Source organism: Mytilus edulis, chromosome 1, assembly GCF_963676685.1.
Source record: "Mytilus edulis chromosome 1, xbMytEdul2.2, whole genome shotgun sequence".
Classification (NCBI taxonomy): Eukaryota; Metazoa; Mollusca; class Bivalvia; order Mytilida; family Mytilidae; genus Mytilus; species Mytilus edulis.
The window spans coordinates 75,845,754-75,917,842 of NC_092344.1; positions in this window are offsets into that span (position 1 = coordinate 75,845,754).

The window sequence follows — 72,089 nt, forward strand, 5'->3', positions numbered from 1 at the left end:
GAAAAATATAACAATGTTGAAACGAATGATGAAAATAAGGGGGTGCAACGGGGACAGTGGATAAGAAGAGTGACGCGGTACAAGTGAGTGAAAACTGTGTCGCGCAGTGCTTAAGTTTTGTACACAAATTTCTTAACATTGAAAATGCTATACACAAAATTAAAATTGAAAAGGCATACCGATTAGGAAAACCCAACACTAATGCGTCAAAGCCTTGACCAATCGTGGCTAAATTCTGCGATATGTCCACAGTGTATCGAATCGCCTAAAGGAAACACATTTTGGTATAAGCCCCCATTATCCAAAGGTTGTACTTCAAAAACGGGAAAGGCTTATAACAATAATGAAACAACAGCGGAAAAATCATAAGAAGGAATATATTTTCGGCGATAAGCTATTTGTTAACGGTCAATTGTAGAAGGAGTAGGGACCAGCGGAGTGTGATGTTAAACAGTTAACGGTCAATTGTGGAAGGAGTAGGGACCAGCGGAGTGTGATGTTAAACAGTTAACGGTCAATTGTTGAAGGAGTAGGGACCAGCGGAGTGTGATGTTAAACAGTTAACGGTCAATTGTGGAAGGAGTAGGGACCAGCGGAGTGTGATGTTAAACAGTTAACGGTCAATTGTGGAAGGAGTAGGAACCAGCGGAGTGTGATGTTAAACAGTTAACGGTCAATTGTGGAAGGAGTAGGAATCAGCGGAGTGTGATGTTAAACAGTTAACGGTCAATTGTGGAAGGAGTAGGAATCAGCGGAGTGTGATGTTAAACAGTTAACGGTCAATTGTGGAAGGAGTAGGGATCAGCGGAGTGTGATGTTAAAAGTTAACGGTCAATTGTGGAAGGAGTAGGGATCAACAGAGTGTGATGTTAAACAGTTAACGGCCAATTGTGGAAGAAGTAGGGATCAGCGGAGTGTGATGTTAAACAGTTAACGGTCAATTGTGGAAGGAGTAGGGATCAGCGGAGTGTGCTGTTAAACAGTTAACGGTCAATTGTGGAAGGAGTAGGGACCAGCGGAGTGTGATGTTAAACAGTTAACGGTCAATTGTGGAAGGAGTAGGGATCAGCGGAGTGTGATGTTAAACAGTTAACGGTCAATTGTGGAAGGAGTAGGGACCAGCGGAGTGTGATGTTAAACAGTTAACGGTCAATTGTGGAAGGAGTAGGGATCAGCAGAATGTGATGTTAAACAGTTAACGGTCAATTGTGGAAGGAGTAGGGATCAGCGGAGTGTGATGTTAAACAGTTAACGGTCATTTGTGGAAGGAGTAGGGATCAGCGGAGTGTGATGTTAAACAGTTAACGGTCAATTGTGGAAGGAGTAGGGACCAGCGGAGTGTGATGTTAAACAGTTAACGGTCAATTGTGGAAGGAGTAGGGATCAGCGGAGTGTGATGTTAAACAGTTAACGGTCAATTGTGGAAGGAGTAGGGACCAGCGGAGTGTGATGTTAAACAGTTAACGATCAATTGTGGAAGGAGTAGGTATCAGTGGAGTGTGATGTTAAACAGTTAACGGTCAATGGTGGAAGGAGTAGGGATCAGCGGAGTGTGATGTTAAACAGTTAACGGTGAATTGTGGAAGGAGTAGGGATCAGCGGAGTGTGCTGTTAAACAGTTAACGGTCAATGGTGGAAGGAGTAGGGATCAGCGGAGTGTGATGTTAAACAGTTAACGGTCAATGGTGGAAGGAGTAGGGATCAGCGGAGTGTGATGTTAAACAGTTAACGGTCAATTGTGGAAGGAGTAGGGATCAGCGGAGTGTGATGTTAAACAGTTAACGGTCAATTGTGGAAGGAGTAGGGATCAGCGGAGTGTGATGTTAAACAGTTAACGGTCAATTGTGGAAGGAGTAGGGATCAGCGGAGTGTGATGTTAAACAGTTAACGGTCAATTGTGGAAGGAGTAGGGACCAGCGGAGTGTGATGTTAAACAGTTAACGATCAATTGTGGAAGGAGTAGGGATCAGCGGAGTGTGATGTTAAACAGTTAACGATCAATTGTGGGAGGAGTAGGTATCAGCGGAGTGTGATGTTAAACAGTTAACGGTCAATTGTGGAAGGAGTAGGGATCAGCGGAGTGTGATGTTAAACAGTTAACGGTCAATTGTGGAAGGAGTAGGGATCAGCGGAGTGTGATGTTAAACAGTTAACGGTCAATTGTGGAAGGAGTAGGGATCAGCGGAGTGTGATGTTAAACAGTTAACGGTCAATTGTGGAAGGAGTAGGGACCAGCGGAGTGTGATGTTAAACAGTTAACGGTCAATTGTGGAAGGAGTAGGGATCAGCGGAGTGTGATGTTAAACAGTTAACGATCAATTGTGGGAGGAGTAGGTATCAGCGGAGTGTGATGTTAAACAGTTAACGGTCAATTGTGGAAGGAGTAGGGATCAGCGGAGTGTGATGTTAAACAGTTAACGGTCAATTGTGGAAGGAGTAGGGATCAGCGGAGTGTGATGTTAAACAGTTAACGGTCAATTGTGGAAGGAGTAGGAATCAGCAGAGTGTGATGTAAAACAGTTAACGGTCAATTGTGGAAGGAGTAGGGACCAGCGGAGTGTGATGTTGAACAGTTAACGGTCAATTGTGGAAGGAGTAGGGACCAGCGGAGTGTGATGTTAAACAGTTAACGGTCAATTGTGGAAGGAGTAGGGATCAGCACAGTGTGATGTTAAACAGTTAACGGTCAATTGTGGAAGGAGTAGGGACCAGCGGAGTGTGATGTTAAACACAGCAAATGTAATATTAAAACGGGAAATCATGAGTGTTTAAATGTGTGTCGAAAGGAATATTTCGAAAGGAATAATACGAAAGCTAAAAGATCGAAATTTTTTACAAATTAAAAAGAAATACGATATTCTGTGTTTCAATGAGTGCTGGGTCAAATTCTCCAGGAATTTGATCCAAAAGGTTACGACAAAAAGTGTTTATACAGAGAGAAATGTAACGGGGTGGAATAGTAGTGTTTTATAAAAAATCGATTAGCCCATTTATTGAAATTGTGAAATGTTGTGTGGATTGTATGATTTGGTTTAAAATTGATAAAAGTATAACACCTGATAATTTAGATTTATACATTATCACGGTGGGTATGGTTGTCCTGCGAGAGAACGTTCTGTGCTGGTGATTTGGTCCTGTCAGGTGCTGGTGGGTCCTGATTCTGTGCTGGTGGGTTTGTTTACATTGTATCAGAACGGCAATAAAACGACTGTTTGCTTAATTTTTCTCTGATGCGTCATAAGTACCATGCAAAGTATATTACAACAATATTATATTGCAAAAGTCGTGCAAGTTCGTTAAACGGAATTGTCCTGACGTTGTGCTGGTGATAAGAAAAACGGTCCTGGTTCTGTGCTCCTATGTCCTGGTTCTGTGCCTTTATATTTTAGTTAAAAGTGGCATACATTCAAGATCATTGATGCTGTACTGTTATTGACTAATTAACTGTTGTCTGCTTTCTTGAAATTGACATTGTTGTGAATCTGTTTACTGTTATTATGAGAGAAAAAATACCCCTAATTTTTTTTTTTAAATTAACTGTAATCTTATTTATTGGCCTGTTAATGGAACCCTTCTTGACCCCTTTTAAGATAAGAAAATATGTTTACGATTTTCGGGATTACGATCATTTTGCAAGATCACCAAAATACGTTGTAATTTATACAATACTTATATAAAGTAGATGATGTGGTATGTTCGTTGTCAATGGACAAATTTCCATAAGAAACCAAAGGAAGTATGTGTTAACAACCATACGTCATCGTACGACCTTCAACAATAACCCATAAAATAAAAATGGAGAGCAAAAATATAGAACAAAGGACTTTCTGAGCGTTTGAATCATATGTCTTTAGCAGCTTAAAACACATTTGTTTGTGAACAATTGAGTGCTGACTATTAGAATGACAATAGTAGTGTGGGTTTGTTTGTTTGGGGTTTTTTTTTGGGGGGGGGGGATAAGTTAGAGCGAGGTTACAGTGAACGTTTTTAGCTTGGAATAGTTTCCCGTAAGATTTAAAAGTTGTATTTTAAAAGAAAAATGTATTTTATAGCTATTAAGAATCACTTGTTGTATCTGTAAGAATTTTTCAACATATTTTTTTTTGTCTGAACGGTTATCAGGTATTTGTTTTCGAAAGTTCGATAGAACACTAAAAAAATTTCCACTATTTTCCTTTCGAAGTAGCCTGGTCCTACAGACAGAGACAGAAAGATGTGTCATTTGTCGGACTAGTCTACTCTTAAAATAGGGTAGTTTACATAACCTAACAATGACTTTTCTGTTCAGCAAGCAAGATAACCAAATATATTCCCTTTGTCTACACACTCATTGAAATCGGCTTTAATATTGCAAAAGTTCAAGCAATTTGGGCAAAACTTACCGAGTAAAAAAAATCAAAATGTCTATCTACCTTGCACATTTCAGAAAATTCAGATCAGATAACGAAACTGGGTCCAGCAACATTTATAAGCAATTTATGATTTTGATCCTCACAGTTTCCATTCACCACAAATATTCTCGTTTCAACGAATCATTTTAAATACAAAAATACCAGTTGCACCCTTGTGTATATCTATTAATATGTGTATACGGATAAAAATATGAAAGGCAGCAGGGTCACCAGGGTGAGGAGTCCATGTCATCTGAAATAAATGCTAAGCATAGATCTAGAAAGCGACAGATAATCATGACATTAAAAAAACTCTCTTCTTTTCGACTTTTTTCGAACAAATTGACACATAAAATGAATTATATAGTATTGTAGAATTTTTAACTTGTGTTCAATTCATTTGTTACACCTTTTACTAGGGTAACAATCCTGTCAAGTATGAGCTGGGTAAAATATTTCAGAAAAGAAGATGGAAATGTCACGGAAAGTTTCCGTGCGTCAGGTGCAACAGCATACGAACAGCTAACATGCCTCGTCAGGGTGGAAGCTAAAAAGTCCACGAAAATTTGATTTAAAACCTTTATTCGTTCCAACAAATTTATTGAGTTTTTGTTGAGGATTTAACCATCTACGACAACAAGATTTTTTTTTTAGAATTTACAGCTCTTCTATAAATATATGCAAAGCAAACCATTGATTGAATTGCTTGCTATGATTGTTTGGATGTTTGTAAACGACAGGTAAGTAGTCTGTTTACTATATACTAGAATTTGTTTGGACAATAAACATTAACTTCAATTCCTGTCAGTTTGTATTTGTACAATCCCAGTATGTATTGAAACTCCGCCTACCTATTTTTTGAAAACATCCAAGCAAACATAGCAAGCAAGTCAATCAAAGTTTTTTTTGCATGCTTTTATAGAAGAGCTGTACTATATAATGCAAAGAAGCGTTTAAGTCTTTCGCCAAAAAATACTATCAATTTCTTTTTGTCCTATGTAAACTTCCGTACCATTTCCTTCCATTCATGATCATTAAATTGAACTGTAAAATATTTCTTGGTACCTTCTTAATTCCTTTATAAGTCTTATGTAAACATAATTATGACAATAACTGTTGTGAGCACAAGATTCACTGCACACTTTTAAAGTTCTGCTTCATCAAACATTAAAATGTGAACTTAAGTTTTGAGACTTTTTTAATCGACACGATTGGGATTTTTGTATATGAGAACATGGTTTATCTATTAGTAGAAAATGCGGCTTTGAACTAGCTTTCAGTACCTGCGAGTATTCGTTGTTCAATAATGTGTGTCTTTGTGTTATTATTTTATGTGATAAATTGTTGTGTTGTAAAGGGCATTTAATATCTTAATAAAACTATTCTTATTTTAGATACTATATATTGTTATCTGATATTGGACGAAAGATGTTGCCCTTTTATGTAATTATGTAATACAAGTTACGATAATTTGAAAACACATATTAAACAGCCAAATGGATGCACAAGAGCTAAAATAGGAGTCAAAGATCCTATTGACAACAATTATCTGCCCAATTTTATTGATTTTGTAACATTTGTTTCAAATATGACCAACTTCTTATCCAAAATCACCAGCACTGTATCAGGACCCACCAGCACAATGACAGGACCCACCAGCACAGTATCAGGACATGAAAAAATTGAGAAAATGCTAAATTTTAATAAATTGCAATGTTTTTTCACAAAATAGTTTTGTCGTGTGGATTGCGGTATAGAAAGCGGACTCTATGAGCATTTTTGTTTTCTTTTTTCAGTTCGAGATTTTCTGAAAATGAGCATTTTTGTGTTACGCTTACTGAAACAGTTTAGAGGGTCAACTTTTTAATGGTTTACATATGAACCCATAAGAAACAAAATTGAAAAATCTCAACTGTTTTCTTCCATTTTTATGAGTGAAAACGTCAAAAATCATCATTTTCGTCTTTGTTTACATTTTTTCATTGATCACCAGCACCCGTCAGGACCGAATCACCAGCACAGAACGTTCTCTCGCAGGACAACCATACCCACCGTGATTATGCTCTATATATATGCCTCCAGATAAAAATGTGTTTTATCGTAACTATAACTGTGATGTATTTGATATTTTGCAAGAACAAATAGAATCTCTTTATAATATTGGTACAGTAGCTGTTTTAGACGACCTAAATGGTCGTGTTGGTTTGAAACCGGACTATTTATTGAATATAGATTCATTATTACAGGACAATATCTCATTTATTGATTATGAAAATGATAGGCAAGATTTTGTACAGAGACATTCCGAGGATACAAAAGCGCCCAACAGTTTCGGACAAAAAATGTTACAATTATGTAAATCCTCCGGGTTACGCATCTGTAACGAACGTTTTGGCGAAGATAGTGGTAAAATGACTTTTAATAATAAGAATGGTTGTAGTGTAATTGACTATTTATTATTATCTGAGAATATGTTTAAGATTGTAAAGAGTTTTAACGTAGGAATGTTTACCAGTTTTCATGTCACGCTCCATTGTCAGTTCAGTTTTACCTTAGGGACAATGCTGTAAATTTGATCAAAGATCAATGCTCATGTAGTAATCATGTTTATTTATAGGTTAGACAATACTTGGTCATGTTCTATGAAGATTTAAGCCCAAGGCGAAGCCGAGGGCTTAAATCTTCATAAAACATGACCAAGTATTGTCTGACCAATTTAGAACATATTCACACTTTCGAGTGACCTTACAAAATTAGCCTTTCCCATCGTAATATTCAAACCTTAATAAGAGTTCACTTTTTATAATGAAACAAATGTAAAACATAGGTAATCATCATTTCAATTGATGGATTGAAATAGCACTGACATAGTTTGTGAGGACCAAAAAGATAAATTGTTTTTCTTCTGCTTCAGGTAAAATTTAATACTTATTTATCTTGAGATTTTTTTTTTATTTTAAAAAGCAACACAATGATATATAAATCCCCTTTTTGAAATTTGATTTTTTTTTTATAAATATAAAACTCTCTGTATAACCATTTAAGTTCAGACCATTCAACATTGAATGCTTACTTTTTTTGATAAATCTCTGAAAAAAAATCCTTTGCTTTATATATCAGCAGTCTGGCATTGTTTTCTTGAAAGAAAAAAAAATCCCTCAAATCCCTCAAATAAATAAATATTATTTTACCTACATCCTTACCCCCCTTGTTTCTGTTTATTCTAATATGTGTACCATTAGAAAATGTATGAAAATTTCTAAAATTCATAATATTTTGTTTTAATCTCTGCTCTTTGATGTTTAATCGGTAGGCTCTTTTCCCTGGGAAAATGCCCCAGGGGATTGTACACTTCATAAGTGCAGTTATTAAGAGTTCACTTTCATAATTAACTGACAATGAAAAGTCATTCATGTATAGCATTTCATAGTGCATGGAAAACCATGCAAATTAGAGGGTAAAAAACTGACTTTTCATTGGACGAGAAGGAGTGAGTATGTTCTAAAATACTAAGTCTTTTAAATGGAGAAACGAATGCAAAGATGACGTCAGAGAGAGTTTGTTGTCTAACGCCCAGTAGTTTGAGGATATGTTGACCTAATATAGATGATAATAGTGACACCAATATCTGCGTGGATGAATTAAATAAACTTTTGTCTGATATTTTTGAACAGTTTACAAAGTCAGAAATTAGATATAAAAAATACTGTGATATATGTACTGATGATTATAAACAATTTAAAACTTGAAAATAAACTGAATTATTATAGACAATATAAGAATTAAAGAGGTAACATGATGGCTTCGTTAAAAAGGACTAATCCGAAACAATTCTATAGGAAATTTAAGAAACGTAAAAAGGTTCTACATCCTAATATAACTTTAGAGCAGTTTGAAGAACATTTTAAGAAATTAACTTCAAACCCAGATATACACCCGAAAGATTTACCAGGCGAAAATACAGGTACTGTGTTCGATGAACTTGATTCTCCATTTACGGAAAAAGAACTTGATGATGGTATTAAAAAGTTAAAACGAGACAAATCTACAAGATACGATAATATGATGAACGAGTACATTATTATGAGTAAAAATTTCATTAAACCTGTGTTGTGTAAAATATTTAACTGTATTCTTACAGATGGTGACTTTCCTGAATTGTTGGTAAAAAGTATTATTATCCCTGTATTCAAAAAAGGTGACGTTAATCAGCCTGGAAACTTTCGTGGAATATCTCTTGTGTCCCATATTGGAAAGCTGTTTACAACTCTCACCAACGCTCGACTTATTAAATGGAGTAGAAACCATGATGTACTAACAGATGCCCAGTTTGGCTTCCGACCCGGTTATGGTACTACTGACGCCATCTTCGCTCTCAAACCTTTGAGATCTAGTAAAATATTTAATTGTTGTTTTGTAGACTATAAAACGGCGTTTGACAGTGTCACACATATGAAATTATGGTTAGGACTTATTAGATTAGGTGTAACTGGTAAATTATTAAATGTATTAAAATCTATGTATTCAAAACATAAATGTTGTGTAAAATTTGATGGTAGCTTCTCAAATTTCTTGAATAGTAATGTTGGTTGAATGAAGGGGGAATCATTATCCCCATTTTTATATTCATTGTACGTAAATGACATGGAAATAGAGCTTATTAGTCAAGGATTTCAACCTTATGAGTTAAAAATGTTGAACTTGTATTTACTTATGTATGCAGATCAGAGGCGGATTTAGGGGGGGGCAGGGGGCCCGGGCCCCGGGCCCCCCTTTTTGTGAAAAAAATTGGTTGCGTATATAGCGAATCACTGAAGCGTGACTGGAGCGGGCCCCCTCTTAGGTCAGTCAGTGGACCCCCACTTATGAACATTTCTGGATCCGCCACTGCAGATGGCACAGTATTGTTCAGTGAAAATATTGAAGATTTACAAAAGATGATTAATATCGTTTAAATGTCTATTCTAATAAGTACAATTCATTTATTAACTGTTTAAAAAACAAAAATTGTTGTTTTCAGAAACAGAGGACAAGTTAAAGCAAATGAGAGATGGTATTTAAATGGACATTCAATAGATAGAATGAAATTCAAAACAGTGTGGCTGTGGCCATTGATTGACACATTAAATTCATCCATTGACTGGGACAATTTAGGTGAACGTTTGTCTGTAACGACCACTGTTCACGACGTACCGTGGTCGTGTCTACGATAGACATTTAAACAGTGGGGTCACCAAAGGTTTCTTAACGCCTTTAATTATAAAATAATTCGAAAAATTAATCAGGAATAACCTTTATGTTTTGATTTATATATTTGATATAAATCAAAACATCGTGCTATTTCTGATTAATTTTTCGAATTACTTTATTAAGGTGTTGAGATCCCTTTGGTGACCCCATAGTTTAAGTGTCATTAAAAAGTACATAGTGACTGAGACTACTATAACACAGTGTTATAGTAGTCTCAGATAGTGAGCAGTGGTCGTTACATACAAACGTTCACCTAAATTGTCCCAGTCAATGGATGAATTTAATGTGTCAACCAATGGTCACAGCCACACTGTTTTGAATTTCATTCTATGTGTGATGACTTTGTATATCTGGGTATTTTATTTAGATATAATGGTTATTTTACATATACTCAAAAATCATTAGCCAACCAAGGACGTAAAGCATTATTAAGTCTGTATAGTAAATTGCAGGATGACTGTTTTAATTTTGAAACTATGCTGTCATTGTTTGACACGTATGTAGCAAGTATTTTGAATTATACATGTAGTTGTGAAGTTTGGGGAAATCACAAATGTGATTATATCGAACAAGTTCAAATGAAACTCTTAAAACGTATATTAAATGTGAAAGCATCTACTGTTAACAATATGGTTTATTGTGAGTTGGGACGATACCCTATTTTTATAGAAAGATATTGTCGAATGTTAAAATATTGGTTTAAGTTATTATGTACTGATAACTTAAATGTTGTTATGAAGAAATGCTCGAGAGATGTAATAAAACACCAAACGACAAATATAACTGGACCTGTCGAATTAGAGACATATTATACATGTATGGGTTCCAGGATGAAGGGTTATATCGGGGTGTAAAAAATATGGATTTGTTTTTAAGTGAAATCAAAGATAGAGTAAAGGGAAGCTTTCATTAATAGTTATCCCACAAGGACGCGGTGTGTCAGTGTAAGATCACCCCGATGGCCGGAGGCCAGAGGGTGATCTAACACTGACACACCAAGTCCGAATTACATCCCAGCTGTTTTATATTAGACGAAAAACCGTCTACAATTCATAAAATCGAGTTTAGAACGCCACACAACCATAATAATATACTTTATATATTACTATATGGTGTATACCCTTCATGACCCCCGAACACAATGAGTAGATATCAAACAATGTAAACTCGCCCCATTTGCCAATCGGCCCACACTATATCGGCACTTTATAAAAGAATCGCCCCACTCTTGTTTACCGACTCTTCCCACTTTTGAAAAAGTGTAAAATCAAATTAAACAATTAGTCTGACAACTCACTTATTAACGAAAAAGGTTTAAACCCCACTGAATAAAGATCTGCCAACTCGCCCCACTTATAAAAAGATCTTGCTTCCTTTAAGTATGTTAAATTACTGATAGTTCGTATCCAGTCGTCCTGGTGTAGTGGTATGTGTCGTGGCTTGATATGCTAAAAGTCTTGAGTTCAAATCCCTGCATATACACCGGATTTTTTCTACGTGAATTTTGATTGATAGTCTTTTCCGTATAATTAGTTATAAAGTTTTATAGTGGATTTGACATTCCCGCCAAAATTATCCTGAACAAAGGAAAGCATGCATAACAAAGAGACTCAAACTGTGGTGATCTGGTAGGGGTGATCCGGCTCATATCATCCCTGTTAGAACAAAGGAGCTGGGATGTAATAGTGAAATGAACTCATTTTTTGAAGACTCGCCAAAATGTATGTTGTATAGATATGTATTTGACCCGAAAATGTTACAATTTTATTTAGATCATGCTGTAAATTATATTTATAAACCATTTATTTGTAAATATCGCATACATGTATCTGCTCACTGTAAGAATATAGAAACTGGTCGATTTTATAATATTGAGAGACATCTGAGACTTTGTAATATGTGTGATAAACAAGTAATTGAAGATGAATATCATTTTTTTTAGTATGTGAAAAGTATAATGAACTTCGAAAGAAATTTATCAAACCATATTATTGGAGAAAACCTTCGAATTTTAAACTCATACAACTGCTATCTGTTCATAATGTAAAGGAACTTAACAGTTTAGGGAAGTTTTAGTTTCTGGCCGAGAAGGCACGTAATTAATTTAATCATTAGAAATGCTTAATATGTTTTATGTTTTATCATACTCTGCTGTACTGTTATATGGGTATACTTACTTATATGATTATTTTGACTAATTGTGTAATCGTAAATATATTTCACTGATGTAATTGAATATTTGTAATATCTATATTCTATAAGCTATATTGCTTACGAATAAAAGATTATTACAGTGGTACTGGCTTGATATATAACTATTGTTTTTGCAGGTACTTAACATACTCGTGGAATGCAGTCCGAGGAAAAATATCATAAGTCTGCATTAAACCATAAATGGAAATTATAAAAAAAAAATATGTTTATTTGAAACCAACACACACTCAAACACCAATAACTTCATTTAGAAATGTTTCAAAGTCTCAAATGACCGAGAAGCAATATTTGTGACTTTTCAATGTAGAATGTTTACAAAAGAGTTGCAATTACATGAAGCTTGTAATATCAAGTTTTCTAGAAATTCCCAAGTTTTGTGTAATGTGTAAACCAATCAAACAATTGAACAATAGCAGCTGCTCATATTCAGCATATGTACACTTTTTATGAGAAGTCTTATGAACCTTGGTTGAAAACGTTAACTTTACTTGTTTTTATACATTTTACTGGAGTTTGACTTAGTTGCAAAGTCTGGAATAATAATTTTTTTTTATCTCAAACATCTTTTTATAAAAGCGGGTGTACAACGTCAACATATGTGCATTCCAACTGTGCAGTTTCGGGTATCTGGGTTGAAAACTGTAGAACAGTTTATAATACAAATTTTAAAAGTGCCACCCACTCATCTGCCTGACAAAGCCATACTATAAAACGGCTATGAACCTCGCCCAAAAAACAACAAACACAAACTAGTCATAATTTTGAATCGTTTATTATAGAACAATTTTATATACATGTATAAATATATATTATAAGAGTTCAGCTGCTATATTTCAAAAATGACAAATACGAATAAAATTAGACATAAAGGATATAGTATAAACGTATATCCTTGCTTTATTGGTTTTTGAAATTTATAGTTTCCTTCGAGATTTTGTGATAAATTATCACATTGCATAAAATTCCATTTCACATGTTTTATGGTAATAATTCTTGTTGGTTTTACGGGTTTAGGAAGAATAGTTGTGTCAAGCAACGTGATAAAGATAATGTTCAAAAGGAAGTCGACTGATTGAAGATACCATAAACAATCATGGCTTTATTCCATCAAATGTAAATTGATGCATATGTATTTGTATAGCAATAACATACGGCAAAAACTGGTAATAAAATCCGGAACAAAGAAGAGAAAAAACGCCAACGCGATTCAATCAATTAATGCATTCCGGAAATTAAAAGTTTTATGGTAAGTAAAGTGCAACATTTGCAATGAATTTAAAAGAAAAAATACTTGAATAACTTGTATATCTTGGACACTTTTCAATGACCAATTGCAAATATTTAACACTTTGGCAATGCTGAAGTTAAAACAAATTTTTTTTTTAATTTCTACTTTCTCGATTATTTGAGACTTAATTCGTGCGGAGCAATTCAAAAGGCGTTAAAACCCCATGTATAAATTGTTTAAATTGAATGACTACGCCAGAAAACACATATAATTCAGGATAAACACACAATTGTTTTTTTTTTAATGTTTCAATATTTCAAGTAAATGTTGGTTTTTTTTATTTATTTAGCTGTATTTTGAATATTTATTTCTATACAAAACTTTTAATAATTAATTAGAAAGGTGATGGAAGAATGTTTTCTTTTTGTAGACTTTCGACAGGTTTTGGCTCAAACAGTTCTTTAACTATTAGGCTAGAGGAAAGATTGGACATAATTATTTCAGTAAACAAAAACGTTGTCGGCAAATAAAATAAAAGTAGAGAAATAAATAAAACAGTGCCTAATTACGATTCCTTCACATTTGGTCCCATAAATATCAAATGTAAGTTAACGTTCAGCTTAAATCCTTAATTTTGATCTCTTTTAAAACTGTTTTAGACATAATTATTTGTGCGTAACATAGAAAAATTATCGAAATTTGAAAATGAATTGAAAATGGATTGAAAAAATAAAACGATGCCTAGTAACTTAGCCTTTGGTCAATGAACTCTCAATAGCATTTCAAAGCAATTTAGATGTCAAGTTTCAATCCTTTATATAAATCACTTTCAAATCAATATCTTATCAGATCGTTCTTGTCGCTGTGGGTTTCCCATGAAGATTGCGTGCTTTAAACTAGCATTGCATCCTAGGAGAAGATGATCTAAGTTGGACTCACTTGTGTATAATCTTTTAGCAATATTTTGCAATTGAAATATGCTTGAACTACAAAATTGCTTTCATAACTTGATATGAATAAGAACATAATTTGTACTAAATTATCGTTTAATGTGCCACTTCTTACGTTTAAAAGTAGGCCTACTCGGACAAAATATAGTGCATTTAATATCATTGTTAACTTAAACTAACCAACAAATTGGCAGAAATGAAACTTTTGGTGAAAGAGAAATATATTAAGACCATTTTGAGCTAACATTTAGTTGTTTATGAGTTTGCATTCAAAATTGAGGATTAATGCACTTCATAGTATACTAATTTAAGATTTCCAGAAAACCAGGGGTTATTTTTAGTGGTACCTCTATTCGGAAGACCTTTTCTTTTTTATATGATTTTAAACATCTGTTGAAAAATGGCATGTAGAAAGCTGATACATGTACGATTCAGGATATACCTGATTTCTATGAAGTTAAACTTAAGGTAAAATATTTAGAAAGCTGTGAAAATTGTAAAATTTGGTTAAACAGATAGGGACTTTTAATTGGTGGTATGACACCTTAAAGTACACAGGAAGACGTATCATCCCAAACGGACACATATCTATAATACTAAAATAACGAGGTTCAATTTGTCAGCCGTCATGGGGTAAAAACGACAAATCAAAGAATTCAACTTTATATATAGCTAATATAGGACAATGGTGTTGATTAAAAATTACACCACTCCAGACCCTTTTGTTTTCCCAATAATTGATATTGCCAATAATTAACAAGTTTCGGGTCGAATACGATACCTATACCTTATCTGTAAGTTCCGCATCTGACAGGCGTACCACCAAACGGTGTATTTAGGATTTGCTATATACGCGGATCATAATCACAGAGATGACTTTACTTAATTCTATCATTGTCACATTGTTTCCTATTGTAGTATTTTAATCAGTATGACATTAAAAGATGACAATACGAATACTAAAAATCTAGACTTAAAATAAGGCGTATAGGTACAATGAAGAGACATGTAAAAAAATCCATTCCAGGCCCTATTGTTTTTCAAATAATGAATATTATCAATAACTGATAAGTTCCAGGTCGACGGTTTCAAACAGAAATATTTTGAAAGTAGCGAAAACTGTGCGTCTTATAATCAGCATGACAATATCAATACTAAATATCCAGGCTGAAATAATGCTTACACATAGATATATACTTTAATTCAGTCACGGACCAGTGATTTCCTGGGTGTGTTCTAGTTTTTCTGATTCTTAGTAAACAAGCGTTTTCTTTTACACCTTATTGTCAAGTACTCTGTGGTGAAGTATTTATTACTAATTTGAAAGTGTTTGTATTATTCCTTAAGCTGACAGAAGACATACTAAGACAAAAAGCTTGATTTTTAGTCGGCATATGCACTACAACTACAAACATGAACTCTGAAGAGCTTTTGAAACTGACAAAATAAAATTAACAAAACGTACATATCAAGTCATACAAGTGTTATTATTATGCATACATACATTACAAAAGTTATATAAAGCAGCTTAAAAACACACACTTAAGCTTTTATTACACAAAATTGTTTTTTTCCATGGATAATCTATACAAAGTCTGAGAATTTTGCACAACCTGCAGCATGAAAAAAAGTCCGGTGACCTATACTTTTTATTATATTTTAGAACAAAGGATGTTAAAAACTAGATTTTGACAAATTATTAAAAAAAATTCTAGGTACTTTAATTAAGACCTACTTTTCACCTTTAAAGAGACAATAATAATAATTCATTAAAATTTTAATTTTTCCTAAAGTAAACCGTATTTTCACATTCTATTTCAATACTATCTAAATGAAATTTTAAGCTTTTGTCATTAATTTTTTTACCTACAGCTATCGCTTTAAATTTTTCTTGATAAGCTCTTTGTGTTTATTGAGAACCAATTAATAAAGATTTTCATTTTCTGAATAATCAATTAATGTATCTAAGTCATTATCTGCGTATAACGATGGGGGCATTTGCTTAAATCTTGCCCTCGATATTTTTTTATTTTTTTTTGGGGGGGGAGGGGGGGGGACAAAACACACCGCAAAGAACCAGCGACTTTCGGCAGGAAACAGATAATATTAGGTTAGTAAAACTTTAATCGAAGTGTATTAATTTCAAATAAATTTTCTACCAATTACAACAGGGCAGTCAGTATTATGTATATATTATAACAAATTAAATATAAAGTCAATCTATAAATATACACAAGCCGAGTCTAACAGTGAATAGAAAAAAACAAAAACTATAAAAGATCAAGCATCAAATTCCAAAACAATATTTAAAAAAAAACAACAGAATAAGATCGAAAAAAGATATTAAGGTGCAGGTTCAGAATTTTGGAATAGGCGTTTGCTGGCAAGCCAACGTTTGGAATAATATTATGTAAAGCTCCGTAAGTGGGACCGACCTTTCCGACACCCCTCCCCCTTAAAGCTACCTCTAACTACGAAAGAGATTCCTGATTTGGAACTTTTGATCATTTAAACTTTCGCAAAAGAGGATATTGAGCTATTTATCTTTTTATAATCTTAAGCTTTTTTATATATTGCGTATTTCAAAAAAACTCAGACCAATAGATAAATCATCTGATCCTATATGATAAGGAATTTAATTAACTTAAACACCATTTCTGAATTAAGATTTTAGCAATTTCTATCTCTTTTTTCATATGGAAATTGAATGATAAACCTTTTACGACGCTCTTTACTCTTGATCAATAAATCAATCCGATTTTATTTGAAGATAAATGACTTTATATCTCAGTTCTTGTAACGGATCATTTGATAAGTATTTAGTCATTACATTAATAGAAAGAATCTCTATTGGAATTGTAAAATGATATATGTGTTATTAATGATATTTGAGGTTCTAAGAAAACCCGCGTAGTATCGGAAAATGAAATGAAATTTTACGTGAAAAAAAAGAATGTATATAAAAAATCAATTGATAGTCATAAATCTGTGTCAAAATATTGTGGCACTAGGGGTTGATTTTTCTTTGAAATTAATAGTTTTATGAGATTTGTATTATTTCTTGTCATACCAAGATTCTAGCTTTTCTTTGATACGTGTTGGGTAGCATAATTATTATAGGTCAATAACACTAGTCTAGTAATAAGATATTTCCGATTGACAAGAACTAGGAGAACGCAAATGAAGTTTTAACCTTGGAGATGTTACAAAAAAACCACGAACTGGGGGTGATCTCATGTAGCCATCAAATGCAGATTTCTTTAAAACAAATTTAATCATTTTCGTTTAGATTTGAAAAATTATCTTTCGCCTTTCGACTTCAAATATCAACATAAAGAGTTACTGTAACATGTTACAAGATTTTTATTTCTTTTAGTTTGTTCGCATATCCATCGTCCGACTTTTTTTCTTAAAATTTTCTTCTTTATAATAAAACAGTATGTAGTGGTTACTTCAAAACTATTTAGAAATTAAATGGCATTGCATAGAATTGTCCTACACGGAAAAACACAATAGTACTACTATAAATAAAACAAATCGAGTTTTGTATCCTTGTATACAATTTAAAAAAAACACCAACCAGTTAAAAGAAATAACATACTGAAAGAAAATATGTTACTAATTGTAGCGAACTCTTATACATTGTAGCTGACTATGTGGTATGGGCTTTGTTCATTGTTGGTGACCTGTAGTTGTTAATTTCTGTGTCATTTAGTCTTTTTGTGAAGAGTTGTCTCATTTGCAATCATACCACATCTTCTTTATTATATCTTGTATGTTTACAACCCTATTATCAACGAAATAATACGAAAACAAAGGCTTAAATGTTGAAATAAGAAAAGTCAGTTTAACAGGTATCTTGAGAGTAAACAAAGTTATTTAGCTAAATATACTTAATGGTATTTATCAACAGTTATTTCGCTGGCTGTATATGAATTAATCCTTAAAATGAATTAATCAACGTAAAAGAGAAATGGTTATACAACGTACTGTGAACGAACCCACAACAATTTGGTCATCTACCATTATGTTTTTGTTAAAAAAAAACCAATGTCTAGTAGACCAAATCAAATAATGAAATGTATGAAAGAAGGTACGAGAAGACAGGATGGTTTGAGAACAATGTAACATCAACAATAACCCAAAACAGACTCCCCACCCTTAAGCTTTATAAGGCACAATGTTGACTGCTATATCCCTAATTTTGACTTTTTTTACCTATTCTATCTGTTTGTTTTGTTCACGCATCGTTGTCAATTTAATGAAATTTTTTCATTTGTCATACAAGTGAGAGGTTTAGGTAACTATAAAACTAGGTTCAATTCACATTTTCAACATAAGAAAATGCCTGCATGAAGTCAGTAATTTGACAGTTATCCTTTTGTTTGATGTGTTTGAGCTTTTCATTCTGCCATTTAATAAGGGACTTTCCATTTTGAATTTTTTCTCGGAGTTCAGTATTTTAGTGATCGTATTTTTTTAATGTATTTTAGTTTTATTTTCTGTAAAAACAATTCTGGTAACACCTACCAAATTCTAACTACCTTATATGTATCAATCAATATATACAACATTTTCATGTCTTCAACCCCTGTATACAGTACATTCGTATAAAGTAACTAGCAATATCATTTTATGTGTTCATCATAATAATGAACAAATGAAGTTAACCTTGATCGCATAATGTAAAATAATTCAAACGAGAAAACTAACGGCCAATGTACAAAAAATGAACGAAAAACAAATATATAACACATAACAAACGACATCCACTAAATTACAGTCTCCTGACTAGGGACAGGCACATACATACATAATGTGGGGTTAAACATGTTAGCGGGATCCCAACACCCCACCTCCCCAAACCCCCTAACCTGGGACAGTGGTATAACAGTGCAACATAAGAACGAACTATAATAATCAGTTGAAAAAGACTTAATTCATCAGATGGACAAAAAATACAAGTGGACGTGGCCTTCTTTAGTAAAAGTACAAAGGTATTTAAAACAAAGTGTACAAGAAGTAGAACAACCAATGGCTATCGATTTGTACTCCTAGTATAAAGTCTTATGTAATGCCCATTAAATCAAAATCAGCGAGGTTTACATTAACTTAACAGAATGTCGATTTCACGTCTATCTTAATCGCTGTACTTTTCTACCTCATTAATACACCTTATTAAGTGCACTGAATTAATTGTCCTAAATGCATGGTCAGCAACAGAATTTGCACTATTATTTTCTAGGTTAGACAGATTCATTATTGAAAAGTCAGACTTATCCTAAGTAAAAGATTCACAATTTAAAGATGTTCATAAATATTTGATAATAATTGTTATATTCAAATTATACTTTTTGTCAACTCTTGAATAATAACCTTTTGTTACCATTCTAATTTTTGTCATCTTTGAATTGACAGGTAGGTGACCACTTAATACAAGGTTTGTTTTTATTGCAATTACCAATTGTGTATAGCCATGATAGCTATATATATTTACTGTAATATTTTTTCTGTCTATTCGAAATAACATAAAAAATGTGGTGCACACTGTTAAATAACCCGCTACAAGCGTTATTCTGTGTGCACCAAATTTTTTATGTTATTTCTTCATAGACAGAAAAAATATTACAGTCATTCCTTAATTATACTAGAACACACACGCAAAATCGCGGGCATTAAGAGCGTGGTTGAAAGTATGTAAACTGATGTAGGATGAATATATATTTTTTAAGATTTTATAACTGCAGATAAACTCATCATAGATACCAGGAATATAATTTAATATTTACGCCAAACGCGCGTTTCGTCATAAGTTCTTGGGGACAGAACAATTTTTTAGTCCTCCCCCTTTTTCCAAAATCCGTTAATTTTTGTTTTCTATTAATTTCAATTCTTCTGTATACTAACAACATTTTAAATCTAAAACTATAAATAATTTCATAGGTACTTGGGGACAGGACATTTATTTTTGACTGTTTATGTTACTATGAGCATAATTATAGTACTATAAATAAGGTGTATTTGCTATTTACTATCAATTCCAAGTTAACTGTTCACGGTGGTCATTGATAGTAAATAGCAAATATACACTTTTTTTAGGTCATAGTGTATGTATGCCAATAGTCACATTAACAGTCAAAAATAATTTCTGTTCCAAAGAAAACTAATTATAATAGTTTTTAAAAAAACAGTCTATGACTACAGCTCTGTCCGATGACGGAAACAATATCCGGACGCCTTTATTTTCATTTTTCTCCCGAAGTATCCTAAACAGAATAATCATAAGAGAGGATGACAAATGCGACTATGTACGGTTCCTATAGGACACCGAGGTATGATGATTAATTTATTTTGGAGGGAAGAGAAGCGACACACAAAATGAGGTCTTCTCGTTTAACAGTATTATTAGTTACATAGTGTGCTAGTGACCTAATACGGTATATATGGGGTCAGTAAATTCCATATGGGGTGAGAGCTAAGCTCGAATCCCCATATGGAATTAACTGATCCCATATATGCCGTATTACGTCACTAGCACACTATGTAACGAATTTATCTTACCGACTATCTTAATGTGTAAAATTTAGACTAGTGACCTATCAAAATGAGCAAGTCGTTAATACAGTTAGCGTTAACATGATTAGGAAACTACTTCCTTTGATCTTACAAAAACAGATGCTAAGACTGACAACTTGTTAGATTTAAATGTGTTTTATGAATTTATTTCACTTTATCATCACTTTCTTCGTCTTTTGAAACCTTTAAGATTTTTTCTCAGTACTGTTTTGTTTTTCTAAAGGGACGTAACACCACTACTAACCGTGTATGAAATAAGCCCCGCCTCCTTATTACCTTATATGGAATATAAAGGGACGTAACTCATCTACTAACCGTGTATGAAATAAGCCCCGCCTCCCAACTAACCTAATATTAAATATACACGGTTTCCACGAGGACGCTTTTAACCAATCATATTCCTAGAAATGTATAGGAGGTAAGATAAAGATATTTATGTACACCAGTCATTTGAAAATTTATCCAATATTTTCTCTTGAGGTAAGGTCATTCCAATGATTTATTTTGTGGGAGTAGATTGTGTTCAAATACGGAGCATATATCATCTGGAAATAACATTGTTATCATATTCAGAAAATTAGATGTGCAATATTTTCAAAACTACAAATGTATATAGTTACAGACAATCGTGCTCAATGGTATTTTTCTAATTAGCATGGTGTTTAAATGACACCGTCTACACGCACACAAACACCTCCACGTATAGTTAGAAAACATTGAAACACATTTGTCTGAAAAAATATTTACAAATGTGCTAAGGAAACCTATCCTTTCTTTTAACAAATAATCATGGTGATGAGTTTAAAGTTGACAGGGTTCATCAGGACAATATGAAGAGAAAATTTGGAAACGTGTTCTGAAATTAACTTTTTGAGTTTTTTTCTTCATCTTCTGAATGCAGAGATATAATTAAAACAACAGTCTTGATGGGCAATATACCTCATCATAAATTAGTTCAATCGAACATACTCATTATTTTAAAGATCAGTCTGTACCAATCATTTCTTATACATATACCAAACCCATTGCAACAACATTTTCAATTATAAACACGTTTTGCAGGATCTCAATATTGACGACTGCAAGTCTAAATCTCCTGATTGCAATTGTACATGTGCTAGTTCCCATTTGACATTTAATCCAGCTGCCCACTTTATTACAGATGACCTCAACAATGTCAATAACACTTCCCTGCTAAATGTGTTATCCAAAGGTCCGAAATATCGTGAGCCTAAATCCATCATTTAGAAACACAACTTCAAAATACTGATGGATTCAATGATACTCTTTCCGAATGGATTGAGGCTTCCTGGCCGTTGATAAAAATCAAAATAAAGAAACGGAATGTGTCTATCATTACCCATACTACGTCAATATGTAAAGACCCCAATGTTGCAAAACACTTGTTCTACCTCCATTACAAATATTTTGTTGTCCCCGCAGATAAGCCCCATGCACCATCGTTTTGTGTGTGTCTGTGTAAAACTCATTTCATAAACTGCTTTATAAATGAATAAGTATTGACATTTCACATGGAAACTCAACATATACCCTCACCACACTTACCAAAGAGGAAATCCTGGAGAATCATAGGTAAGTTCAATGTTCGTTTGGAATTTTAATCAAAGATGGAGAACTGGATCTTCCCTCACTGTATTGGATACCTAAACTAAATTAGTGTCCTTACAAACAAAGGTGTATTGCTGGATCTTCCAGGTGCTGAAGAACACCTCTTTTTAAATTATTAACATCTATTTTATCAGCAATAAAAACCGGGCTTCAAAGTTATTCTGAAACTGCCTGTTCTAGAGGTGGCATGAATCGGATGTGGATACTAAACAAATCCAATTATCTTTTAGAGTACATAAAATCTAAGACTCTTTCATCTTGCAATAGTATTACACCATTTGACTTTTCTACACTTTACACAAGTATTCCCAGTTCCAAACTTAAAGACAAATTGAAAGAGTTGGTATTGCTTTGTTTCATAAAAAAGGCCAAAGTAGATACAAGTATCTTGTCTAAGGGAAGGATAAGTCCTACCTTGTAAAGAATCAATCTGATTCAGACATTATCAAGATGGTTGATTTCTCGATTGACAACATATTTGTTAGTTTTAGAGGACGTTTTTATCAACAGACTGTCGACATTCTAATTGGAACCAATTGTGCTCCTATTCTTGTCGACTTTTTTCTTTATTGTTATGTGGCTGACTTCATTCAGGAACTTCTTAGGAAGTAAGATAAGAAGTTAGCAATATCCTTTAACTTTACCTTCCGCTATAAAAAATATGTTCTCTCACTAATTAATTCAAAATTTGGTGACTATCTTGAACGCGTCTATCCCAGCGAACTAGAGATAAATGATATCTCGACTAGACATTGACAATGCGGATCGATTGAAACAAAACTTTACGACAACCGAGATGATTTCAGATTCCAAATTGTGAACTTTTCATTTCTATGAATCAACATTTCAGCAGCGCCTGCGTACGTAGTATATATCTCTCAAATTGATACGATATTACAGGGCTTGTATTTCCTATCATGATTTCTTTGATAGAGGGTTGCTATTCACAAGAAAGCTATTAAACCAAAACTTGCAAATAGTGAAGTTGAAATCATCCCTTCGTAAATTTTACGGACGCCATCACGAGTCTGTTGACCGTTATGTTATAACCGTTTCACAGATGATATCGGATATGTTGCTTTTGTCTGAACATACGTAGACATGGTAGATAAGTATGAAAATGACTGAAAAACTGAAAATAGCTGAATAGTTTTATTCAGACTTTTCTGATAATATAATGTTCGAAATGAAAGTTTTACTTTTAAAAAACGCATAACATGGTAAAATATTTGTGTAGGTATCCCACATTTATATTGTTACCATACCAAATTGATACTAAATTTCAAGAAGTACTTTCCCATATACCAAACACTATACATATTCCTATTCTTAAACTCCACGCTAAACGGTTTTTTTTTTACTTAATTAACATAAATGTACATCTATGATAAAATGATACTGTCCACACACAAATAAACACCTTTATACTATGATTAGAAAACAATGACAGACATTTGTCGAAAAACACCTGCAAATGTGGTTATGAAACCTTAAATAATTAGTCGTGGTGTGTTCGATTGGTCATCATGCTTATATGACGTATATGACAAGAAATGTAAAACGTGTTCTGGTGTTAACTTTCTTGTTTTTCATCATCATCTTCTGAATGCAGATATGTATAAATTACTCATAATATGTAATGCAATCTCGTTTTATAATAATACTAGTAAACCAGTATAGATATGAAACTGTCATTTTTATCTTACAGCTCTTAAAAGACTCAACTATAAATCATTGAATAAATTTCAGACATTCGTTCAATTTTCAGTACTGTTCAGACAATAAGGTTACACTGAATTAAGATCTTTTCAGACGGTATAGTTGTTCTTTTACATTTGTTCTTTTTATTCAGACTTTTGTGATGGTGTTTAGTTTTTAGATGAAAGTTTAGTACTTAAATGCACTTCCTAGTAGTTGTTTAGGTATCATACATTTATATTGTGACTAATTCTAAATTTAATGGATTTCATTGTGCACTTACCCATATACCTGACACTGCATATATTCTTATTTTATAACTCAACGCTAAACGTTTTGTTTTTCTTAGTCAACATATATCTATGATTAAATGACACCATCCACACGCAAATACTGTAAATTCAGAAATTAATGCGAGGTTTTTATTATTGCGAAAAATGCGACTGTGTCGTAAACGCAATAATTAAAACTCGCATTTTGAAATATTTTATATGAATTTAACAGGATTTTTCTCAAAATCGTAAAAATTAAAATCGCATTTAAGTCTAAAATGACAAAATCGCAATAATAAATGCACGCAATAATTTCTGAATTTACAGTAAACACCTCTATACTATAGTTAGAAAACAACGACAGACATTTGTCGGAAAAACTGCTACAAATGTGGTTATGAAACCTATCCTTGTCTTAAATAATTACTCACGGTGTTATATTGGTCAATCATGCTTATATGATCAAAAAAAGTAAAACGTGTTCTAAGGTTAACTTTCTTGTGTTTTGTCATCATCTTCTCAATGCAAATACATATCAAATAATCATAATATTTTATAAAATCTATCATTTTATAATGGGGTTTCCGAAGACATGCACTAGTAAACCAGTTTGAATCTGAAACGGTTATTTTGTTATAACAACTCTTAAAAGTGTGAACTATAAGTCATTAAGTAATTTTCAGACCCTTTGTTAAATTTTCAGGACTGTTCAGATAGTTTGCTTGCGGTAAATTAAGATCTGTTCAGTCTATGTACGGACTGTGCAGTCCATGTACAGACTGTTCGGTCATTTTATTTAAACCTGTGCATATCAACTAAATTGTCTTAAAGCTACTGACCAGTGCTGAATAGAAAGCAAGCGATCTGTCTGAACATACTAAATTAACCAGATTAGATAAATTAGAAAAACAACTGAATACTGAAAATGGCGTAATATTTTTATTCAGACGTTTCTGATTATGTTTAGTTCAAAATTCAATACCTGGTAATATATTGGTTTAGGTATCATATATATATACAACTCGTCTAACCATCAACCCAACAATGTTAGATCTGTAAATTTGCTTTCGCAAATTTTGGGTTCTTCCCTTGCCGGGATTCGAACCCATGCTACTGAGATATCATGACACCAAATCGCCTGCACTATAACCGGTGCGCTAGACCACACGACCACCTGGGCTTCATAAAAATGAAGCTTTCGGTGGCCGGGTGTTACCTTTCCACGTCAGTTTTAATCTAGCGTCGTACTACAGTACATGATATATAAGGCATGGAGATGTTATTTTTACAGATCAGCTAAATTATCTATAGTAAAGGATCTTACAAATTAATGTAAGATACAGTCACAGAAAATAATTATATTTATAAGTATATATATATTGTCACCAATTCTAAATTTATACTAATTTCAAGATGGACTTATCCATATACCTGACACCTGTGTATATTATAATTATATTACTCATCGCTAAACATTTTGTTTTCTTCATTACCATTCATACTCACATTAACACCTCTATACTATAGTTAGAAAACAATGACATACATTTGTCGGAAACGCATCTACAAATGTGCTTATGAAACCTTAAATAATTAGTCGTGGCGTTCGATAGGTCATCATGACGTATATGACGAGAAATGTAAAACGTGTTCTGAGGTTAACTTTCTTGTTTTTCTTCATCATCTTCTGAATGCAGATATGTATGAATTATTCATAATATGTAATGCAATGTATCATTTTATAACAATACTACACATACAGGTACTAGTACACCGGTATGGATATGAAACTCATTTTTATCTTACAGCTCTTAAAAGACTCAACTATATATTTGTTCAATTTTCAGTACTGTTCAGACAATAAGGTTATACTGAATTAAGATCTGTTCAGACAGAATAGTTTTATAATGGGGTTTCCAAAGACATGCACTAGTAAACCAAGTCGAATCTGAAACGGTTATTTTGTTATAACAACCCTTAAAAGTGTGAACTATAAGTCATTAAGTAATTTTCAGACCTTTGTTAACTTTTCAGGGCTGTTCCGATAGTTTTCTTTGCGGTAAATTAAGATCTGTTCAGTCCATGTTCAGACGGTTCAGTCATCTATACTATTAAACGAGAAGACCTCATTTTGTGTGTCGCTTCTCTTCCTTCCACAATAAATTAATCATCATGCCTCTGTGTTCTATACGTTACATACATAGTCGCATTTGTCATCCATTCTTATGATTAATCAGAGTTATTTTGGGAGAAAAACGACAAAATAGGTGTCCGGATATTGTTTCCGTCGTCAGACTGACTTTTAGTCTTAGATAATACTTCCGGTTTTAAACATGCAAAAGAACAACCAATCGTGTGATAGATTACAAAAATGAAAAATAAATAAGCAAATCAGAGCGTTCTCCATATATTGCAAGAACCACAACTATTATTCCTACTTCGAGACAATTATTTTTCGCGTTTATCCACATGTAAACTACGATTATACTACTATAATATATAGAGACTCTCTGTATTCTGTCTACTGTTTTCTTTGAAATATTTACTATCTAAGGGGTTATACCAGTTGCATATATATTGAAATAAGTTAAATATGTGGAAAGAAGAATGTGTCCATAGTATACGGATGCCACATCGGCACTATCATTTTCTATGTTTAGTGGACCGTGAAATGGGATACAATCTCTAATTTGCCATTAACATTAAAAATATCATTTTATTGGGAACATATTAACAAGTTTCGAGTTGAATGGACTTCAGCGTCATGAAAACTACATCGACAAAAACTTTAAACTGAAGCAGTACAGACGGACGGACGAACAGACGAACGGATGCACAGACTAGAAAACATAATGCCTATAAATGGGGCATAACAATTTATTGTTGAAAGTGAAAGTAGTGATTTGGCCAAAATGAAAGTAGGATAGAGGTTAGAGGGAGGCATGACTTTTTCGGGACGTCGTGATATGAATTTCGTTAAATACGCACCTCGGGATTTCATGTTTTTAAGCCCGGGATTTCGGGTTCATGCCCCCCCCCCCCCCGACCACCCCTCAAATTAGCAAGTAGTCATGTATACAGGATTAAAATCCTACCATTGGCATGTTAATAGGGATCTCAAAAACAAATCACTGATGGATTGTACTAGAAGCATATTTTATTAGAATAATAATGGTCTATAAGCAGTTTGATTTATTTCGTGTTTGAATTTTTAATTTAATTTGACTTTTACCAAAAAATGCATTGGAAATTAGTATGGCGTTCATTATCACTGAACTAGTATATATTTGTTTAGGGGGCCAGTTGAAGGACGCCTCCGGGTGCGGGAATTTCTCGCTACATTGAAGAACTATTTGTGACCTTCTGCTGTTGTTTTTTTCTATGGTTGGGTTGTTGTCTCTTTGGCACATTCCCCATTTCCATTCTCAATTTTATTGTAGCAAAGGGGAGGAATAATAGTGGTACAAGGCCAGAAACACGAAAATAAATGAATTTAACAGAAAGGAAACAAATAACGGAAAAAGGGAGAGGGCTTTTGATACCTTATATGAAATTATCCAGACATAATATCTTTTACAAAAAAATTATCCTACAACAGTTTACAAGCTGTATATGCACGCGATTTCGCGGGTGTGTTCTAGTATGCATATCACCACCATACTAAATTTTCTACACAGCAACTGACCAAAACTGAGTATATCGCAAGCAAATTTTCTGAAGGGTACCAATGTCATAACGAAGTGGATAAATCCGATAAAATGTCTGTAAACTAAAATTGACTCGAAATGACCGTTTAAATCTTTCATTCATGTTCTAGTGATGTACATCAGATACATGAATTCTTGTCCAAGTAATACATTATTCAAGGTTGTATGGGTGTCTTTCGTCATCTTAGACTGTCAAAAAAAGAGAATATAAGGTAAAGATTTTCAATTAAGTTCAAGTGTAGATTATTTTTGCTTGATTTTTAAGGTTTTCTAATTGACATTTTAAAGAGAGGTAACTCTGAATTTTGCTTTTTCGTACTTTAGCCAGTGACATATCTTTTCTTTTAAAATTTTCAAAGCATTTTCTAAAAGCTATCTTCTCGTATTTCATTTTACAATTCTATCATTTAGTTTAGCTTCTTATCACATTATAATGTTTTTGTTTATAATCCATACAAAAGGTGTCATTTTGTAACAACCTATCATATGAATACATCGTGCACATTATTTAAAACTTGGGACTTTTAGATGCGACTATTTAATTGCATGTATGTGGTATTTGGTCAAAAAACAATAAAAGTGATTTGTGGACATCTGTTTAATCATTCAGACGAATCGACACTCTTTAGACTAAATACGATAATAATTCCCGTCAAACTCATACATTGAAAACATAACCCTACACGGCGTCGTCAATTTTTATGCCCCATTTATAGGCATTATATTTTCTGGTCTGTGCGTCCATTTGTCCATCTGGTCGTTCGTTCATCTGTTCGTTCGTCCGTCCGCTCGTCCCGCATTAGGTAAAAGTTTTTAGTCGAGGTAGTTTTTGATGAAATTGAAGTCCGATCAACTTGAAACTTAGTATACATGTTCCTTATGATATGATCTCTATTATTGTAATGCCAAATTATAGTTTTAATCCCATTTTTGAGATGTAGGGAATTTTCTCAACATTTCGGTGCTATTGTAAATTTAAGTGCAACAAATGTATGTATCCTCCATTCGTTTCCTATTATACACATTAATTCCTACAAGACAGAGTAAAGGTGTCTGTATAAGCTACAAAAACCTGATCATATCATTTTTTATTTCTCTATAATCAAAACTATTGCAATCAAGAAGGGTAGTTCAGCACCTTTTTGCTTTTTCATACACGTAATTCGCGAATGACTTTCTTTTATCAGAAGACAATAACAACCCAAAACCAAGGAGTAAAATCTACAACACATGGTTGATACTTGTGAGTTCCACTGTAGCCTACATAACAGTCACTGTAGTCTGTACTATAATTGTCACTCTAGTATATACAATTGAGAGAATTGCTGTATTCTTGATATATTTTGACTGATTTCTTTTTATGATCATGATATGGATTGTACGCAAAAACAGTGCATTTACCTTAAATCTGGTGCTAAAGTGACAATTGTCGGTTTTTTACATTTAATTAGTAGCCTCGGAATATTTATGGTTTTTTTAATACATGTGGACTTATCATTTATCATAGTTCATCGAAATTGTATCCCATTTATTAATTCGAATGATCTGTGGATTTTTACACAGAACCCGGTACGAATTGGACATTTGTCAGATTTAAACTAGCTTATTTTCGGTATATTAAGCAATGAGAAGAGTTGGTGTTTGGTTTCTTCTAGAGTTATACAGCCTTTACTCTTATCTAAGTGAGCAAGAATGTGTGTCGTTTTCAATCAACTACAACTCGCATTTTATTAGTAAGACTGCAATTGATAGGACATCGAACTTCACGTCAACCACTGTTTTGCAGGCACATATAGTATGTGCCTTGCCACAGCTAAGGATTTATGCAATTTGACGGATTTTTTTTCAGAACTAGCTCAGATGATTTCCCATTGGCAATATAGAACATTTTCAATGTTAGTTATAACTCATATTTTATCATATATATATATCTGTCAATTCATTGTGTCTGTATTCTTGTTTTCATACACGTGTACAGTGTGTCCAAATAATAGTTTCACAAACGCCTTGATTGCCAGACAGATTATCTCAACTTGATTAATCCAAATTTAATTATCAGCCATCGAATAATCAGATTAGATCAATGTATTTGTAATATATTTCCAATTCCAGGTTAGTAGTAGATGAAAATAGAGAAAAATAACTATTATAATCTCACTTTTATTATCGTCAGTAGTTAAAAAATAATTATACACAAGTCATTTAGCATTGAAGTAAATAATCACTGTTATCACAAAAGTTATCAAAGGTACCAGGCTTATAATTTGATACGTAAGACGCTCATTTCGGCTTCATAAGACTCACCAGTAACGCTCAGATCAAAACAGTTATCAAGACAAACAAGTACAAAAATGAAGAGCATTGAGGACTAAAATTTCCAAAAAGTTGTGCCAAATACGGCTAAGGTAATACATGCCTGGAATAAGAAAAATCTTTAGTATTTAACAAAATGCATACTTTTGTAAACAGGAAATCTACAAAAATGACCATTTAATTGATATTTATGTCAACACCGAAGTGCTGACTACCGGGCTGGTGATTACCCTCGGGAACGAAACATTCCCCAGCAGTAATCGTCCCAGTGGTGAAAATAGTTATCAAAGGTACCAGGATTATAATATTTAATGCACGACGCGCGTTTTGTCTTCATAAGACTCATCAGTGACCCTTGGATCAAAATAGTTATAACGCCAAACCGGTACAAAGTTGAAGAGCAATGAGGAACCAAAATTTAAAAAAAGTTGTGCCAAATACGGCTTAGGTAATCGATGCCTTGGATAAGAAAATCCTTAGTATTTCGACAAATGCATACTTTTGTGAATAGTAAATTATACAATATACAAAAATTATCAAAATAATAAAATCTTCATAGCTGAAAAACACCATTTTGTCTGTAAATGCATCGAAGATGAAACATTGATATCTTATTCAGAAAATTAGATGTGCAATATATTTTCTAAATATAATACTTATTGTCCGTACTTACCATTCACCTGACACTATTTCTAGATTTCAATGTTAAATGATTATTTTACACACATACATATAACCATATATAAGCGCAAAAGTTAGAAGACAAAGAGATAAGTTTGTCAGAGAACCTTGCAAGCATGGCAAAGAACCAATCCTTTCTGTAAATAATAAGTCGCGCTAATTGGTTGAAAGTTCCAACCAGGTTTTCAGATTTAAGTTTCTGTTGTGTCTTCTTCATTCTCTGTATACAAATACATGTTTTTAAATATTTGTGTTTTTGCGACCAACCATTTTTTTGATTTTGGCATAAAAGAAACAACCACGAATCTCGGACTCGACCATGTCGTATGAGTGTGACTAAAAGAACAAATGGAGTACCATGAATTTGTATTGAAACATATTTCTAAGAACTAATGGGTTTACTTTTCTGACAGGTCACAAAGACAATATGAAATACACAAAAAAATAATTCAAGACTAGATGCAAATTTAAAACAACGGATAATTAAAAAAATATGAAGTAAGAAGATATGGATGATAATCAACAACACAACTCTCCATCATTTACCAACTGACATATAAATTACGTTTTATTGTAAAATTTAATGAACCATAAATATTTTTATTCATGATAGGTCTTAATAATCTCTATTATAAACTATATGTAACATATGTATGACATTTTTTATAAACCATTCATTCTTCAGCCTGTTTTCATTTTGAGTCATAAAATGTAATTTGACCGAAAGTGAAGATCACGAACCAATCATCTATAGACTCAATTATATCATATCTTCGTCTGTTTTATCGTTTGTGACGTCTAAACAAATACATTTATTCACCCAAGGTGTCTAGTCTTTGGTTTTGAAGGACAATGAGAGAAATGCTTACGTCGTTTAGAGAACATGAAGGTTGGCTATAGCAATACCATTTCATAACATAATTATAAATACCAATGATAGATGAATATAACTGTATAACTTCTGTGTGCTTAAACAAGGTGTTGATTAATTTAGTGTCTTTCTTCAATTATAGACGTTTTGAAAAAATATTCCCATTACATTGTCTGTTGTTCTGACATTCAATTTATTTTTTTCTCCCTATATAAGGGGAAATATACAATCGATTTACATTATTAATCGCGATAATATATAACATTGAAAGCAACAAGTTATAACTTACGTATTGAGTAAACAATTCCGAGAAAGAAATGGTTATTGAATATGAAAAAAGACAACGAACACTAAAACACAAACACAATTACTGGTATGAAATAATCAGAAACAACATTCACGACGAGAAAACACTTAATATATATATTGAAATTGAATTGACGAAACAATTGTGTTATATACCAATGATAAAAATGTTACTTTCTCGATCTAGGTCTGTACATGTAATGATGGTTTTTTACGAAAATAATATCACATCTTAGACGCTAAAAAATAAATATCAAGTATCTGAAGTGGTTCCAATGTATAATAGTAATGTTGTGTAATCAGAACTGTACATACATTGAAGCTCAATCCTAAACCTAAGAAAAACGACCATACTTCCAGATATATATATATCAAAATTAAAAACAAATCATTTACAACAAATAAGATATTTAAGTGTACAAAACGGTGTATCTGTATATGTTAATAACATTTAGGATACTAAAATTAAAGAGTTGAACAGCCAAAACTATAACATGCTGTAACAAGTAAAAGTGACCATTTAATGTCAAGTATTTACTATAACATATATTCCAGAATATTTTTATCCTTATATTGATAAAATATAAAATGAAAAGACATAAAATAAACCGAAGTCAGTACGCAACACGTAAAAAGTAAAACGGAACAATAAAAAACTTAAAACTGGATGTCAGTAATTAAATGGCAAAATCAAAAGCTCAACCACATCAAATGGATAACAACTGTCATATTCCTGACCGGTAAGCTTTATCAACTGGATTTATTGGAAACTGTTTTTAGGCCACTGATACCGACCATATGGCAGTAGAAATTAAATGAGAATATTCCGTTCGCACAACTGTTTTCTTATAAAAAAAAATTAAAAAGATGTGGTATGATTGCCAATGAGACAACTCTCCATAAGAGACCAAATGACACAGAAAATAACTAAGTCCTTTCTTTATGAAGCTACACGTACAAAATGTGTATTTCTTTGTGACTTTTCATGCATGTAACAGTACATGTTTCTTAGCTGACCTTCAGGCAGCTAGACAGCACTTGTGTCATGGATGCTTCATGCAGCCACATATCACATGTGTATTGGCTCCATGCAATTTCACAGCACGTGTTTCTTGATTCACTCTCATGCAGACAGCAGCGTTTCTTGACTACCATGTAAACTATGCATCTACACAACACCTGATATTTGTTAAGTTCATACAGCTACACAACACATATTCATCGTTAAACATTGATGCAGCTAACAATGCATGATTTTTTACTAAACTTCATTCAGTTATCTCAGTAAATCTTGATGCAGCTATTTATCGACGAACCTGCATGCGGCTACACAGCACATTATGCTTGATAAAGTTTAGTCATATACATAATGAAAACAATTTATGACAGCATTATATAAATGCATTCAATTTGCTTGATAGTTGTATTAATTTAATTTTATTTATATGTTTACCCTCAAAATACACTCACGCAAGCTTAGAAACTTATGCATAACATGTGTATGGCAGATCGTTTTGTCTTGGGTTGTTTTAGTAAGGTTATGCAAAGGTCTTCTTGAAAATATAGTTCGAAAACTAAAATTATTGCTTTAAAAACATAGTTCAAAAAACGCATAAACTTTTGCTATTATATTTTTTATTTATGAAAATTGATAAACAATTACAGACATTTGTAATTTATATTCAAGCCAAATCAAAAAGTTCTTCTCTTGCATGATACTGGAAAAACAATGACATTATAAATTCGATATATAATCGGAAACTACACTTACCACTGGATTGCAGATTATTTATAGATGATGTGGTCAATATCGTGCATCTAGAGTTAATTCGAAATCAATAGATGTACTTTCCATAACATTATCTATCCAAGTTTGACAGTAATTTATTCTTTTTGAATTTTCATTTCAGCTCGGTATTTCTTTTTTGTTTACCTTTTGTAGACTTAAAGCATTCATTTACCTGATCAGTCAGGATGAAAACATTTGAGGTCATCTCGAACATTATTGCCTCACACACATGCAAATGCTGTAAGTAATGGAACATAATATATAGATATCGGAAGATCTGGTGTAAGTGTCAATGAGACAACTCTCCATCCAAATAACAATTTATAAAAGTAAACCACTATAGGTCAATGTACGGCCTTCAACACGGAGCCTTGGCTCACACCGAACAACAAGCTATAAAAGGCCCCAAAATTACTAGTGTAAAACCATTCAAACGGAAAAAAAACGGTCTAACCTATATAAAAAACGAGAAACGAGAAACACGTATAAATAGCATAAACAGACGATAACTATACTGTACGTGGCTCGGTACTTATACATCTCGTCAATGTGTTTGTATTGTCTTTCATTTTTTGGTGGTGTGTTTTGTATGTATGCGACTTTTTGTATTTATTTGGTTCTTATAACGTGACTCTGTACTTTAAAAGATCCCGTCAGTATGATATTATTCTATTTTATGTCATTATGATATATTTTTATTATGAATTACTATATACGTTGAACCACAAACGACAAAATCATTCAATCGCGTAGTGGAATTAACTATTTGTGGATTCTTATAAATTCTATATATAAATTTTGGACCAGTTTAAATCTCGGTCTATTTCTGAAATTTATTCTTACATATTTTTGATTTTTTAACCCTGTATGCTAACATTGCCTAGGTAAATTTTAAAATTGTTTGTATGCACATTAAACAACAAATCTATGTGACGTATAAAATTTTCTGACGTCTAACACACAAATCAATGAATGTGTTTGTGAACATAGATGTTTTTGTGTTCTGTTAAATTGTTCTTTTTAAAATTGTTATACGATGATGACTGATGTACTCATATTTTATTTATTGTGTCTGTTAGTTAACGCATCAATGTAAATATAACGGAAATTGATGAGACTGTCATCAAAGGGAGAGGGTTAGCGCTATAAAACCAGGTTTAATCCACCATTTTCTACATTTGAAAATGCCTGTACCAAGTCAGGAATATTACAGTTCTTGTCCATTCGTTTTTGATGCGTTTTGTTATTTGATTTTGCCAAGTGATTATGGACTTTCCGAATTGATTTTCCTCTAAGTTCAGTATTTTTGTGATTTTACTTTGTACATCAGATTCCTGATTTAGGACAGGTGCAAAGATATACAGCGGGATTAATTGTTTTAGTGGTACCAAAGCACGTTTCTTGACGGAAAAATATTTGATCTACAATGTTCTAGTATCAATTATAAAAAGTAGATCAAGTCAAAGCTACTATTGACATTTAAAACTTATCTGTGTCAAGGCATCAGATGCTACTTGAAAGTTTATTACTCTATGGAGATGTCATTTCTGTGAATGTTTTCGTGAATAATGTAAAATGTGTCTGCCTTATATCCCCAATGATTATTTTTGAGTGTGCTATTTCCATATTTTCATTGTAATGTAAACTTGTTTAATCTGATATTGTTCTCAGTTATAAACTATGTTCTCGGTCGATTTTAATTGTCTCTGTTCTCTCTGATGATTCCTCCGACGCACTTGTATGTCACTACCATGCTGTTGTTGTCAGTTATGTGTAATTGTTTATGTTGTGCATATGGATTTTATAACGTAAAACGATGGTCACTATTAGAATTGAACAATACAGTTTTTACAAATTTAATAAACATCAATTGAAAATAAAACAGTAATATAATAATGTATCATTCAGAAACAGCATCACATCGGTCAAAGGGCAATATCATAGTTTGATAAAAAAAAAAAAAAAAAAAAAAAATTTGTACCATTATTTAGTTTTAGTTTTCATAATTAACACTTTATTGAAGCTGGGACCAATTAGATTTGATAACATTTGCATCTATATTAAATTTTATAATAACATAATTAATATCAAAACCTATCATTAGAAATGCTCAGAAAAGAACATTGAAATCATTAAACCTAATTTTTAATTCATTGCTAAAAAGTAAAATCACAAAAATACTGAACTTCAAGGAAAGTTCAAAACAGATTCCTATTCTAATTTCAAATGGCAAAATCAAAAGCTCTAACACATCAAACGAATGGATACCAACTATCATATTCCTGACTTGGTACAGTCATTTTCTTGTGTAGAACAGACACAAACACTGACAAACAAATTACTACAAGCAGATTCTATTTGGACCGGATTTTGATCCTTCCGTTACTCAAAACATTTTTTTATAATTAACATGTCATCGTACATTTGAATATTGATAACAGTTTAATATTTCCAAGTTCGCAAAATAGGCAGAGTGCGAGCTAGACGAGCCAAAAATGACCATTTATCTTAATGGATCAAAACTGTTCGGTTGTGTATTCAGAAGCGCGTTATACTACCGGTATATACAAAGATATTACGGGTTTCTGGTTCTATCAAGAAACACAAAGTTATGGCTGCATTGTCTTATCTTTACGACAAACAAATTTTTGATTGTTCCAGCAGACAAAGTCTCAAACAACATTGTGTTTATATGCAAACATCATTTCTAAAAACGACTGATTTTTGCACTGAATAAGGTTTACGGTCACCATCACAAATGGGTTGACCCTTACTATGTGTTGGTGTCTCAACTCACAAGTGACATGTTTTAACAATCTTATATCATTAGATGCTAATATATTAGCCTGATCCCTAATTTAACCAATTGTGTCCTATTCCCAAATTGTGACATTTTCATTGCTTGCGAATTCAAATGATGGGTGATGCACGATACATAGCAGTAGACGCTTAACCTGTGGACACGTCGATCTAGCTGCTTTTGGTGTTTGTGCAATTCCCTGTGTTTTGCTTGTTATCTTTAAATGTCTTTTGATACTCTATTCACGTAATTTACACATAGCTAAACTATTGTCTCCTTAATTCAAATTCCTGTTCATCTGTTTTGTAGCTGCTTTATGAAGAATTTTTATTGTGTTTTAGTATTTCGAATGGTGGTCTAGATTGGCAAAGGGTTATGTTGGGTGTACACGTATGCAACAGGTTTCAACCCACTACATGGTGTGATTGTAACAACTTATGCTGTCTTGACCATTTGTTGTTCGTTGCTTTGTTTGTATGACTTTTCATTGGAGGGGTTTGGTGTTTGTAATTGATTTTTCATGTTGTACAATTGATGTTGTATGTGTTGAATTTCATGACGTTTTTTGTTATTATGATAAATGTATTACCAATACTGCATCACGATTGAAGAGAAAACACAAGAATAAAAGTTTTCATCAATAAATATAAACCATTTAATGGCTTGACTGGTTTTACGTTGATTGTTTTGGTTTTGCAATTATAAAATATATGTTGTTTACAAACTACAAAATAACAATTTACTGAGTAACTATTTGAAAGTAATACTATTAAGTTTATCTGTAATAATACCAAAACCGTTAAAAACAATTAAACTTATTGACGCAAAATCGTGACCATTATAAAATTCAGACATTAATAAAAGAAGTTATGTCGGCTGCTTGGTGAGAAATCATGATTTTTATTAATATATGTGTCTGGAATAAAATACCGCAATTCAGGTTTCAGTGAAAATATTTCATGAGAATTATTCATTTATATGGATAAATTTATTATAGAAATACAATAAAGATAGGTGATAGTATCTTGTTATTTGCAAATAATCCTTCTTTTTCAATTAGGTACTGGCTACGATTATCCACAAAAAGTAACAATAAAAAATAATATAATCTTTACGGCCCAGTCGAATTGCAGAAAAGTTTTTTCCGGACAGTGAACCGATTGCATACATAAATTGCAGATAACAATAATTCCCTTTGTTATTATTATAATTCACGTTATTTTGATTGGCTAATACGAGGGTGTGAATTTACTCTATCACATGGCTGAGAGGGTGACAATTGTTTTGAATGTTACCTTCTCGTCCAGACCAATCAAAAATCGATAATTTAAAGGACAATGAATTGAATTTGCATCAAGTTATTTAAAAAGACAATGCTTAAGTTCTACATTTTAGCTCAGATTCAATTATTTGAGAGTCAAATTTAAAAAAAAATAAAACATCTTGCTTCACTGCTCTTGATTGTTCTAATACCTGTAATGTTGTTATGTACGTGACGTCCCTAGAAAACACTTTTAAATAAAATTTATCTGTAAAGACAATAATGATAGGACTAATTTCGCTCAGATTCTATTACATGTATATGACTGTCAAATAAAAAAATAAAGCATCTTGCTTCACTTCTGTTGATTGTTCTAATACACGTAATCTTGTTATGTACGTGAAGTCCCTAGAAAACACTTTTAAATAAAAATTTATCTGTAAAAGACAATAATGATAGGACATTCAGTATAATAAATTAAATAACACATAGCTGAAAGGATGATAGAGTAGATTGGTACCCCTCGAAAAAGCATTGTCAACCTTTGCTTCGCCGCGGTTGACAATGTTTTCTGGGGGTACCAATCTATTCTTTCATCCTCTAAGTTATGTGTTATTTATATATTGTTTACTGCAGTTAAATTGTTACACTAAAACAATATATTCAAATTATGTATACTTTGTGTGTATCATTAGAATACTTTGTATTGCCTTCTTTGCATTTCCCTTTATAAATCTGTTCTAAATATTTGAACAGATTTAATATATAAATAGACAATTATTTATTGAACAAATAATTTTTAGGTACAACCATTTATTTCATTCATTTAAATAAATCAATGACACTACAACAATTGACAAAACAAAATTGCTATCAATCTGAACACAAAAAAAAACCTGTGTATTAGTTAATGAAAATACACACGATTAATCTTTATACATGTATCATGTTTTGATTATTTACTGACCCCTAATCTACATTTCAATTAACAGTGACAGATGGCAGAAATACATATACAACTGTACAAATTACAATTCAAGGTACATGTATCTTCATGATCATATAAATGAAAGAAGAGTAATACATGTATGCTACATTTCTTGGGATGATAATCAAAAATATCTCAGATAATCTGTAACTTACCTAATCAATTGTGTTTTGTAGGCTTGGAGGGATTAATGTCACATCTTTAACAAGAATGGTTTCTCCGAAAAATGAAATATAAATTTCTGTTACAAAAATGTTCTTTATTTATTTAGATAGCACATAGATAAGGAATGTATATATGTAGCAGTACAATGTACATGTACATCATTTGTACATGTATGTATGTACAAATGATGTTTGTTAGTTTGTAATACAAATTTTCTTACCAAATATAATAAAGTGAAAACTGGACATATATTAAAAAACACATACATTTTATAATAATAAAATAATATTTGTTGTAAAAATGCTATTTGCCAATGTACATGTACATGATGTAATAAAAAGAATAAATAATCAAAGAATTCAAATATTGAAAAGCTTTACAACTTGTGACCTTACAACGCTGAAAATTTACTCAGGGACAATGCACCTTGGTGAACTTGTGTCTTATTCGCTCATTCGTTGAATATTGGTCTGTATTTAAATTTTCGACTAGTTATTGTATAAAAAAATTAAGTATAGTATGGATATCAGATTAAAATGGGAAGTACATGTACATTGTTTTGTACATGTAAAGTATCAACTTCTTCTTACATTCATAGAAATGAAACAGAAAAAACTCCCAGATATATACATGTCTTTCTTTCTTTCTTGTGTATGAGCTTCCTATCTAAGGAACACCCCATACTGGATAATCAGGAGTATTTACAAGAGTGGGTAAATCAAAGATTTATTTTATATTTTTGAAGAGTATGTATGAACGGTCAATTGTTTGTTTGCTCTTCATTTATGTTTCTTTGTATCCTACATCGTGTACATGAGCATTTGACTTTTAATCAAATACTGATTAAATTATTAGATGATTTTTAGAAGGATATTATCAAATATATTAATATAGTCATGCTACTAAGTATATACATGTATCAATTAATTAGTGTTGTGGCAGTGTCTGTGTCAATGTGACAAGTTTAACAGCCATTGATGGTTCATGCTACATGATGATCATACATGTACATAGTATGTGTACCATGGCAATTCAACTTTTGATCATGTTGAAGGGTAGCCTTGGCTTGAATCCCTCAATTATCTGATAGCATGCATGTTTTCCTATTTAGTTCTACTGCACTTTTGTTTAATGCATTCTTGCAATTGTTATCAATATGTTTGTATTTGTTTTTTGTCTTGACTTGGGTGTTTGTTCCTAAATTATTACAAACATATAAACTGACCCACCTGGATTATTTTTTAAATAATTATTTTTTTCATACATGTATCTAGTTTAGATTACTATGACATCTAACGGCTGTTTTGCCAGACAAGCTGGTGTCGTGGGGCATAATTAACATGACAATGTTGTCTAACTCAAGTTTTAAAATGTTTGGATTTGTAAATGCAAATTACCTGGCACCTGCTCAAAGTTTTACACTGAAGCTTGGCATCAGCTTGGCCTTTGGTTTACCCTTTAGTAGGTTCTCCATGTTAGGAACCATAAGAAAGTCGGTTCAATTCCATCCAGATATACACTTAACATATGAAAACTTTAAAACATAAAAATTAACAATCCATTCAAATCGTCTCTCAGAGCAGATCGCCAGATGAAAAGGACAAGTGCGTGATGTGTTTACATTCCTTCTATCAACTAATCTTCCTATGCCGGTACAACATATTTGACAACCAGTTGCATCCAAACTGCACACATTATTTCCGTATTACGATAAGACGAAGAGACTTAAATCGGCGTACTATTTTGGGTAAAACGCCTTCGTCTGTCTTGGCAGGCGACCGAGTCGTCCATATTTGTTTACCATAACTTCTGTTTCCGGATTGTCAAAATTGGACAATTTATAGAAAAAATGAGCGTTTACTCTACAGTTAATGAGAATATACTTCAAGTAAGCCTTTCAGATATTTTAATCGTCATTTTAAAAATAATTACTATACGTTCGCTTACTAGGCGGAAAATACCGAGGTGTTGAAAAAATTTACACCTCGGTAAACTCCGGAAAATTTTCCGTAAATCTTTATTATGGGTCGGATACCTTAATTGAAAGCACATTTATACACATTTAAATTATTTAAGCTATTTTTAGTGTCACTTCCTGTACATTCTATGCTATGTCCTGTTTTGTTTGTTTTTGTTTTTGTTTTTGTTTTTTTTTTACTCATTCCTTTTGATCCGATTGAGATTAATCTTTTCGTCGAGCTGTTTCAACTCAACTGAAACAAATTGTTCCTCAGGGGTTAGGATAGACAAACCATCCAACACAGACACAATATACACATTATTTGTTGTAGAAACATATAATGAAAATATGTCTCTGGTGGTACATGTATGCATCCAACCTAGTATTCTGAAATAGAATAAAGAGAAATCAGGAATAATAATTTTTAACGATTCCAAACAAAATTATACATTTTATAACTGTGGAACAATGTAAAACTTTCCTCTGTTTTTCGTTTTCCAAAAGCTAAACAACCTCAAAACCATTTTTGGAGTGAGATAAACATTATTATAATTCGATCATTTGTTTAAATTCGATTTACTTTAACAGATTGCTTGTAAATAAATCTTTGTTTAGATCTGTGCCTGTCTGGATATATTTTGGATATATTTTGCGGGTTACAATATCTGCAGGTGACAATAACAAATGATATTAGTCTTTCACTGTACCGGCAATTTCTGTATGAAACCTGGTCTCTGTCCGAAAACAAATTTTCCGCAATTAGTCTCGGATGTAACTATAAACATTTTTTAGTGTAATTATAACACACTATGTACTTTTGAATGTTAAAAGTATTTACAATACAATAAAAAAAAATGCAATATTTCTCTAGTAAGACTAGCTTCATCGAGCGTGCATCTGTCCAGAACCATAACACAGCACTTTCAAGTATTTTTTTCAGCACAAATCAGGATAAGATATTAAAGTTTGACATAACTGGTTGAACTGAAGAGAAAGTAGCCATTAATAATTGAAATTAGAGAATTTAGCATAGAAAGCAACTGTTCTATGAATAAGTGATTTTATACCTTCACCCTCAGAGTGCTGGAGCTCAGGATCAAGCAACAATATAAACCAGGTGAAACCAGATGATGTTCAATATGCTAAACGTAGGTTTCTCGATGAAAAGAAAACACATAATTCACATATAAATAAGCTTAGTTGGAAAGATTTTTAAAAACAAAAGTGTCATACATGCATTTTTGTTTATCATATTCCAAGTAATTAACTTCAAACCCGGTTTTTGGTGCAAAAAGTGTTCTTTAATATTTCATATGCATGAGATTGATGGTGTTTTATTGGTTGTTGTTTGTCTTTTTATCTCATTTTGCCGTCTTGAACTTGCTATTATCTTTCTTCAATTTATAGATTGTCCTAAACATGCATGAAATATTTGCCCCTGGACGTTAGGAAACCAACAACCAATCTATCAATCGATTTAAGAATGTGTTTGCCCCTTTTGGTATCTTCATATATTTTTACTTAACCAAAGATTCTCTTGGAGTTTTATGTATTCTAATTGCAAGTTCCTACTTATTCTTATGGTATTTGCATGTGTATTTGATATAATTAATTTGAGTGCAAATAAAGTTTATGTGTACTGAAAGCGTGTTTCTCGTTTAATCTTTTTGTCTGATATCAGTTTAATTCGTGTTGAGATCTTAATGAAATCCATGAGATTATTGCTGTTTTGTTTTTTTCAAAAGTGTATAATCAGCTTGTTTTATGCCATTTAAGTACAGATTATCTATAACAATAGCACGCTGCATACGGATTAATTTAATGTTGCAGACAAAAGATTTAACAACAGTTACTAAAGATGAATAAACGTGATCAAGAATCTCGTGTTTGTATTACCAGGAATATTTTGATTTAATCAGACTTTTCCAGCGTAGGCGAAAATTAAAGTGAAAACATTAATATATCTAATCGTCTACACTTCTTTATGTTTAATCAATTTTCTTGATGTTAATACAAGGAGCAACTTATAAAAGAGAGTTGAAAGATAACACATGGATATTATATTCACACGTCGAAAATAAACTGGCAATAATGTGGCAAAAAAGGGAAAGAGATCGGAAGACAGACTACAGTTTACAAAACACAACATAGAAAACTAAAGACTGATTTAGATTAAGCATATTTTATTTGCTGAAAGCAAAAAGGATCAGACACAAGTAAAACATACTTATAAAGTCTTCTCCACAATACAAATTAAACGTGAGCATGCATTATATAATAGTTGTTATAATGTCTATGTCATTTTGGTCTCTTGTGGACAGTTGTCTCATTGGCAATCATACCACATCTTCTTTTTTATATTATATAATATAAACAAAATGAATATTACTAAACTGTACTAAAAAAAAGGAGAGGGAATGAAGAAAGAACGACCGAGATAACGATAATGATGATAATATTCGTTTTACCAATGTTGATACTATACAACGAGGAATCGTTTTGATCTCTTTATAAAATTGATTACTTGTTTAATAATTTGAACATTTTGATCATAGGGCAGAGTTTCTTTTCCAAAACCAATAGTTTAAAGTCCAAATCGTAGCCTTCGGAAATCTAGCTCAGAATATTATACAGAATAGCCCTTTCAGCCTTTTTATTTAAATAGATTTAAAATCAAAGAAAAAATGGTTCATGTCCTCAATATCCAAACCACATTTACATGTTGGATCAGAAATAATGTTAACTCTAAACAAATCACAATTGAAGAAGGATGCCGACAATCTGAGTTGGATAAAGACTTAGCAAAACAAACCCTATCAAAAACCAGATGTGATCTCAGCCATGTCTTAATGGTTTTCTACCTAAGATGGTTTTAGAAAATCTTTTTCCGTCTCCATTTTACAAAACTTCCCTTGCATGTATTTATAATTGATAATTACTTGTTCTCATCTGTATCTAGTGGCTCTGGGGGTATAAGAATATTCAGATATATATTCATCAGTCGATATAAACATAAAAAGTAAGTAGTACACTGTAGTACTTCGGTCTAATTGGTTTGGTATAACATTGTCAATGTAAGTCTCAATATGAAAAAAGAAGAAGATGTGGTATGATTGGCAATGTAACAAATCATTTGCAACTATCCACTAGAGACCATCTGCTAATCAACTAAATAAAACACCATACGGGCTTCGGTATTTCGCAAAAGTAATATGACAATAAAAAAAACATTAACAAAAAATAAAAAGAAACTGTGCATTGCAAGCTAATGTTTACTTTTAATATCAACCAGTGGGCTGACAAAACGTTCATAAAATAACGTAAAATTGCAATTCTGAACATAAAACGTAAGTTACTCTATAATATCTCTCTTAAATCTAAAAATAATCCTGACTGTGTACACGTACAAGCAGGCAATAGAAAACAAATCAAAGCTTCATATGCATTTGTACCCTAGATGTTTGAAACATATGTCCAACAACATGTATACAAACAATATTCAGACAATGTTTCCCCATTTTACGTCATATAACAGATAGACACATTCATTATTCTATAAACCGACCAAATAACAGATATTTCATTGAAGTCATATTTCATTCTCATCATTACCGTATTTTCAATAAAAATGATCACCCAAGAGTGATATAGCTGTAAAAGCAATCAAGAAATGTTACTCTGGAGGTCGTTGTTTTGACTAATACACTAATCCTATTGGTTGTTGGTAGGATTGGTCAATTAGTTTAATTGACATGTTGTGTTTATCTTATAGCTACGCATTTTAATTGCTGGTATTGTTTATATACTTCTAATACAAAACGTAGTAAATTAAGAATTCCCATTTGAAAATCGCACCTAACGCATTTATGTTATTTGTACAACATGATAATGTCTTAATTCATTAAGTTTCCTAGAATATAAAACGAAAACAAATATTGTGTAACGTGTTATAGAAACAATATCTCACTTTATTGTCCTATTGCAACTGTCGGCAGCATATCTTTTGTAAGTGTTACGTAAACTAACAATTATAATCAGAGATGCACCCTCTGCATCAATGGTGTAGGGATAGAATGATCTAACAGGTCGTGGTTTCGACCCCCATCATGATAATAAGAAAACATGGTATTTATTTTGCTTTTATGTACTCTAAGCAAATGTCATTTAGAAGAAAGATCAAATTTTAGTCGGTTTTGGAGTAGGAATAATTTGAACGCATATGAATGGTTATCTTGTGAACAACAAACGCACAAATTTGGATCAGCTTAATTGTCGGTCGCGTACAAAGTATAGTAGGGTTCATATTCAAATTTCATTAATATGTTATGTTCCCTTGTATGCATGTAAAATTTTCCTCTAGACTTTAAACACCAATAATCATTTGTTTGCCTTCCTACATATGTTGATTGCAGTACGGGTTGTCTGTGTTACTATAATTTCAGCGTATTCAGTATAATATGAATAATACGTCTTGGTTTACTTTCGGAGGGAAAGGTACTTCGTGCCGATCAGATGAGTCCTTTTTGACAGGATTTTGCAGTTTTTAATTTCCTGTGTATTGCTGTATGAGTACACTACCCAAGGAGTGGGCTGATCGCTCACAAAGATGTTTAGGTGACCACATTCTATGTGCGCCTGTTCATTGTCTGGGGCCTATAATTCAATGGTTTTTGTTGGTTTCTGTCAGCCAAATTATATTGTGAGCATTCGTCAAGCCGTATGTTTTCTATTTTGAACTGTTTCCCATATGACCTGGCGGTGTCTTTTATAGCATACTGTACAGTATGGATTTTGAGCATTGTGCAAAGACATACTATAGCCTAAAGTTGTTTACATTCTCGTCATTGATCACATTAGCACTCATACCGCATAACCTCGTTTTCATATCTATTTCTCATTCAACCATAACATGATTTGGACGAATATTTATTGGCCAATAATTGTTAGTCAGTAAAAAGTTGATACAAGGGAGTCAAATAAAACAGAAGATGCAGTTGTAAAAAGAAAACGACACTAACAATGACTAAAAGACAAACAATACAACGTAACATATTACACAGAAACCAGTGTTATGGGGCAAAATATAATTTAAGATCGTTATCGACGGAACCAGCATACTTTAGAAAATATGATATTACAAATTTCAACACCAAAAACAAATGTAAAAACAAGTCGAGATCCAAACATAAAGTTATGACAGACCTCAGGTACTCCAGATAGTTAAGTATTCTCACTTTTAAATTAAAAACAATTAAAAATTAGGAAACATTGAAGCTTGAACTCATAGAAAAGATTGCTCTACGGCCAACATAATTATAATGGATTGCATTAACTATTTACTATGATACCTATGATAAATACCCCTCATCTTAATGTAATGGGTTTCGTATTATTGCATAAATAGTGAAATGCATGAAAAATCATATGTAATATAGTCATTTACGTCAGAATAAAAGACGGTGTTTCATATTTAAATCCCTGAGACAGCCTCCAAATAATATAAAATTATAGAATGTATTACTCTCAGAACTGCATAATTATATGCATAGATTTTTATGTTTCAATATCAACATGAGGATACAAATATTCAGTGTATTGCCATGTATATACTTGAACATTTTCTTAATATAATATAATTTCGAGAATTAAGTTACGATCGATACTGACAACTTTACAAATCTCTAAGCAGCAATATTGGAACAGTTTAAAACCAATAACTATATCATTTGAGGGCATTTATAATACATCTGGCTTGCACGATATGGAGGTTATTCATTTACGATCCCGATAACTTATACATATCTTATATGTTGGCAATAACTTTTAATTCAATGCAGCTTTATACGTCACGAAAATAATTTCTACCAAATGAGTAATAAGAGACTTTCGCTTTGATGAAAATTAATAGAAATATTTGATTTGAAATTTTAACCAGACTTTGCGGTTGTTGTTTTGCAGTACTTTTATGTAAGCCAAATGATAAATTCACGTTTTAGACACCTTCAATTCGGAAATTTAAAAATAGACATATTTCATAGTTTTTTTTAAATGTTTTCATGAAATTAGTCTTCAAGTTTTTAGTTTCAAAATCGAAGATGTGGTATGACTGCCAAGCACCAATGGACAAGGATACAAATTCGGTTCCCATGTACTGCCTTCACCAATGAGCAAAACTTACTACGTCATTATGATAATAATTTACATAAAGGTCCCTGTGATGAAAAAAAACTAGAGAAAAACAAACATCAATTATGAACGATAACAACCAACGAGTACCATTTGAATACAAAAATCCTATCTATGGACAGACAAACGGAGACTGTGGCAGGGTTTTACATGTGTGTGTGCACTCAATCCTCCCCTAAATTGAGACATTGTTATGACACTTAAACCGTAAATGCAAACTTTTAAAATTAGTTTGAAAGAACTTGACGCAGCAGAATCAGTATAAAGTACAGAAAAATCATCAAAAAGACAAAAAAATGAAACAACTACAACAATACCGAACTCCCAGGTAGAATAAAAAAACGGTGAAGTTGATAAAAATTGCTCAGCTATATGAACCATTGAACGATAAATCTGTCTTATTGCTCACTAGTTATATACAAAGAAAATAGTGGTTTTAGATAGCCAAACCTCTCACTTGTATAAGTTAACACTCATTTAAATTCCAAATGTTATAAAAACATCTTAACATACCTACCAGCGAGTACTCGCAATTACTGAAAGCTGGTTTAATGTCAAACAGTGGTTTTCCATTTTTTGTCTTATCTATTTGCATTTCGTCATTTATTGAAAGTTTGCTTCACTGCTGAAAATGGGCTATGCCTCATATTGATTTGGACCAAGAATTGTGAGTCATTTAACGAAATTGTTTTTTTCGAAATTTGTATGCATTATAGTGGCATTACAACTGCTTGTCCAGCAGGGAATAATGGGACTGGCATTACTTGGACAGAACTTACTGTTATACCACTGTCCCAGGTTAGGGGGAGGGTTTGGATCCCGCTAACATGTTTAACCCCGCTAAATTCTTTATATATGTGCCTGGCCCAAGTCAGGAGACTGTTATTCAGTGGTTGTCGTTTGTTTATGTGGTACATATTTTTTTCTTTCATTATTTACATAAATTAGGCCGTTAGTTTTCTAGTTTGAATTGTTTTACATTGTCATTTCGGGGCCTTTTTTAGCTGACTATGCGGTATGGGCTTTGCTCATTGGTAAATGATGTACATTGACCTATAGTTATTAACTTCTGTGTCATTTTGGTCTCTTATGGAGAGTTGTCTCATTGGCAATCATACATGTACCACATCTTCTTTTTTTATTTATTAAAATTATAATGGCATTTGATTTTTCATTGATTATATGACTACTCATCATACCGCTGCCTTCATACTGACTCGGGTTTTTTTTCCCGTCTCCGAGTAAAATACATTCCAAAGACACAAAATCTCTCTGTATGTGACAGAAGCAAGCTTTATAAAACAAGTGTGAAGGATCTTTTATATCTCAAATAACATTTGGCCTCGGTGAATAGCATATCTCTGTTGTTTATAAATCATTGTTTCAGCCACATCAAAAGTAATTATTACACGTTTTGATTTCATACATTTCATTTTGCAGAAAAAAACTCATTGATTAAGTAAGACAAATTATTGCATGCCACAAACGTGCTTTTCAATTCACAGATAATATTCTTTTAGATAACAAACTAAAAATATGTTACTTTTGATGCAACCAGCTACTATTGTGTATATATTAAACGTCCAAGTCGAGAAATTGTGAGACAAAATGCAACAGTAGCGTTCAAATGCCTGATATTAACATTTTTAACATTCTAATAAAACCAGCGTTGATGTTGTAAGTTTTGAAACGACATCTGAATTTGTGCTGGGTCTATTTTACTATATCAACAAGTTCTGTAAATGAACTGTTTACAGTACTTCACATGTTGATAATAGTGAAAAATATTTCTGTGTCATTTGGGCGTTAAAAAGAGCTTAACTTGCAAAATAACAACTCCTCCTAAATGACATAAACAGAATAAATATTCAAAATTAAATACATTCAATTTGGTTGAAATTCGTGATTTGCCTTTTTTTAGAGTACATGACGCCCACAAGATCTAGTATTTAATGGGTTACAAAATCAGTAGGGATAATATATCAGTTACAATGGATTTAAATACGATCAAATAACAATTTTCTTTCCTTTTCTGGAATTTTATACGGAATCTTTAAGAGGAAAAATACCATTTAAAATAAATGTATATCGTTTAACGGATGTTTAGTGAAATTCGAAGTTTAAACAAAGAAATTTCTTCCCGTGTTCTTTAAATCTAAGATTTCGCTGTCAAAGTTGGGCTTCAATTGTCGTTGAATTACTCATCAACTTTGTAAATTTATTATATACAACACAATAAAATAAAGCCATCAATATACGAGATGTAATTAGTACGAATCATTTTGTTAAGTGCACAAGCACTTTAAAATTACATTTGTTAAGTGCACAAGCACTTTAAAATTACATTTGTTATGGTCAATAAGGGTGCATTTCTTTCTAACACAAACGATACAAACGACTAAGCGCGCACATGTTTTGATCATTTGTTTCTAACATACGTTTGCAAAGTTTACATAACCTTTGACAAACTATGCAATCGCTAAAGATGCGTCTACAGTTTGTCGTTCGTCGTTTGTTAGTACAAAGCTACATTTGTTTCTATCTTGAACTTGATTAAACTTAAACGATATATTATTCCTACGTTTGTAAAACATCTGTTTACTAACAAAAGGTGCATGCATAATTGAAAGTTCAAACAGGTTCGGTAAAGACTTATTAAACGTTGTATTTGTTTCTACTTTCGTAGCGTTTAGAAAACACCAACAAACGCCACACAACGTTTACAAAATTTTGGTTAGAAAGAAATGTAGCCTAAATAAGGATTATTTACCTACCTATGTACCAGATTACTTAATGATAATGTCTTTTAAATACGTTGCAAAGCAATAAGTTTCATACGATGTACACGCCATCTTGTAAATTATTAGTAGCGCTTTCTACTGAGGTTATAAAATCGGGAACATTTAACGGAGTTTAAAATACAAGTTAGATTGTATACTGAAGATACAAATAGCTCGATTAGCGATGGTAAATTTATAAATACAGTCTACGTATGTTTTTGTTTTGTTTTTGGTTTTGAACATAAATCGGGCCGTTGCTTTTCTCTTTTGAGTTTTTTTCTTTTTTAAATTTCATGTCTGGTATGGGGTTTGCTAATTGATGAAAGTACATTTATGACTGTGCTCTAAAGTTTCTGTTATCTGTTACACTCCCAAACGTACCCAACCCCCTAACGTGTCTATTTCACCAAAACGTGTCTTTAAAGTCGTAGGCCTCCCGAACGTGTTCAATTTCTCTTCCCTCAAATTTGTCCAATAATTGTTCAGTAACTATTGAGTATGATAAAATAAACTCCGATGCAACACACTACTTTTCGGATGGTATTTCTATTGTTTGGTTATAAATATGTTTTTTGTCATATATTTTTGGCATATTTGATAGTTATCAAAATATCTGCCCCCATCTTGAATGGCACATATCACCTTATAGAAAAGCAGGGTCACTTTTTTTGTTTCTTTGAATTAAACTTTTAGACTGTCATTAAAGTGAGAGGGTTAACGCTATAGAACCAGGTTTAATCCACCATTTTCTACATTTAAAAATGCCTGTACCAAGTCAGGAATATGACAGTTCTTGTCCATTCGTTTTTAATGCGTTTTGTTATTTGATTTTGTCATGTGATTATGGACTTTCCGAATTGATTTTCCTCTAAGTTCAGTATTTTTGTGATTTTACTTTTTATGAAAGGAAAAAAACCCGGAATATTGAAATATTAATTCCTTATAAGCAGACAGTTTTGTTCCATTTTGTACATGTACAAATTAGCTCAAAAATATTGCCTATATCTTATTGGATTGCAATAAACAAAATAACTAATTTTTGGTCGGTACAAAGGATACTAGATAGGTCCGTGTATATCTGCGTCCATTCGTTTTTCGTTTTGAAATATCAAAAACAAAAAACAAAAAACGAAAGTGTTTTCATTTTTCGTTTTTGATTTCTTAAAAACCAAAATGAAAAACAAAAGTGTTTTCGTTTTTCGTTTTTGATTTCACAAACAAAAAACGAAAAACAAAAGTATTTTCATTTTTCAATTTTGATTTCTCAAAAACTAAAATCGAAAAATGAAAGTGTTTCCATTTTTCATTTTTGATTTCTCAAAAACAAAAAACGAAAAACGAAAGTGTATTTATGTTATCTTTCCAACACAGTTTAATTGTCATTCAAAAAATGACAATGTTGTCATTTGTCATTGAATTTCATTTAAAGGTCGTTAAAGTATACATGCACAGCGGTTGTCAGATCAATACTACTTTAATCGAAGATAATGTCGACGGATGCAAAAGTCTTTATCAATCTAAACAATAAGGGTGCGTGGTCTTTACTTTTAAGTTTGGAGAGGTTAATATTGTAGCGTAACTAGCCTATTTTACAAATAAAGCAAATTATATATTGTTGGCGAGGGAAGGGCTCAAGGACTCCAGAAGAACTGGAAAAAATGATACAAAATCTTTCACACCCTTTCTTAATCTAAAGCGCAAGTTTTAATTTATCTATTTTATTATGTTCTGGTCTCGGATCAAAATATATAGATACAGTGTAAGACTTTTAGTAACAATATCAAAAGACATATGTAGGATGATGAAAAAAATAATGTAATCCACAAAGTCAAGTGTATGGCTATTGTTAGTTTAAACATATTTATTAATAGTGGATTGGAAATTTTCTCTCCGAAACGGTGATCGAATTTTTGTATAGTCCGGTGCACTAACCTATGTTACTTTTGTATAATGAGGATCAATGGTCTAGTTCCTCGTTGAAGACCCTCCGGCTCCTTTCAAGATGAAGAACAGGCATAAAATAATTTGTATTTTTTCTATATATTGTGTGCGATTTTGTCCCGTGTACATTTACTCCACATCTTTTTATTTTCTATTTCGGACCTAAACACGGCTCAATGCTAGTTTAGACCTCCAATATTAAAGGTCATATGTTTTTTTTTTAAAATTATTTGATGCCGTGGGATTGGGATTTTTAGCTTTAATGTAAACCATGTCAGGTTTTTAACTTGTATTTACAGCAAAGATAGCCAGTTTTGTGTTCTGTAATATACTGTAACAGTTTAATTTTACTTGTCCGGTCGCATCGGAAATTCTCAAAACATCTTCCGAACAATATCTGGACGTCGGTTTCGTGGGCATCTACGATTGCTAAACCACACATGAACGTTCTTTAGTCTTCGTAACTTTCACACTTTCCTTAGTCAAGAATTCATCATAGAGACAATTTGGACCAATGAGATCTGCACCTTCTAAATCAAAACATTTGATTAAAGTTGGGAGTTAATTATCTAAAATTCAATTGAATTTAACAACTACTACAATATTTTAGAATTTTAATTATGTACAACTGAACGGCAGGCTAAGAGCATTCTCAATTTTTTGTGACAGTATTCTCAAGAAAGTGAGGACTGAAAAATCTATTCAGTTTTAATTTTCCATTGATAAAGTTCCCAGTTACAACTCTCATCACAGGGATACATGTACTTATAAAATCAAATATGATTGATATAAGTTGTGTGAAGTTTGTTTCCAGATCCCACATTTTGATATATCTGTAAAATTCATGAATAAATAGCTTTAAACTACAAAAAGCAATATTTAAAAAAAAATGAAAAAAAATGACCACTACAATAATTATGTTGGTATGCAAAATTATTTTTTCAAAACGAAAAACGAATGGACGCAGATATACACGGACCTATCTAGTATCCTTTGTACCGACCAAAGATTAGTTATTTTGTTTATTGCAATCCAATAAGATATCGGCAATAATTTTGAGCTAATTTGTAACAGTTTAATTTTACTTGTCCGGTCGCATCGGAAAGTCTCAAAACATCTTCCGAACAATATCTGGACGTCGGTTTCGTGGGCATCTACAATTGCTAAACCACACATGAACGTTCTTTAGTCTTCGTAGATCTATTCCAACTTGAAGTCTTTTTGAGTTTACGACAAGCAGAATATGATATTTTATACCATTAAATATTGAAGCCATAGTCATGAAGATCGATTACTTGAATGATGTTCCGTTAACGTATGATACGGTGCTTTTTGTCCGCAATTCGCTTTTTGTCCGCAATTCGCTTTTTGTCCGCTTTTGCTTTTTGTCCGATAATTTTGCTTTTTGTCCGAAACTTTTGCTTTTTGTCCGTTGCTTTTTGTCCGTTTTGCCTTTTGTCCGATTATTTTGCTTTTTGTCCGAAACTTTTGCTTTTTGTCCGTTGCTTTTTGTCCGTTTTGCTTTTTGTCCGATAATTTTGCTTTATGTCCGATATAAATGTGTATATTTTTGGCAGGTTTCATTTTGAACTTCAAAATACCATGTCCTTTTAGGAGTTAAATACAGACCATTCTCACATTATAACTGATTTGCACATGAAATTTCATGTCTTTTACAATATATCGCATTACCTCTAAAATGGCTCGAAGCACTAATATCCTAGACCCGTAGGTGTTGGTCAACAGAGGGCAAGGGGAATACTCTTGTATATCCCTAAGTCTAAAAAACAACTATTGAAAGCTGGCTAAACTAAGACATACTCCAGGTAGGCCATTATACCAGAAGAAGAGGTAGTCAAACCCTTATAAATGGCTTATAGCACTTATGTCCTGGATCTACACGAGTTCATCAGCAACGAATTAAAAGGGGCATGAGTTTCACCGGTATATCACGAAGTAAAAATAAACCTCATTATTGCCAGCTCTTCAAACTAAGAGATTCTCCACGTTGGCCATTATACCAGAGGTATAGGTAGGCAGTGCCTCTTAAATGGTCCATGGGCCATGGCACTTATGTCCTCGACCCGTACGAGTTGGTCAGAAGAGGGTAAGGGGAATACTCTAGTATATCACACAGTCCACCAAAAATAGTGACGGCTGCCCAAACTAAGACATTTTTAGGTGCGCCCTTATACTAGATGTTGGAGTAGTCATTCTCTTAAAAATGGCTCATAGCACTTATGCTATAGACCCGAACGAGTTTGTCAACAATGAGTTAAAAGGGGGATGAATTAGCCCGGTATATAACGAAGTTGAAATAAACTGTTGCCCGCTGGCTAAACTAAGAAATTATCCACGCGGGCCATAATATGAGAGGTACAAAATGTAGAGGAAGGGATTGCCTCTATAAAATGACCATGAGCACGTATGACCTAGACCCGTACGAGTTAGTCAGCAAAGTGTAAGGTTGGTACCCTAGTATATAATAAAGTCGAACTAAACTATTGCTGGATGGCTAAGAGATTCTCCGCGTGGGCCATGATACCAGAGGTAGAGGTTGTCATTGCCTCTAAAATGGCCTAAATCACTTATTCCCTAGATAAGTACGCGGTATCATCAAAGGGTTTAAAAGGGAGTTGGAACCTCTGTTTACAAAGAAGTCGAAATAAATTATTGCCGGCTTGCTTAAGTACGAGATTCTCCAAGTTGGCCATTAATCCTAGGTTAAATGTGTGCATTGTCTTTTAAATGGCTGATAAAACTAACTCCCTAGACCTGTACGAGTTTGTCAGCAAAAGGTTAAAGGGGGGGGGGGGGGGGGGGTGCGATGCCTCTTTTTACAACGAAAATATAAATTAAGCCGACTGGCCTAACTAAAAGATTCTATACGCGGGGTATTATATCAGAGGATGAGGTAGGCATTACCTCTAACATAGCCATAACACGTATGTCCCAGACCCGTGTAAGTTAATCAGCAAAGGGTGAGGGGGGTACCTAAGTATATCACAAAGTCGAAATAAACTATTGCTGGCTGGCTAAACGAAGAGATTCTCCACATGGGCCATGATACCAGAGGTAGAAGTGGCCATAGCCTCAAAAATGGCCACTTATGCCGTAGACCTGTACCAGTGCTTCAGCAAAGTGTTAAAAGGGGGAGGTGGTATCTATGTTTACAACGAAGTCGAAATGAATTATTGCCGGCTGGCCAAACAAAGAAATTCTCAACATAGGCCATTATAACAAAGGTAGTGGTGGACATTGCATCTAAAATGGCCCATACTTCTTATTCCATTGATCTGTACGAGTTTGTCAGCAAAGGGTAAGGAGGGTACCCTGGTATATAACAAAGTCGAAATAAACTATTGCCGGATGGCCAAAAATAAAAGATGATCCATGTTTATCATGATACCAGAGGTAGAGGTGGGCCTTGCCTTTAAAATGGTTTATAGCACTTATGCCAGCAAAAGGAAAGGAGGGTATTCTAGTATATCGCAAAGTCGTTATGAAATATTGCCGGCTGTTCAAACTACGAGATTCACCACATGGGCCATGCTACCAGAGGTATAGGTGGTCATTGCCTTTAAAACAGCCTATAGCACTTATATGGCATATACCCGTACGAGTTTGTCAGTAAAGAGCTAAAATGAGGAGGTGGTACCTCTGTTCACATTAAAGTCAAAATCACTGTAGCCGGTAGGCCAAACTCCGGGATTCTCTACGTGGATCATTATACCAGAGGTAGAGGTTTATTTCGACTTCGTTGTAAACAAAGGTAACACCTTTTATTTTTAACCCCTTGCAGGCAAAATCGTACAGGTCTTTGGAATTAGTATTATATGCCATTTTCAAGGCAATTACCATATCTATCTCTGGTAAAATGGCCTACGTGGAGAACCTCTTAGTTTGGCCAGCCGGCAATACTTTATTTCGACTTTGTTGTAAACAGAGGTACCATCTCCCCCTTTTGATTCATTATTGTCAAACTCGTACGGGTCTAGGGCATAATTGCTATAAGAAATTTGTATGGCAATGCCCTCCTCTATCTCTGGTAAAATGGCCTACGTGGAGAATCTTTTAGTTTGGCCAGCCGGCAATTATTAAAGTGTATTTCGACTTCGTTGCAAACAGGGGTACCACCTTACCCTTTTAATTCATTGTTGTCAAACTCGTACGGGTTTTGGGCCTAAGTGATCTGTGCCTTTTTTTAGGCAATGCCTACTTCTACCTCTGGCATCATACCCCACGTGGAGAATCTCTTGGCCAGCCGGCAATTGTTTATTTCGACTTTTTTATATACCGAGGTACTTTCCTAACCCTTTGCTGACTTACTCGCTGGCTTATCCCTTATTGTAAGTACGTAAGTTCAATAAATATAAGACTATATGCCAGGTCTTTCTGACAACCAATTACAAACAAATTGGGGTTTATCTAATGAGGCTTTTCCCAGGATGCAATTGCTCGTAGACTGTATACAGTTGACCAAATAATCCACAAATTCCGCAAAAGGATCTTTTAATTATAGGCCATGTCCATTTAGACATTAAGCAACAAAAGCCCAGCATGACCGACGCATTTGTCTTTAACATCTCCGATATTGATTCCGCGTGGACTTCCAATTGACATGAGTGTCCATTGGTGTTCATTGTTAAACCTTTGGAGCTATATCAGTTTGTGTGGAAATTAAGAGCACGATGACCTTCCCTTGGTGATAACAACATGACCAACAACCATATCGTGTGTTACCAAAAGCCGTCAGCGATAGTCACACCGACAATATGCTACCTTCGTGGACAAAAGCCTGGCTTTTCGCTGGATCCTAATTAACATCTAGTGTTGTCACTACCATTTGCTGTAGAGATTTAGTTGCACATCATAACAGAAACATTCTTTGTAAATACTCTATGTTGATATTTTGACATTTGGATGGTTCATATACCAATTGTAGCCGAAAAATGATAATGAAACATTTCTGTTTAATATCGATCTATTGTTGGAATTGTAAATTTTCATATTCAATTTTTGTTTGTTTAAAGAATACCATTTTAAATAAAGATTTTAATTTTTTAAAAAGCAAGTGTTAGACTTGTGCTTTTATTGCCACTCAGTTCATTTAAGGGCATACGATACAGTTACAGGGGAGGTAATGACGTTGCTAACGTAAAATGTTATTTTCGCGACGTCAAACTGTGACATATCGGGAAAAGATGCATTTTTCGACTGATTTTTATCATTCAAACTGATTTAATTTGAAAACGAGTTCATGGACCCCTATTTTTCAAAACAGCAATTTGTTTCATTTTGCAGGGAAAGTATGTGACCCAAATTTTATAAAACTGTAAATAGAGGATTTTTTTTTAATTTTAAACATGTAGTAAAAAATGAAGTATTTTCCTCAATTCATGAACATTTGATAAATATGAGTTATTTCTGAATAAAAAATGCATAAATTTTTTAGGATACTTATAAAATACAGCTATTACAGATTATTTAACCTGTCATTTTAGTCGAGCCTGTAACTTTTGTTGCAGAAAGCTCGACATATGAATAGTGATCCGGCGGCGTAAGTTAACTTCTGAAAAGTTTAATATTTTAGAAGGTGGAAGAATATGATGCTTCATACTCTGTATATAGATGCCTCATGTTACGAAGTTTCTGTCAGTCACATGTCCAATGTCCTTGACCTCATTTTCATGGTTCATTGATCACTTGAAAAAAAAAGTTCAGAATTTTTGTAATGTTGAATTCTCTCTTATTATAAGTAATAGGATAACTATATTTGGTATGTGCGTACCTTGCAAGGTACTCATGCCCGTCAGACAGTTTTCACTTGACATCGACTTCATTTCGTGGATCAGTGAACAAAGGTTAGAATAAGTTTTGGTGGTCAAGTCCACATCTCAGATACTAAAAGCAACAGGGCTAGTATATTCGGTGTATGGAAGGACTGTAAGGTGTACATGTCCAACTGGCAGGTGTCATCTGACCTTGACCTCATTTTCACGGTTCAGTGGTTATAGTTAAATTTTTCTGTCTTGGTCTGTTTTTCTCATACTTTATGCAATGAGTCTACAATATTTGTTGTATGGAATGATTGTAAGGTGTACATGTCTAGCGGGAAGATATCATCTGACCTTGACCTCATTTTCATGGTTCAGTGGTCAAAGTTCAGTTTTAGAGTTTTGGTCTTTTTATCTAATATTATATGCCAAAGGTCACTATATTTGGTGCATGAAAATATCTTATGATCTATATATAAGTCTCCCAGGTTTTATTTGACCATGACCTCAATTTCACGGTTCATTGCACAGTGTTAAGTTTTTGTGTTTTGGTCTGTTTTTCTTAAACTATAAGTAATAGGTCAAGTATATTTGTTGTATCGAAGAATTGTTAGCTGTTCATGTCTGCCTGGTATGATTCGTCTGACCTTTACCTCATTTTCATAATTCATTTGGTCTTTGTTTAGCTATCTTGGTTAATGTTAAGTTTATGTGGCAGTTGTAATAAATCTTTATACTTAGGGCTATCAACATACTATTAATGATGAGTAAAGTAGGCGAGACATTTCAGTGTGTGCACTCTTGTTTAAATGTGCTTATTTATCCGAGTCCTGGACTGCATTCCAGTGGCTTTCATTCGTTTACTTTTGTGTAAATTTTATACAGATCAGTATTTTTTCAAATGTTTTACCAATATTTTAGCTGCATGTAACATCTTGAACACTCAGAACAGCAAAACAAAATTTAGATTTCAGAAAAAAATAGCCTTTAGTCATCGACGAATAGCCGATGATTTCAAGAGTTGTTTCCGTTAAAGGATGATTCCTTTTTTTTTTGTGCAATACTTGCTCTTTCGGAGGCTCGAGGGTAATTTCAGCAAAAAAAATTTCATTTTTATTTTCATTACAAATTTTATTTATTACACTATCAGTTATAACTTTATGAATTGGCTCAAAAATCAACCCAAAAAATCGAATGATTTTGGCCTCAGATTTATTTTTCAAATGTTTATATCACTGTAAAAGCTCCAAATTGTCTCCCTTTAGTGCAATAATGACATTTTGTTTTGGCATTAGAATTAAAATGTCTTTTTCAACTCATCGGTGACCTATAGATATTTTTCAAATATGCTTTACGTAAACTAAACAGTTGTAAAATTAAATCGATTTCTGTAATTTAGTTCTTTTTTTATTTCGATATATATATCTCTCTATTTCTCCTATTAGTTCAACTTATACTTATTAAAAAGTACCTTAACAAAAATGGTTGCTTCTTTCGAGGGCAGATTGTGAGCTTAAGTGAACGATAACCCCATGTTTTTATTTGATTTTTCTATTTAGTATATGATAAAAGTTCATCTATAGAAAAACAAGCAAAATCCTACATGTATATTTAAAAAATAATGGATTAATACCCTCCAGTCCCCTTAACGACAAAAAAAATAAATAGAACATTACGTTTAAGTATCACCTACAGTATTTTACAACCTCCATTGGTGATACATTATATGTATTTCTGCTGTTGTTTTATATAAGTTATTGTCCTGAATAAACATCTTTATGCGTTTTTGCATTTTTGCGTTTCAGTTTTTATTGTGAAATTTCTTCAATCAGCCAAGACAAACTTTAAACTTCGCCTTAACGATGTTTTCGCGAGAAATCCATGTATTATTATCGAATTACTACATTTAATCATTGTCTAGTGCCCTAAAATGAGATTTTCCGAGACGCTGGGTTTGAAATGGGATACCCTATTTAATTTAAACAATATTTGCAATCTTTTCAAAAAGATGCAGATGGGAATTTTCGTTCCTTATGAAAGTGTTCGCAAGGAGTTAAATTATAAACTCCTTATAGGATTATCAAAAAGCAACTATTAAGGACCCCCTTGGAATAAAGATCTTCCAAGACAACGTGTTCGAGAGTTTGAGTTTAATACATGACTTTTTAAAACTTAATGGACGGAGCAGGATTATCTTACTCTTCCAGTTAACCATACATCATCACAGTTGCATTGGTTCTTGTTGCTCAGATTTTAAATTTCAATGATTTCGTCCGAGACCACAATTGTCGTCCCTTGTATTTCGTTATTAGTCCCTAGTGATAACAGTGGGTTACTTGCCAATAATTTTTATACCCCTTCCAAATTTATTTCTCCTTGTTTAATGCCTCACATTGTAAGTAGGGGAGGGGGGGGGGTGAAATTACACTGTAAAAAAATTTGGGTCCAGAATTTTACAGGAAAGTAGTGATTTGGTCCAGCTGAAAAAGGTTAAAAATTAGCACTTCGGAAGCTGTCAAAAGATTTCAAGACACACTAAACACAAAATTGTCCATATTTTGAGTTAGACGCGATGAAGTTTTCTATAATTTTATATAATTTGTCCCAAAATTAGTACAACACACTGTAAAAGTTTCATTGAGAAAGCGCAGGTGGGATTTTTTAAATTTTCATTTATGTTCTAAAAGAAATGCACTACGAATTAATTGTGTTCTCGGACCATTTGTTTTGTGGACTGTTGTGTATCTTGTTGTTTTTCATTCAGCTGCGGCTTTGTTGGTTTGTTTCAACCCTTTTTAGTGTGATTATCCTTTGGTACACTTTGCCTCTCTCTTTATATATGATATCGCAATAATTATATATATGTAAGCGTTCATATACATTTATATGGATACAATATTGAATTAAAATAGATATAATAATTAGATGAGTGAAAAAAAGAAAATGAAGTAATAATTGTACGTGTGAGGAGTTGGCATTCTTATAAAAAAGAAGATGTGGTATTATTGCAAATGAGACAACTATCCACAAAAGACCAAAATGACACAGACATTAACAGCATTAGGTCACCGTACGGCCTTCAACGACGAGGAAAGCCCATACAGCATAGTCAGCTATAAAAGACCCCGATAAGACAATGTAAAACAATTCAAACGAGAAAACTAACGGCCTTATTTATGTCAAAAAAATAAATGAAAAAACAAATATGTAACACATAAACAAACGACAACCACTGAATATACAGGCTCCTGACTTGGTACAGGCACATACATAAATAATGTGGCGAGGTTAAAGTCTTTTACACTAGAAATATTTTAGATCTTGTTATATAGACTAATTCTTATTCATTCTGGTCGTAAGTTAGTCTGTCATCCTCAAACGTGTGAACAATGGTGTACGTACACCAATTTGTAGAATACATGGGATATTCAAAGACTTAAACGAACGTTAAGTCTCAGAGGCATGACTTTTCATTAGTTGTTAGTGGCTTTGAAATAGCTGTCAGATAACTGCGAGTACTCTCAGATCTGTTCATTGTGACTTTTTGTGTCGGGATGTATAAGTACCCGGCCACGTCCACTTGTATTTGTGTCTATCTGATGAGTTAAGCACTGTTATACCACTGTCCCAGGTTAGGGGGAGGGTTGGGATCCCGCTAATATGTTTAACTCCGGCACATTATTTAAATCTGTGCCTGTCCCAAGTCAGGAGCCTGTAATTCAGTGGTTTCGTTTGTTTATGTGTTACATATTTGTTTTTCGTTCATTTTTTTACTTAAATAAGGCCGTTAGTTTTCTCGTTTGAATTGTTTTACATTGTCTTATCGGGGCCTTTATAGCTGACTATGCGGTATGGGCTTTGCTCATTGTTGAAGGTCGTACGGTGACCTATAGTTGTTAATGTTTGTGTCATTTTGGTCTTTTGTGGATAGTTGTCTCATTGGCAATCATACCACATCTTCTTTTTTTATATGCTCGAAACTTTAGAATAGTTTAGAAATTTATCAAATCAAATAATCCTTGAGTGATGGTTTCGTTATTGAAATTCTAAATTGATGTTTAACCGCGCTAAATATTATATATGATAATCATACGAATATGTCAGGAACGGAGTTTCAATCTGTAATTCAATAGTTGCTGTTTGTTTCTGTATTTCTTTGTCGTATAGTGTTTTGTAAATCAATGGTTTTCTCGTTTGAATAGTTTTATCATTATGTTAAATGGTGTCGGCGTTTGCTACATGTGGAAGTGCACACATTTACGACATGTTATTGCTTAAACGCACAGTTTCTTCTTCCCGCTAATAATATATAGACACCATTTGCACTTATATGCGAATGGCCGATTGACAGTCGCTCCAAAATATTTTGCAACATTTCAGTTAAAAAAAGCTTTTTAAGTCTGGTAATATTTTCGTCATATTTCCAACAACTTTATTTTTCTTAAACATTACAAATATTACAAATATAACAAAAAAACAAACTTCATTTTTGGAACACTATCACAAAGTTTACGTAATACATGATGTGTAGCTATTTATTTAGATAAACTGTATTAATCCATACATTTCGGAATTATTTTGCAACTATATCCAAATGACGAGGAAGTTCGAGGTTATTCAAGTAATAAGATTAAGGAAACTTTGGTTAACACAACAGCATTTTCAACAAAGTAGTTTATTTTTGTTTGACAAACTCGAAAAGAGGGGGAAAAGTAATAAAATGGTTACTTAAGCATTTACTTAATTTCTATCACGAAATAAATGCGTTTAATATTTTAGATACAGATACAATATAGTGCATTCGTAAATGTAAAACACTTTTTAATAGAAAATTTAAAAGAGATACATCAACAGTGTTTATTTTAGAATTGTTCAAGTCTGTAGGGCTTATTCCCGATTGTCCCACTTTTTTTTAAATTAAGAGCTCATATTGTCCCACATGAAAAGTTCTGACTGGTCCACATTATTTTATGAGGCGAAATGTTCTTATCCCTTGTTAGATTGTCTCTATGGTTTTGTTTCAGATATATAAGCCAAAATCTACATTTTATGCGATGCTCTTCTTTTAGACATTGCGGCCATCTTAATTATTGGGCGGGGTCATCGGATACTTTTTTGAAACTAAATACCCTAAGGATGATTTTGGCCATGTTTGCTTTAATTTTGCCAGTAGTTTCAGAAGAGAAGATTTTTGTAAAAATTAATGACGACGACGAATAATGAGAAAATGAGAAAAGCTCACTTAGTCCTATGGTCCAGGTGAGCTAAAAAGCAAAACGGACAAAAAGCAACGGACAAAAAGCAAAAGTGTCGGACAAAAAGCAAAATTATCGGACAAAAAGCAAAACGGACAAAAAGCAACGGACAAAAAGCAAAAGTATCGGACAAAAAGCAAAATTATCGGACAAAAAGCAAAACGGACAAAAGCAAAAGTATCGGACAAAAAGCAAAATAATCGGACAAAAAGCAAAAGCGGACAAAAAGCAAATCGCGGACAAAAAGCACCGTATCAAACGTAGCCGCAGAACAAAAACGCGAGAACTACTTTTGAATATTTCTACAATTTTAAGTAGTTTTCCACTCACAAACACAATAATATTTTCAACATTTATTAAAATATTTTTTTTTTTACACTTTTGAACTTTTATGTTGTTTTAAAATATCAATTCGACTTGAATTTGGGATCCCGCTAACATGTTTAACCCCGCCACATTAAAAATTTATGTGCCTGTCCCAAGTCAGGAGCCTGTAATTCAGTGGTTGTCGTTTGTTTATGTGCTACATTTTTGTTTTTCGTTCAATTTTTGTGCATAAATAAGTTAGTTTTCTTGTTTGAATTGTTTTACATTGTCATTTCGGAGCCTTTTATATCTGACTATGTGGTATGGGCTTTGCTCATTGTTGAAGGCCGTACGATGACCTATAGTTGATTTCTGTGTTATGTTGGTCTCTTGTGGAGAGTTGTCTCATTGACAATCATACCATATTAAATAAACATGTATATACATGTACCAAGCTAAGTCAGTTTATATCTTGTTTTTCGTCTGACTATATAAAAGGCGAGGAAAGCTACTTGATAGATCAGGTTGACTGATAAGCTGTCTATATAAAGTAATGGGACAATGCATGGCATGAAGACATCACCAAATCACCGTATGCAATACTCAAAAAGACATCCAGAGCTTACCATATAGTCATCAACTACCCAGCACTCTTAACTCAAATCCAAGAGCACAGCAAAATGTCAAAATATTCTATTCAAACTGGGTGACCTGGGAGAAAAACATTGAAATTTTCCAAAGAAACACACACACCCCTCAACTTTTAATAAGGAGATTTGGTATTAATGCAAATGAGTCAACTATCCAACAAAGTTCAAATGTAGTGGATGTAAGCAATTATATATAGGCAACCATATAATCTTCAACAATGAGACTGAAAAACATACGGTATTGTCGGCTACAATAGTCCATGAATGGAAAAATATGAAACAGTTGCACAGAAAGGTATAATTTAAAACATTGAAAAGTTAAACACTAAAGCCACCAGGAAAAACCATTTCGTTGACTGATATGTACGGAAGCGTATTAGTGCCACACTGTTTTTAAATATTTTCCCCTATGTTTGCGTTTTACCACAAACCTTAGCGTTATATAATTACCAAGGATAAGAAGTATATAATAAATAAAATGATACACGCCTTTTTATCATTGCGGTCCAGCAAACACACAAAGAACCCATATCAGCCCTAGGCCCTGGCAGTCCTATTTGTTTTTTGTTTGAGTAATTTAATGAAATGATTAAAACTAGAAAAAAACACGACTAGTACCATTAAAAGCCATATTAAAAAAAATAATGCTCATTTCCACCAAGTGTATATATGATACATGAACATTGATAAACTGTACAAATATTCCTATACAAAGTTCAGTAATCTGTCACTTGGCCAACTGAAAATGTATTAAAATAAGTTGTTTGCCAAATATTATCAATAGAGCAATACAACACGAATACAAAAAGTTGACATTTCATTTTTAACGTTAGAAATTTTATGATCCAATCATTCTCCCTTAAGAGTTTATACCAATTACTGTCTGACATAGAGCAACCGAGGACAACAGTACATTTTCCAAGAACTGTCTATAGCAAACATGTTTTGATGCTCTTATTAAATATTGATTTTTGTACTTTTTGACGTTGACTATGGAAGGTTGTTCTTTGCATTATCATTCACATACATCACATTTATAGAAGTCCCAAAACGAATCAGAATAATAAAATTGAGAATGGAAATGGGGAATGTGCCAAAGAGACAACAACCCGACCATAGAGCAGACAACAGCAGAAGGTCACCAACAGGTCTTCAATGCAACGAGAAATTCTCGAAGTATACATAGTGTATTAATTGGTACTTCACTGACACTTCAGATAAAAGAAGGATGATGATTAATTTTTTTTCTAAATGTTTTTTTAGACAGTTATTATTTTTAATCACAGTGAAACTATCAGCACCATATAATAATGTTATACTGCGCCTATTCATAATAAGATGACATGTTGTCTAGACATTCAAGGAACTCATTATAGATACCAGGCATATAATATTGTACGCCAACCGTGCGTTTCGTCGACAAAAGACTCACAAGTAATGCCCCAAAAAAGGCGTCTAAATATCTCGTATCAATTATACTTAATTCACAATAAAGAAGACATTTTTAGTGATGACAAGATTAGTTACTTTGTTCATGAATATTAACTTGTTCAGAGAATTTACTATCAAGTAAAGACCAACAACAGATCTTGAGTATTAACATGATTAATTTGCACTGAGAGACTCTTAATACATCTTTCTTATCATTTCAAAACTAATTTGCCTTTAAAATTCTTTCTAATTGCAAGGACTAGGACGCATACAATGCAGCCTTTTAAGCTAGTTTGACACAGCCGATCAGACCAACTCGATCAATCTCGATCAAGACAAATTAAGCGATCGGGAAACTGGTCTGTGTCAATCAACAAAAATGTTCGGGGTGGTCTAACTTGGTCGTCATCGATCTGACTTTCTACCAGAGAGTTTTTGACATGTTTTCGAGTAAGGATCGAGAAGCCAGCCACTCGAGAAGAGATCGAGAATTCGTCGAGAAGCGGTCGAATTTATCGGGAAAGGATTGTGTAAAGATCGATTTTTGTCGAAATACAAATAGTTTTCCGATCAGTACTCGATCATTTCGATCTTTGCTCGACTTATATCCGATCATTTCTCGATCAACGACAACCTGTACGATATGTGATCAAGATTAACCTGACAAATGCCCTATCGCTTCGTGATCATTGAGACTTCTTTATTTTTCTCATCAGAGACCAACTCGACCAATACCCGATCTCTACGCAACCACATTCGACGACAGTGACTCTTCGATTTCTACTCGGCCATACACGAGCATACATGACTGCTACACGATTCTCTAAAAATGTGTGCAAGTCTGATTAACTCTCATAACTTTGATTCTGTAAAAATATATTGTCACGATTTGTTTTTAACAGTACACAAGGATTTTTCAAAATATGAAAGTAATCGTGCATTAAAATTCATTATTAGACAGCAGATGACTAATTTAGCCATCAAAGTTTGTTTTTAAGGACACCAATATCATATTTAAGCTGTTTAATGGTCTATTTTTGTTTGATTGTCCGTATTTTCCGTAGGTCCAAATGATACACAAATTTACAACTATATGTCACCGTACGGACGAATGTTTACAAACGCTTTTTTCATATACAATTTTATTAAACAAATAAGACGAAAGACAAATGATTTTTATTCGAATTCGTGATAGATATATGTAAACAGTTTCAGAAAAGGTATCCTCAAGGGGATTGAAATTCTATTTTTGGTCAAATTTCGGGAAAATGTGTGACATTTTTGCCCCCTTTTTGCAATATTATTAGTAAAAAAGGTAGATTGTTGCCATCGATACACCAAAAAGAAATATTTAGAACCATTCAACTAGTGGTTATCAGTTCTATGGAAAATACTGATTACATATATATGCACATATATGACACAAGCAGTAGGCTTAATTTGTAAGAAAGCAAGGAAAAGGGGATGACTTATCCAGTGACAAACCTCATTTTGAAGAAAGGAGTAGTGAGAACTCCTATACCAAATCAGCGTCCTACTCTACTTCCAGGAAGTTTTTATAAACATTTGGGTCCTCTTTGTTTAGCTCCTGCAAGTCTCATACTTTAAATTTTCCCATTTGATTGGGACTTTCCTTTTTAAATTTTCCTCGAAGTTCATTTTTTTTTGTGATTACTTTTCATACTTCCCACACAGTGGTCGCCTTGTCAGCCACTGAATCATCTTGATTTTTCGGCACCCTTTGCTGTCTTTCCCCCCCCCCCCCCCTCTTTGTGTTTTCTACGCTCTATTGAAGCTCAATCACAGGTATTAACCTGTCCATGTAGATATTTTTAATGTAAAATTTTACTTAGACCTTCTGTGAACTACTGAATCTAACCAAATAAACAAGGAACGTGTCCATTGAATACAGATAATTCCACAGCTTGCATATAACGTTATAAAGAGTCATTACTTAAGAAAGGTAAAAGTGACACCCAAATTCGCACACAATCGGTGTTTTATGGTTTTGCGTTTCATAAATTTTGGTTGAGGAAAAATAAATTAGAGAACGGAAACTAATTGTTAGACATACGTATACGTACTCACGGACGGACAGGGGTAACACTAAATTCCTCCTCCGCTGCAGCGGGTGATATAAGAAAAAATCAGATGTGTTTATACCGAAATTGTACATACCCGACCAATGCCCAACTATCCCTACGACCCCTATACGATCAAGTCAATCTCGTCTGGCCGAGATCATGCTAAATTCGAGTATAGTTGATTTGGTCTAGCTAGTCGAATAAAGATCTTGTAGAGATCGTGAATTGGTCGGAATTAACGAATATGCATTCAATTAGTGGTCGGATTTGAGTCGTGATGGAGTCGTGAATTGTCGGGTTTAGGTCGTGTACAGTCGGATAGCAGTCGGATAGAAGTCGTAAACAGGACCCATAAAAAATTTGGTCACGCTTAAGCTAGGTTCACACTCAGGGGTCGAATTTAAGCTTTTTTGTGTACTAGCCAGCCGGACCAGTAGACTGAAAACTCTACTGGTCCTGCGCGAAATCTACTGGTCCTGCAAAAATGACATTAATTTGACAAATCTAATATAAATGAAAGATGTTTTTGATGCTTTCGTTTACATAAGTTAGACAAGTAACAAAGGAATAGTCATTATTCTGATTTTGATAAAGGCTTTGGTAATCTCAATGATTTTCTTTATCAAAATCAGGATCAAGGACAGAAAAAATATCCACATTTTTCTTCCACGTCATCGCAAATTTGACGATCCAGTTACGAAAATACATTTCCTTTCTAGGTCTGTCACTGCAAATTTTTTACATATTGTACAGTTAATTAAATTCCGATCTACTATATAATGCAACCATTCACGATCTTTTTCCTATGATTTTTGGTATTTGCGTTTCCTTTTGTCACTTTCGTATACTTTATTTCGATCTTCCTTTTGATTTTCAGTTATCTTAATTTTTTTGTCCGGCGGTTTAACTCCTTCCAAAAATTTCCACATTTTGTATTGTTGTGAAGGACGCTCACCCGAGATACTAATTAACTTGATCAATTGTAATACCCCCAAGTACCGTGTAATTGATTTCACAGGTAAATTGTTTTGTAACCAAACGGAGATTGCGATGCAATCAGTGATTTTTATCGACAAATTTCTACTGGTCCGCCGGACCACCAGCTGACAAAATCTACTGGTCCTACGCAAATTTTACTAGTCCCGGACTACCAGACTAGCGCTAATTTCGACCCCTGTTCACACTGCCGAACAGATCAACTCGATGAAGCCCGATCAAGACAAATTACGTGATCGGGAGACTGGTCTGACTCAATAGACAAGCATGCTCGGGATAGTCTACCTTGCTCTTTATCGATCTGACTTTCTATCCGAGAGTTTTTGACATGTCAAAAACATTCGAGCAAGTATCGATAAGCAATTCACTCGAGAAGAGATCGAGAATTCGTCGAGTAACGGTCGAATTGATCGGGGAAGGATCGTGTAGAGATCGAGTTTGGTCGGAATACAAAAAAATTACCGATCAGTACTCGATCATTTCCAGATTAACTCGACCAATGCCCGATCGCTTCCAGATCACTACGACTTTTATATTTATTTTATCCCAGACCAATTCGACCAATACCCGATCCCTTAGCGACCACATTCGACCACTCTTCGATCTCTACTCGGCCATATACGAGAACACATGACTGCTACACGATTCTCTAAAAGTGTGTTCAGATCTGATTAACTCTCGTAACTCTTCTTCCGCAAAAAATATACTGGCAACATTTTTTTAACTGTACAAAAATTCCTCCATGTACAGTACGTTTCTTAACTTTGCAAGGAGAGGTAACATTTTAAAAGAGAGGCAAAAGGCACCAAAGGACCAATCACACTCAAAGGTCGAAAACAAACCGCGACACAGCCATAGCGAAAAACGAAAATCACGAGAAGACAAACAGCAGTCCACATGCATAACATAGAAAACTAAAAACTTAGCAACACGTAACCCAACAAAATCTGAGAAGAACTCAGGTGTTCCGGGAAAAAGAAAATCCTGCAATTTTGGTACCGGCGGATTTTTCAAATATGAAAGTAATTGTACAATAACATTCGTTATTAGACTTCTGAAGACTAAGTTATTATTCAAAGTTGGTTCATAAGACCAACAGGATTTTATTTTACCTGTTTTATGGACTAGTTTATGTTTTGTCGGTCCGTATTTTCCGTTTGTCCAGAAATGGTTGTAGTATAAAAAAAAAAGGAGACTAGTATGGTACAATTGCCATTGAGACAGCTCGTCACAGAACACCAAATAACACGGATATTATAAATAACAACTAAAATGAATAGGTCACATTGCAGTCAATTTTTTTTTTGACGTATTTCACACAAAAAAGGGGACGAAAGCAAACTGTATACACTCACTGCAAATGCGTCTACAGTTTGTCGTTCGTCGTTTGTTTTTAATTGAAACGATGCATTTCTTTCTAACTTTAACATAAAATCAATTACCTAAACGTGTTCTTGCTTGTAATAATTAAAAACAATGTTAAAATTACTCAAATTTAGGTATCACCCTCCTTTCGTTCATTCAAATAACAGCTATGAAAGAAAATTTGAGTAATTTTAGACAATATTTTGAGTTATGACAAGCAAGAGCATACCTCTTATAAAAAAAGCTTTATCATCATTATCTTCATACAGTCATCTAATTAAAAAGAAGAACTGCCAATAAAATTAAATATGCATAGAGGAGCGATGTCCTCTGTGTCTATTTCTACGGAGGCTATTTTCCCCGCGTAATAAGTTCAAATAACGGACAGGGGTAACACTAAATTCCTCCTCCGCTGCAGCGGGTGATATAAGAAAAAATCAGATGTGTTTATACCGAAATTGTACATACCCGACCAATGCCCAACTATCCCTACGACCCCTATACGATCAAGTCAATCTCGTCTGGCCGAGATCATGCTAAATTCGAGTATAGTTGATTTGGTCTAGCTAGTCGAATAAAGATCTTGTAGAGATCGTGAATTGGTCGGAATTAACGAATATGCATTCAATTAGTGGTCGGATTTGAGTCGTGATGGAGTCGTGAATTGTCGGGTTTAGGTCGTGTACAGTCGGATAGCAGTCGGATAGAAGTCGTAAACAGGACCCATAAAAAATTTGGTCACGCTTAAGCTAGGTTCACACTCAGGGGTCGAATTTAAGCTTTTTTGTGTACTAGCCAGCCGGACCAGTAGACTGAAAACTCTACTGGTCCTGCTCAAAATCTACTGGTCCTGCAAAAATGACATTAATTTGACAAATCTAATATAAATGAAAGATGTTTTTGATGCTTTCGTTTACATAAGTTAGACAAGTAACAAAGGAATAGTCATTATTCTGATTTTGATAAAGGCTTTGGTAATCTCAATGATTTTCTTTATCAAAATCAGGATCAAGGACAGAAAAAATATCCACATTTTTCTTCCACGTCATCGCAAATTTGACGATCCAGTTACGAAAATACATTTCCTTTCTAGGTCTGTCACTGCAAATTTTTTACATATTGTACAGTTCATTAAATTCCGATCTACTATATAATGCAACCATTCACGATCTTTTTCCTATGATTTTTGGTATTTGCGCTTCCTTTTGTCACTTTCGTATACTTTATTTCGATCTTCCTTTTGATTTTCAGTTATCTTAATTTTTTTGTCCGGCGGTTTAACTCCTTCCAAAAATTTCCACATTTTGTATTGTTGTGAAGGACGCTCACCCGAGATATTAATTAACTTGATCAATTGTAATACCCCCAAGTACCGTGTAATTGATTTCACAGGTAAATTGTTTTGTAACCAAACGGAGATTGCGATGCAATCAGTGATTTTTATCGACAAATTTCTACTGGTCCGCCGGACCACCAGCTGACAAAATCTACTGGTCCGACGCAAATTTTACTAGTCCCGGACTACCAGACTAGCGCTAATTTCGACCCCTGTTCACACTGCCGAACAGATCAACTCGATGAAGCCCGATCAAGACAAATTACGTGATCGGGAGACTGGTCTGACTCAATAGACAAGCATGCTCGGGATAGTCTACCTTGCTCTTTATCGATCTGACTTTCTATCCGAGAGTTTTTGACATGTCAAAAACATTCGAGCAAGGATCGATAAGCAATTCACTCGAGAAGAGATCGAGAATTCGTCGAGTAACGGTCGAATTGATCGGGGAAGGATCGTGTAGAGATCGAGTTTGGTCGGAATACAAAAAAATTACCGATCAGTACTCGATCATTTCCAGATTAACTCGACCAATGCCCGATCGCTTCCAGATCACTACGACTTTTATATTTATTTTATCCCAGACCAATTCGACCAATACCCGATCCCTTAGCGACCACATTCGACCACTCTTCGATCTCTACTCGGCCATATACGAGAACACATGACTGCTACACGATTCTCTAAAAGTGTGTTCAGATCTGATTAACTCTCGTAACTCTTCTTCCGCAAAAAATATACTGGCAACATTTTTTTAACTGTACAAAAATTCCTCCATGTACAGTACGTTTCTTAACTTTGCAAGGAGAGGTAACATTTTAAAAGAGAGGCAAAAGGCACCAAAGGACCAATCACACTCAAAGGTCGAAAACAAACCGCGACACAGCCATAGCGAAAAACGAAAATCACGAGAAGACAAACAGCAGTCCACAT